The sequence below is a fragment of the Ixodes scapularis genome, unplaced genomic scaffold (genome assembly GCF_016920785.2).
Source record: "Ixodes scapularis isolate PalLabHiFi unplaced genomic scaffold, ASM1692078v2 PGA_scaffold5__190_contigs__length_132052651, whole genome shotgun sequence".
Taxonomy (NCBI): Eukaryota; Metazoa; Arthropoda; class Arachnida; order Ixodida; family Ixodidae; genus Ixodes; species Ixodes scapularis.
Window position 1 is genome coordinate 107,573,658 of NW_024609880.1, and position 72,089 is coordinate 107,645,746.

The 72,089-nt window shown below is 44.4% G+C and overlaps 1 protein-coding gene across 1 annotated transcript; it reads left to right on the forward strand.

The window, feature by feature from the left end:
• The first annotated feature begins 7,902 nt into the window (after positions 1-7,902).
• LOC120842739 lies at positions 7,903-52,974 on the forward strand. Its single transcript, XM_040213914.1, has 5 exons — positions 7,903-8,022; positions 20,431-20,597; positions 20,673-20,767; positions 41,780-41,863; positions 52,706-52,974. The coding sequence occupies exons 1-5, from the start codon at positions 7,903-7,905 to the stop codon at positions 52,972-52,974; spliced, it is 735 nt and encodes a 244-aa protein (XP_040069848.1).
• Positions 52,975-72,089: the final 19,115 nt, after the last annotated feature.

Below are 72,089 nucleotides of genomic sequence, written 5' to 3' on the forward strand. Positions count from 1 at the left end.
CCTCTCGGTGTTTAAACGATCGTTTAACAGAACACAAAAGGAATGTTAAGAATAATGCAGCAAATTCGGAGTTGGCTAAGCATCTGGAGGAGTGTAGAAACTGCACAACGGATTGGTCTGGAACGGATGTAGTTGTTAAGGAAAGGAACGATGTTAAAAGGGTGGTAAGAGAAACAATTAGAATTAGATCGTTGGGAAATTGCATTAGTCAACCTTCCATGCAAATAGGGGACCGCTGCAAGCAATTTTTACAATTTTAAGTGCTTTTTTTTTTTTATTAGTCATCCTGAAGGGCTTCTTTGTTGTGTATTGTCTGTGGTGTGTACTGGTGCGTATTGTCTGTTTTCTACAATTTTGGAGGTGACCAGTTTTGAGTGGGATGTTGTTGTGGGCTGTTGTCCTGTTTATTGTGAGGACACAAAAGAGTTGCTTGGGGCTTTGTGAGGCATATCTTCTGCTGGAACCTTTTCACTTGGAAACGTTGGGAGTGTCCGCTTCTTTTGTAATATAGTGGAACCTGTAAAGTCACGGTGCAAAGGACAAGTCGTATGTGATTGGTTGTTGACGACGAAAACGAACTATATAAGAGGAAGTTGTTGAAATAAACGTATAGCTGAGTTTGAGACCTGTCTGTTTTTTCTGTTACTTCTGCTCTTCAAAAAAAAACCCAGTCTCAGGGTAAACGACGAAATGGTGAGCTGTATTGTTTTTTTCTACGAAAATGCACGCTACAGATCTGTTTTTTTTTTCTTCTCTCAGCTTTTTGTAACACTTCTTGGTTTGTCACACGCAAAAATTTCGTCGACTCATTTTGCAGTGTCATTGCTGAATTCCGCGGCATAAATCCCTGCCAATTTTACATAAAACACGCGATGCCCGAACAAGCGGTCGGTCCGGTGGGGCTACTCGTGCTGGACTGGCTGTGCGCTCTCGTGACGGGCGCTCCCCTCCGCTAAGCCCCTCCGCTACTCGGAACTCTACAGCGAAAGCCATCGGCATGCAGGCGCAGTGGCGGTTTCTTTGTAGCGGAGGTGGAAACACGGTCTACTAAAACTCCCTAATGTCGCTGCGCACTAGAGTCGCGCGCGCTAACGTCGCAGCGCTCTTGAGTCGCGCGCGCTAACGTCGCGGCGCTCTAGTGTCGTGCGCTCTTGTGTCGTGCGCTCGAGTGTCGTGCGCTCGAGTGTTGTACAGCCGTACCGAACATCTAACTCTCGCTCGCGGCTGCCGTTATGAAGTGGTTCGCGTTCTTAGAATATTTATGACTACTCCAAAATCAGCCTTTAGCGCTCTGTTGTTTTATTCCAGTAAATGATCAACTAGCGTATCTTTGTCCCGTTACTTCAATAGCAGTGGAGTCAGCCGGCAACTCAACCACCGCGTTTGCGCCAAGAGAGCACGGTTTTATTTATTATTACAGACTTCCACTCATTGTCGCTAAAGGCCTACACCAGTACGAACTTCGTATAGTAAAATAGCTACAGCAACCGGACTTACTCTTCGCCGGAGCGACCGGCCACTCTGACGCAGTTTTTTTAATTTTTTTTTTATTCGCACGCAGGCAACACCGCAATTAGACTCGGTTAGTATTTTTATCGAGCATAGCATTACATGATAACTTGCATATCGATATCCGCGCATCTGCGCTTGAAATTTCCAAAATGACGCGATTTTAAACCGAGTCTGAACGCCAGCCGGATGTTACGTACAGACCACTTGGCGGAGCAGACGACGTGCGGGGTGAGAGGGGGACGGCATTTTTTCTTCCTTTGCTTTTCCTAGTGGAACGGTCTATAAGCAGATACTCCTGACACACTCCTTTCCTGAATATTAAACTAGCCTTAATAATTCTGTTAAACCCGGAGAGCACATGAATACTTACAACCCACTTGAGACCATCCAAAGCTCCCCTAACAAATCGTAACAAATCCTTAACACATAAATAAGGCACGTCCGACACATTGTTTGTTGTGCGTGTTTGTCAGAGTTAAAATATTGCGCACAAACAAAAGGGCCACAATCGCCATCCGTGAAGTGTGCCTTTAATGTACATTCCTACCCGTTCACAACGTGTCTCATTTTTTCCTACGGGAAGGATTTCTTTTTCGCTGACAGCGCCAACGAAGGTTAGCTAACACATGAATGCTCATGACACAAAATGTGGAAGGCGTCTACAATCTCTTTTGTCACCTTATTCCTGTGTGTTCCCAAAACTGCACGTACAGAGATAGCGGGAAATAATACGTCAGGTAGTGCGTTTTTTTCCTGCGGGAGAAGAAACGAGTCACGTAGTGAACGGGTAGGAATGTAAATCACAGAAACGGCCTCACGGTTGGCAAGTGTGGCCCTTTGTTGGTGTGCAATATTTTAACATACTGGGAGGTGTATTTTGTTTTCTCTCCTTCATTAAAATTATTCAGTTTCAAGTACAGTATTGCCTTGTCGTGTTTGTTCTCCTTCGTAGTCCGCGTTTTCTAAGCTGTTTTCCCCTCATGTATTACGTCAACCAACTGGCCCAGTTATAATAATAATAATATAATAATAATAACAATAATTTTATTGCATCTCTTTTGCATGATCAATACATGTATGCGGGTCCGTCGAAGTCAAAAACGGCTTGTTTGACTGGACCCGGCAGTGGCGTAGAAATGTGGTACATAGAAACATTCAAAAAGTTACATGCAGACTACCATACAGGGTGTCTTGGAGCTGAAGTGCAGCTCACGAAACAAATGACTAGTGACGTAAGAAATAAAAACCCAACAGAGCGCTTCTCATGAACAAAAAAATGTATAACAGCATAAGAGGAAAAGCAAAAGGGCAAACACACATCTCAAACGCAGAACTAAGATTCGAGAGTATAAATTGTTGCGTCGGCATAGATCATATTGACAACAATAAAAGATGAAAAAAGAAACAACAAAATCATGTTCGAAAGCATGTTGGCAAGCTGAATAAATAAATAACCGGAGTAAAAAAGAATCAACCTTCGCTTTCAAAATCCTCAGCCGCACAAAGACAGACAGAGGGAGAGTTAAATTCGCGGAAAACATACCCCGTTTCACCCCAAACTGTACCGGAGGCCGGTGCCACGGGCCGCCAAATCCAACCACAAGCCACGCCGCAAACACGCCGCAACCGCTCCGCCGATAGTTACATGGCGAAGCAGCCACCACGTGACCCCAGGCCCGCCAGCAGACGGACCCAGCGGCCCGCAACCCCGGCACCAGCCCAGCCCAGTGCGCGACGAAACACGGCTAATAATAATAATAATAACAATAATAATAATAATAATTTTTCCATCAAACAAATGATGGAGGGAGACAGAGGAAAAAAGCTGCATCATGCAGCTTGACGAGTCCCGGCCCGGCCCCCCTCTTACACAAACAGCAGTTGCACATGAAAAAATAAACAAGAAACAATGAAATTTAAAAAGTAATCGGGCGGCAATATTAACGTTTTTCGCAGTAACATGAAAATGGCATACATGTATACATTTATATATAGACACAGAAAACACAAAGTATTATACAGTGCAAAGTTCTGGAAATTTACTACTAAAAAACACACTGAAAAAAAATTCTCGAATATCTTTTCTCGATGACTTAATGGGATCAATATTTTCGGAGCTAAGGAAATTAAGTAGGCTTGGAAGCGTATAAGATAACATTTGCTCAGCATAGGTCGTTCTAATATTGGGTAACTTCCAGTTGCGCAAACTTCGAGTGGGGTAAGTTGGTACTTTTGGAGCCAGAGAAGTCAGGTATATCAGATTAACATGATTTTTTTGTACTTCAGATTTATAGCACACACACAAGCGATGTTTATATATACTATTAACATTAATCAATTGTAAACTTTTAAATAAGGGGTCACTAGGGTGGTCATATGGGACATTGGAAATGTTTCTTAGCGTCTTTTTCTTCAAAAGAAGTAGTTTATTTAAGTTTGTACTTGCACTATTACCCCAAACTAGGTGGCAGTAGTTCATATGAGAGAAAAATAAGGAGTTATAAATAGGGCTCCGTGTTTTCCGAGTTTATTTTTCGTGAAATTCGGAGAGTGTTTTTCGGAGTTTATTTCTTGTCGAAAATTCGGTGTTTATCGGAGTTTATTTTTCGTAAATCCCCAATTCTCCGAAATTCGGAGATTACTTTCGCAGCGTTTCCTATCAAAAATAATAAATAATAATAGAATGCAAACGTATGCCAGATAAAAAATGAAACGCGCTCATATCAATTAAGATTTGTTCAGTTGAATTTGGCGTTGGTGTCATTGGCAATACTAAGTTGTCCCACGACAAAAGTGGCACACAAGTGTGGCTTCGATAAATGTCGGAACCTTAAAATCAATCAACTGCCGGAGGTAGCCGCAAGGAAGCTCGTGGTCATCCCATCAATCTATCCCACGGCCGCGCGAGGTGGAGTGATTAAGGGTGTAATAGAGAAGTTACAACTGCCCCTCTTCGCTATTTTGTACAATCTCTATGGTCCATAGGTTTCACCGTTACCCCCAGAAACATATCCTCTCCTTTCTCTAAATCCCAAATCCCATGGCCCAAACTGGAAACCAAAAGTGTGGCTTTTGTCGTGACACGGAAGGTACGATGACCTGTTTCCTTTTATTTATTCATTTTCCCACAGCACCGGGGACAGCGGGGAGGAAATTTTCATTAATGTGATACATTTAAGCAATACAAAGGACCATAACAGAACGCGCACATGCATACCCAGTACACGGGAAACAAAAATAAAACACTTCTCACAATGCAGCACAGAAAGCGTCACTGTCCAAAATGTCAACAACCTTTGAAGGCAATTGAGGCCATTCGCTAATAGATTTAGGGGAAAACGAAGATTTAAACTGGTTTGTGTTACATTTATATTCACGTACTTTTCGTTCGTGATCGACACTATGAGAGATATATACCGGGGGGAAAATGTAATTTTCGCGCTGTATACTAATTCTGCAGTGGTAAATGTTATGAAATAATTTTAGCCGTAGTTTTTTCATACTTTTTTCAAGAGATTCCCAGCCTAAGAATTTCTTCAGACTTGTCATGCTGAGTCGCCTGTTATAATTCCCGGGAACATATCTAGCCGCTAAGTTTTGACCTCTTTCGAGTTTATTTCTATCAACAGCAGTTGGTGGGTTCCAGACTGTACACGCGTGCTCGAGAACAGACCTGATATAGGGCCTGAACCAATCTTGACGAGACAAGCCGTAAGACCCTCTTATGACAACGGCCCGAGGCTTGAAAGATATTAATGGTGTTATTTTCCCAGGTCCATTCTTCCCGCGCTGCTCAAATTGTAAAAAAAAAAAAAAAAAAATTGTTGTGGGGCACGTAACAATTCGGAGTTTATCAGATAAATCCGAATTGCAAAAATTTTACCGGCGGGTGTTTTTCGGAGTTTTTCGGATTTATCCGAAAACACGGAGCCCTAGTTATAAATTAAAAGTTCGACACTTCTTGGCAAAATATGGCGGTGTCGATACATCAAGCGAACAACACGTGATAGTTTAAGCAAAATATAATTAACATGATCATCCCATCGCATTTGATGCGTGAATACAGCACCAAGAGTCTTAAAGCTAGTGAGGACTTCAATTTTAGTCGAATTTAAAACGATATCACAAGTAAAAGTAACATTCTTGTTTTTTGGGTAAAATAAAACCGCTTTTCTTTTATTTTCATTGATCTTTAGAACATAACAGCTACACTACTTAACAAGGTCTTTTAGAGTTTCATTTGCGCTATCTAATAGTTCATTACAGTTATTACCTGCAAATAGTAAACTAGTATCGTCCGCGTAAATTACATATTTGATTTTTTTTATTAAGTTCACGATATCATTGACATATAAATTAAACAAAAAAGGACCTAGAATACTTCCTTGGGGAACTCCAGATTCAATTGGTTTTATATTGGGAGAATAGCCATTTATACGGACGTATTGCTTACGATGTGAAAGATATGACGCAATTAAAGCTGATACCTGTCCACAAAAGCCATATGTTTATAGTCATTTTATTAACAGATTATGATTTAGATGATCGAACGCTTTACTAAAATCAATAAATATTCCAAGGGTCATTTTTTTCTGCTCAAAGTGGCCCAAATTATATTCTTTTTGCTCTAAAAGAGCGAGCTCGGTAGACCGGCCTTTATGGAAACCAAACTGCGAAGGATTGATTATAACGTGCTTATTTGAAAACTTCACCATGCGCGAAAGCAATATTTTTTCAAAGCCTTTCGAAAACACCGGTAAGATAGAAATAGGCCTGTAGTTTGCCATGTCGTTCTTTTCACCGTTTTTAAACAATACGCTGACCTTAGCTATCTGCATATTTTTTTGGAAACGCCCCGAGCTGCAAGCAGAGATTAAGCATGAATGTTAGACAGGGTGATATGATATCTATTGCATGTTTTATCGGACCTATCTGCATATCATGAGCGTCACAGCTTGTACTATTTTTCAAAGACAAAAAATGTGTGTATCACCTCCATATACATAACTGGCTCAAAAAAGATCGCACTTTCATTTTTACGTTTAATATAGGCGCAAGCGTTTTCGCCTGGATTTCCTTTTGTCAAATTTACAAAGTGGTTATTAAAAGCATTTGCTAGTAAAGTTACTGTAAGTTATATATTATACAGGCGGATTTTCTCAATTTGCTTTATTTCGTGCGAACGATTCAGGACATGTTCAGCTTTTTCCATGGGACGTCTGTCCGCATTGTGTGGACACAATGTAGTTATTAAAGTACCTTGCTCTAGCATTTCTTAATTCCCTTGTAAGTATTCTACGGTATGATTTAAATGCTTTAAGATGTTCAGGGTCCTTAATGTTTACGAATATCTTGCACAAAACATTTTCCCTATTTATTTTGAACAAAAGTTCTGGGGTTATTCATGGTTTACGATTTCTTTTCGACAATTTAATAGATTTATATAGAAAGCACGTTGTGTATATTGCCTTAAATTTGTTCAAGAACACGTTATATGCTTCGTTCGCGTCTATTTCCTCAAAAACCTGGCTCCAGTCCATCTCCAAAAGGTTATTTCTGAATTAAGAAAGGCTATTCGCTGTGATATTTTGAAAAGGTGCACCAAACCGCTTCGTTGTATTTTAGCTATTTCTTTTTTTATGAAAATGAACACGGCCAGATGGTCACTTATATCTGTGCTTGATAGCCCCGATTTTATGCACTTTAAGTCAAAATTTGTAATAAACAGATCGAGGAGTGTTGAAGAGTCAACCGTAATTCTTGTGGGTGATTTTATGACATTTGTACAACCACTAATATTAATTAACAAATCCATCTGACTTTTACTTGGGGTGTCTAGAAGCATGCTCAAGTTGAAGTTCAAGTTCAAGTTCACAACTTTATTATAGTTAAATTTATTAGCCGACTGCCAGTTACAGTTAGTCTCGTATACTATGTCCCCCTGGCCAAATAACTCACCTGCACAAACGGCACTAGTGTAGCTTTCACGGTTTTTTTAAATATATCGTTATGACTGAGGATTATCTTCAACCACCTGAAGGCATCTCTTCGACATTTGACAGAGATCCCGGTTCTGCGTCACGAGAAGACGCCGTGTAGCCGAAGTCTTTGTTACACAGTGCCCCGCTCGCAGTCACCCTCCGTAAAATTGTCAGGACTGCGGCCGGGACTCAAACTCAACAACTGGGAATCTGCACGCTGGCGCTTTTTTCTGAATGCCACTGAGAGGGCTATGACGCTCAAGCTGTAACAAACGCTCGTTTGTCGGTTTGGTTTTGCGCACGGCGCTCAAAGGCTAGGCATTTTAAATGTCAAGGCTCCATTCATTTATGAGTATATAGGCTTGCGGAAGTCGAGATTTTATACTTCGTTCTCTAGTGCTGCTTCAAGATGAAACTGGTATCTCCGTGTATTCAATGGTACATTTTGGCAACGATAATCGACGCGGCATTTGCAGAACGTCGCATAGACGAAGGAGAAAGATATTGGCCACATCAAGACATCCGTCGGGTAAGTTTCACTCGTGCAGCTGGTTGAATTGTTTATTTGATTTATATTTTCGGTGCAAGTGAATAAATTGAGTGAATTCGGAATTGTCTGGCACTTAAATGGTGGTAATCACTTCGATCGTGCATAAACATTCTTCAAAATATACTAAGATGTTTATTCTTAGATGGATTCTTGAACACTATTCGGGAGATCCAGCTGAAAGGATAGCCCAGATAAAGAGTCTGTCCCTGACATAAATGCGCTCTCTGCAGGACGTCCACGAAAAAAAAAAATTTAGCCCACAATAATAAAAAAGCTATTGCTTTTAGTCCACAAAGATACACACGCATCACCGAACGCTGTGTTCACCCAAAAGTGATCGTAGCAATTTGTACCAGATGCAAATGTTTCAGAGCGTGTTCTTACCTTATTAAAAATAATAAACGATTTTCGAACAGAATTTGTATGAAAATTAAGTCCCTTTCCCGTATCTCACATTATTAATATTCATGTTTGAGTGGGCTTCGTCGGCCGCCATTTCCCCATCGAACGTTTTAGAAAATCCCTCGTATTATTTCAACCGTATAATTGCAAACTCTGAAACTTCGGCGTGACGTCTGGACCTACATTGCTGCAATTGGGCAGGAGTTAACCGTTCGGATAAATAGTTTATTTTTGAAGTAAAAAAAAATTGTTTTGGCGTGCACCGTGCCTAACATCTGCATTATCAATTGAAGGCTTATGTTGGGAAATATCAAAGATTAGGTTATTATATTTGTTATTACGATGTTTTGTATTACATGGATAATTTTAGGTCATGTCAGCCGCAGATATATGAATATGCAATCCCTGATGTCCTTACGCCCCAAGGAGCACACACTTTAGACATCAGTCCAGCAGTCAGTGATTCTGGCAAGATAGTTTTGATATTGTTATCTGACGATTATCGCTAATGTTATTAGAGGATTTTTAGAAACACGAAAAAATATTCCCCCTTGTGTTATTTTTTCACTTACCGCCTCGCAGTATGAGAGCTGATAATAAATACGTTTTGTTTTTTTTACCAAAGATTAGTTCTACGGAAAGTCACATTGAACAAAAAACAAAAAAAAACATAGCGGAGAAATGCTGATACAAAAAGGGCTCATTGGATTTATTATCAACCTTGGATAAATATTTATTTAAACTTACGCCCAAAGAAGTTTGCAGTGAACAATTTACCCTTGCTATGCTTAATCATAAAAATATTGACTTTATCAGAGTTCAACAGCGGGCCCCTCGCATGGTTTTTAAGTATTTCCGAACGCTCGTGCCTTCTGCATTGCCGTTTCTTCAAAAATTTCAGTTCGACGGGTATCAAAACCTTACACATTCAGATATTGCCGCGTGCGTGATCGAAAAGTTACGCTTGTGCGTTCAACTAAAAGATTCGCGTATACTTTTACCCCAAACCTAAAAGAGAGCGGTATCAGAGGACCTTGCGTAGTCAGTCTCGACCTAGCTCTTTCCCGATTTGAGAATATTTGAGATGACGAGCATTAGTAGATAAAAAGCCAAGCGCCGTTTTGCCTATTCATTCGCCGATTCTTTTTCGTGATAGCCAGCTGTTATGCCAACGTGCCGTAGCTTGCTACTGCCGTCGTCGACGCTCGCTGCTGCTTTTTTGACGTGCATTCTTCTTGTTCGTTTCTGGCACAAGTTAGTCCCCATTAAATATTTAGTTCATTCAGTTTTTTTCCTGCCTCGTAGTCTGTAATTCGTGACATTTCGTGCGGAGGTGCGGGGTACGGCAGCCCATGAAGTGCACCCCTCCGAGACCTCGCAGTGCAAGCTCAGCCCCCGGCCCAAGAACACCGTTTGTGGAGACAACCGAGCCCCGAGGAAGCCGCCGCACCAAAGATCAGCCCCCTGAATTTGGACTTCTACCGGACCCCCAGAAGAAAGATTTGACGAACCCAACCATGACCTCTCATTTACCTACCCGTCGCCCCTCGTACGCCGACGCCCATCCACGGCGAGATCCATGAGGACGTCGAGGACTGGATCCAGCACTATGAGCGCGTGGCACAACAGGTGTACTGCCGAGCAGTACCTGCAGAACCTCTACTTTTCGCTGGAGGCTACTGCGAGACACTGGTTCGAGAACCACGAGGCTTCGCTCACGACGTGGGACATCTGCGTGGTCGCAGTTGTCCCGCGTAAACTCTTACCCCGAGCGTAAAAGAGAAGGATGCCGGATGACCTTGCCTAGTCAGTCACGCCCTAGCTCATTCCCCAAGTTTGAATATTCGAGATGACGAGCATAGCAGATGAAGAGCCGAGCGCCATATTGCCGATTCATTCACTGATTCCCTCTCGCGATAGCCAGCTGTTAGAGCGACGTACCCTCGCTTGCCGCTGCTATAGTGCCTAGAACGCGTTTCCGACTGCGTCCAAAATAGTGGTCCCTTGATTTCCACCTGATGATATCATTGGAGTGTCATGCTAACGTCAGTCGCTATCCTGGCGGCGCCCCAACAGCTGCGGTGTATGGGGCAGACGCCTTTTCTGCTGCAGGTCGCTCTCCAGTCTGACAGTCCACGGAAGCTCGGCAACCAGAAGTTGGGATGCCGTGACGACAGCGACGTTCGGTTGTGCTACTCGCAGCTTCTCGTTGGTATTTCTATGACCAACCGCCAGGATCACGACATGCAACGCATGACACTTTGGCTTTTGTTACGTCATTTGTTGCCATTTCGGGACCACTTCTGATTTATGAGCAGTTTAGGACGCCAAACACACCAGTCGAAGACGCGCTCCAGGCGTCATACGGCTGCCACCATCGACGCTCGCTCCTACTTTCCTGGACTGTGTTCTTCGTTTCTGGCCCCCAGTTCGTCCCTGTTAAATCTATAGCTCATCCCGTTTTCTCTTGCCTTATCATCTGTCATTTGTGACAATACTAAGAACGTGTATTAAGTAAATATTACAGGTTTATTTAAATCTCGAACCGCAGGTTCATACCACATGGTTACAGATATTCAAACAGATGAATACGTTTATAATAACCTATACCTCCGGGTTTAAATTTTGATGTTTTCCTACCAGCTCGCATATATATGTTTGCTTCTTTTGGTTATAAATATGTTCATACAACATGTACGCGCGGTGCCAGCTGAACAAAATAGGTCACTGCATCAATATGTTAGAAAATTTGACTTTATTAGAACCGCCAATTGCTCGAATTTCGCGAAAAAAACGATGTTATAATGCACCCATTAGCATATTTTTTTATAAATTAAAGAATGTGGAAACCCAAAATTTTACATCCTCGTAGCTCATGGATTGAGCAGCCAGCGCACTGGCTTAAATACGTTTCGTTATTTCAGACATTATATCTTACTCAATGTTGAAATTTTGGTGCTTTGCATTAAAGTAACGTTCGCATAAAATAACGGAAATATAAATTTAGTTTAGATTTTGGAAATCACCGTAATTTGTGTGAATTGCAATATGTTTCTATTCATATCATGCATCCATTATTGTTTATAAGATCATTGGACCTTGCAAAGTCATCGGGAAATTATTGTCAACTCCCAAGTGTGGTAATATTGAGTCAGCTTTTCTATTGGCCTATATGTCTATGGTGTCGCTTTTGTTGTGCCCATATAAGTTTTTTTGTTAAACCCTGTATGACCTTTTTACATGGCAAAACTAATCAAGTTTTACAAAACATCGGGAATATTTATTTATATTTGTGATGTTCTTCTGTTAACCACTTTCTAATAGAGCGCATGCTGTTGGGATTTTTTACTGGGCTACCGGTTTCTCTATTTAACACTGAATAACTTTCTGCTAAGCACGCATGGCACAAAATGTTTTGAAGATTTGTTTATAGATATAACAACAAGGAAATATAAAAAACAAACGCAAATTAGTAAAAAAAATCGAAGTCCCGCAATAGATTGCGGTGCTAAAAATATTGTTTGTCCCTTCATTAAATAGATCAGCGTGCACCGGCCAGTCAACCTGACAAGGAATGTCACGTGACCACAACACACTCAAAATGTCCGACCCCTTGGGCGCGCGCACCGGCGGGGAGCAGCGCGCAGTAATCCGGTTTTCAGCTTCAGGGCGAACATCTCCCGGATATTCATCCCAGAATGTTGCAGCATTTTGGCGGCACCCATACGTCATTTAGACAAATGTACGAGTGTTACAAAAAGCGTCAGAGCGGAGAGTCACATAAAAAGCAAAACAGCGCAAAATAATGCAAGGACACGTGGAAGAAGTACACGAGCATAGCGCTGCCTTCCGATTCGTTTTTTTCTTTTTTTTTTACTGCAGAGAACTAGAAAGAAAAAGAAGGAAAAGCTTGTACAAATCTCTAATGCGAAATTAGAGCACAGCTCTTGAGGTGGAGGAGGGGGGCGTATGGAGGGGAGGGTATGCTCCTCCTCTCCCCTGTTCCATCCATCCCCCTTTCCTCCTCCTCCGTACACTCCTCTCCTCCTCTTGCGTACCCTCCCCTCCTCCCACAGTTTCCCCACTAAATTTAGCTGAAAAATTGGCTCCACGTGACCTCAACACCCGTTCAGTTTCCCCGCTGGGAACATGACGTCACATGACTTGGTGTAACGTCATCTATGAACAAATTGTTTCTCTGCTAGATTTAGCGGGAAAACTGACGTTACGTGACGAGAACACCAGTTCGATTCCCCGTTAAATTTAGCGGGGAATTCAATTGGTGTTGAGGGCACGTGACGTCAGTTTTCCCGCTAAATTTAGCGTGGTTACGCCGACGTCGACGGCGACGCCGCGAAACCCGCAAGCGGGCGCCTAAAAGCTGCGCTCTAAAAATATTTTTTTTTCTGGCATTCGGTTTTTTACGGAATTCAGTCTCATCTTGTGACTCAAATGTCAGTTTAACTTTTACTGTACTAATGGCGGCAATGGACCCATGGTGTGCAGTATTTTGTGGGGCGCCGTCACTTTCGCAGTCAATAGTAAACGTGCATATGTGCTTCACTGTACAGTTTTTCTTCAATCTCTGTCAGCCTCAATGGTGATAACTATGCAACAAGTCAGAACGAAGCGCCAACCCACATAGACGCCTTGATAAAGTTTTGTACATCAAGGGACTTTGAAGCCGAGTGTGCAACTGACAGACTGACTGGGCTCGAGTTATAAATGAAAGCTTGCGCAGACCTTGCATCCAATTCCTGCTTCACGTCGCGCTGACGTCTAGAATGTATAGGCCTCGAATCATCTGCTTAAGAGCATCTTCAACGTCATCCTTCAACAGTAAACAGAAGGCCGCCATTAGTATAGCACATATGCCATTTTTCAGATGATGATAATGATCAAAGTGGCCACACTGAATTCCGGAAAGCGTCTATTAAGGTCTTAAGAGTCTCCAAAGGCCAAGCAAGAGCCTAGCTTGATATTATTTACACATAGTCTAGGCATTTTGAACCTAAATTGACAAACAAGTGTCAGATGTAGGTTTCATGTAGATGGTTGAGCGTGTTGGTTACTAATTTACGATAAGGAAAGATTGACATTGAATACAAACAGACACTACAGGTTTTCGACTTTCAACAAAACGTTTACTGGCTCTCCCCTCTCTCGCCCTCTCGCCCTCTTCCTACAAAAGCACCTTTCTTCTAGTGATCTTCCCCACCCCTTCCGCGTTAAGGGCTCCCTTGACGTGATTGATTTTATCGAACCTATGCGCTCCAATCCGGACCGCAACATGTTCTCGCTGGATGTCGAGGACATGTATTACAATCTCGACCTCAAAATTCTTCTGAGCTCTGTGTCCGAGGCAATCGACCTGCATGGAATGACGAGGTTCCAAAACGCGCCCAGAATACCGGTCGCAGGCTTCCTCGATCTCCTCCGGCTCTACCTGAGCTCCACTTTGGTTGAGCACGAGGGAAGGGTTTTCATTCAAAGGTCGGGCGTGTGTATCGGTTCATGCCTCGCGCCGATCCTCAGCGAGATTTATCTCTTTTTTGTGGATCGCGCGGTGCAGGAACATCTTTCTCTCACGGGCAATGAATGCAAGATTGTCCGTACGTTGATGACTACCTCGTTTTTCATCCTGTCTCCAACTCAGATGCTTCCATCCTTCAGGCTTTCAAAACTAACGCCAGCGGCTTCACCTTTAAAAGGGAAGACCCTACTCAGGAGGGCCTCCGATTTCTTGATCTTCGACTAACCCACTGGTCTCACGGTCAATGCTGGTCTTTTCAACAGCGCTCCCAGAAACCTGTCCCCCCCTTCTCTAGCCATCATTCAAAAACCTTTAAGTTCTGAATTGTTCAGTCTCTTCTTTCCTCCTCTTGCAAAAAGTCCTGCGATCACAAGATCAGAGAGTGCCTGTCGCTACAGGCAACCAGGCTCCGGAGGGCGGGTTACCCGGCGGACCTCCTAGATAACGTCAGCGAGAATCTCATTTTGCAGTCTAGGAGCCGCCCAAAGGAGGCGCCTTCTCTGGGACCCGGTCTGCGCACCCTGCGTGCATCCTTTACTCCCACAACACGGCACACCGACTGCGGGCACTTGCATATGGATTCGGGACCAGGGTTATTTTCAAATGCAAATTTAAATTGGGACGCATGTGCAAGCGAGTTACCAACCCAGAACCCCCCACCACATGCACAGAAAAGCAAAAAAAAAAAAAAAAAAAAAACTCGCGCAGTGCTTCTGGCCCTGTACAAGGGAGAAGGTGTGTAGTATTCCTCTTGTGTGCGGAGCCGAGTACATCGGTCAGACGGGGCGCTGCGTGAATTACCGTCTTCGGTAGCTCGTCGAGGCGATCTCGTCTCCTTCTCCCGACTTCTTTCATCCAGTTGTGGCTCACGCCAAAAACTGCCCCTCGTGCACCCCCGAGTTCTCGAAAACCACAATTCTCGGCGGGCACAAATTTCGATTCGGCAGGGGAATCCTTAAAGGGCAACTCCGCTTCATTTTCGATGCTGAAAAGCAACGCAGTTCTCTTTAGTATCACCTAGAAAGACCACACGTCAAGTTTTACGACGTAATTAAGCCTAAAAGTTTGTTAAACTGGTAAACAAAGTTTGAGATGCCTCAAGTCTCCGAAATCTGCTAATTCTAGCGGCCGATGTGCGGCGCAGAGAACAGCGCAGTCAATACCGCGTGTTGGCGCAGCCAACACTGCGCCGCACGTCATAGTCTGGGACCGCTTTTTTTCTTGTTTTTTACTTTATTGAGGCGCAGCCTACAGGCGGCGCCAGCAGCGTGCATACCGATGTCCACGTGATCCAAAACGTGCATGCGCTGATGAGTGTCTGAGCGAGCGCTCCGCGCTCGTCGTCGGGAAGACCGAACCTGCTCCGTCTCGGAGCAACGTTTTGTGCTGCGATGCCTGGCATATTACGAGTGGTTTACTTAACTTCAACTACTAATGGTTCCAAAACATAACTTTAAAACAACTTGCCTTTTTCTGCGTCAAAACACTCTGCGGCCGCGGTACTGCACACGTCGTTGGGTAGCAGAGACCGTGGAGCAGACGACACGGCGTGACGACGCTTGCTCCGCCGATCCGTCCGTCCGCGCGGTCGGCGAGGTCGTGCGGTGACGTTCGTACCACGTGGGTTGTCCCAGACTATGACGACGCGGGGCCAATGTTGCCAGGCCCGGGCGCAGTTTCGGTTTCGGTTCGTGATCAGGAGTAAAGAAGGATTACGAGAATTATATTTCCTTTTTTGAGAAACAAACGACGTCGAGCCGTTTATTAGTATACCTTAGTGTATAATCACCAAAAACCCCGAAATTCCTGGAATTGAGCGGAGTTGTCCTTTAAGTCTCTACATATCAAATCTTCTGTCTGAAACCTGTCCAGCCCATCTCTTTCTCTTTCCGATCGAGAGTTTTGCTTCCGGCGGGGCGAGAGGGTTCCTCCAAATACATAAAAAAACCAAATTCCTGTATCTTCTGCTCCTTTCTCTTCTCCGCGCCTCCCCCCCCCCCCCTTTCCCTTCCTTCCCCAAGAGGGCACCACTGCCGCATCTTCTCCTCCTCCTCCTCCTCTTCTTCGCGCCCTTCCCCCCTGCTCCCCTCTTTCCCCAAGAGGGCACCGTCGACACTCGGGCCTGCGTGTAACGGCGACGTGTCGATTGACACACAGCAGACCCCACTTTCCGCCGTGCACGCGTACCTGCGATATGGTGGCTAGAGAGTTGGGTGTGTCGAGCGGCGGCCGGCGCGCGGCACCAAAAGGAAATCTGTCGCCAGGAGGCGCCTCGGAAGCCCTGTATGCTATCCGACCACGGCGTCAGCGGCATTTTGGCTGCGCTGGGGCCGAAATGCGCTGCGTGCGGACCTTTTCCCGGCCACTTGTCGGCTGTGTTTTTTTACAAAATTAATTGGTGTGGCATAATGCAAGTGTGATAAACCTGGATTCCATAGTCGACCCGATTTTGGAGCGTCGACGAAGGTAAATCCGCACTTGAAGTCGTTCTCTTCTTACCGCAACGCTCTCGGGGTAATATAAAAAATGGGGAAATTTTTTTATTTTTTTTTACTTTCGCTTGTGTACTATTTTTTCAAAATACGTGAAACGTCCGCCGAGGTATCAGCAGCCGTGACGAAATTTCGCGTTTCAAGCCGCTGTGTTAAGTCTATCGAATGAATCCACGCGGAACGGCTCAGGCATTTTAACATTAAAATAGGTGTGAGGACGCTGGATACTTCTGGAGCAATTCCCCTGTGATTCAAGAGCAGACATGGCTGTCGAGAAACAACGCGAAAAGTTGTCATGACACAAAGCACACAATGCATTTTTGGCACTTTACATGTTTATGCAACGTGGAAAACTAGCAATGAAATACAAAATCGATTTTGAAAGAGAGTGAGCGAAGTAACATATTATGCATCATAGGGTGTTTATAACAAAAATCGGCGGATGTTTATCGGCGTTTATTTATTTCACCGATACCGGTGCTTTTTGGTGAATTCTCTCATGCAGACGCTAAAAACGGGGATCATCGGGGGCGGGGGCGGGGGAGGGGGGGGGGGGGGAATTGCGAATGCAAACTACCGCTGAAGACGAGAAACATTCCAAATTTTATTTACGTTTTTTACACAACCTCTTTCACACAGGATTATTGTTGTATATGCATGCATACATTCCTAGGCTCGTGTCTGTCACTGACGCGAAAGGTCACCGTTGGGTAAAATACATCTAAAAGATACTTCAGGTAATTAAAGTACAAAGTAAATGAGACGTGATGTACTTTAAGTAAATTTGTATGAAATACACTGGGAACAACGTACTTGAAGTAAAGAATCTAAGAACAATGTACTTTCAAAGTAAAGTACAAGTATTTTAACACAATCTTTCATGATGCCCTTTCATTCCCCTATACAGTGATTTTTTTTTTTAAATTGGTATGCATTGCCCAAGGGTAATCAATGGTGCAATGCCTCAAAAACAGCGGCGAATATTTGATAAAGTCAAGTAACCACAGAGTAATTTTTTTTTTTGGGGGGGAATGGAGCCGAATTTAGAAGACCCTCTTCTGAATTTGGCACCCCTTGCACTGGATTGTAGCACCCAAGGGGGTTAAATGTAATAGGACGGAGCATGACGTCAGCCCCATAGCTCTCATAGAAAAATGTCCTCTTCTTAATAAAAAGAAAAAAAAAAATGCGTGTGCAAGCGAGCTGGTGATAATTATTCATAACGTGACACCTGAGATTTGGGTGCGAAAAAAATTAAGGAACTTTCAAATAGAAGAAAAAGACAAAAGAGAATGTCTTAACACTTGATGTAGTCCTCCTCTGTTGTCTTTTACTTCGACTTGAAAATTTAATTTTTTCGCACCAGTCTCAGGTGCTACATTATGATTAATTTTGCTCTCCTGATATCTTAAACCTCGTTGCTTGCGCTGACCGACAGAGAAGTAGCGAGAGTTTAAAAAGCTACGGGAACGCCGCCCCCAAAACAAACGGAGCGATGCCTCGTCTGCTCACGTTTCTGGTGAGAGTAGAATATCCCTCCCTGTATTTCTTCGGAGTTCACAAAGCGCGTCATTTCGTGATACAAATTTAACAAAACCAAATTCGGGGAATGTGCCTTGAAGTCGGGAACTGTACTTTCCTCGGGAAGTAGCAGAAAAAAAAAGTACAGTACATACTCAGAGAATGTACTTCAAGTAAAGTACAAGTTTCCTAAATCTAATTTAAGTGCATTGTACTTTAAGTACAATGTACTTAAAGTACTTCCCAACGCTTGCCGCAGACGTGTTCAGCAGGACGCTACGAGCCCCAAAACATCACTCATACAGCGATATCTCGAACGGATCGAGCGATACTTTAGAGAAGTATCGCTTGATGTACCGCTCGTCGAAGTGAAGTGCGCACACCACAGAGTTTTCCTGAAGATGCGTGTCTCCCCTCGAAATATTCCTGTCCCACTGAGAGAAGAGGACTGGGCCCTTCGGGACGGTGAACAACGTGTGTTTTTAATTTGCAGACCTGTAGCCTGTCGTGCATCCTGGAACGAAGCAGTGCTTCGCTCTCTGCTTTTTCTTTACGCCGGAGGTTGACGGGGCAATGTCCATGGTCTCCGCGTGTCACCTGACTGACGGGCATGCAGGAACGGTTGAAATAAATTCTCACGAGCGCTGAAGACTGATGAAAGCGGGCGTGAATTCGTCGCTACCCGCCTTGCCGCACGGAAATCAGTGCGCCAGCTGCGCGCGCCTAGCATACAGGCTGACTAGAGCGCCCCTGACGGTGATTTTCCAAACCGGCCGCGGCGATGCATGGGAGAGCCGGCGCGCTCGACACACCCAACTCTCTAGCCACCCTACCTGCGAGCAGGGCCACATGGTTAACGCTTCCCTTACCCACCACCGTGCCTCTCAACCTCCCGTAGGTTTCACTGCCTGGTTGTTCGGTGGTCACCTCGCTCCCCGAGGACATGACAGAGTTAGGCTATATTGCTGGTTGTGTATGCAGGTTTCACCCGGCAGCTTGGGCCTATATCGCCAAACATGTTCCAGAATTAGGTTTCACTCCGGGTTGTTTGGCTGATACTTAGCATTTTTGGCTCATTTCTGTCACTTCAGCAATGGAGTGGCACACCAGAGAAAAAGCAGAAGAAATGTTTTGTTCATAAGCACTAACTAACGCGCTAGGAACGAAACATTATTCGGCCCAAGTTAAGCTGCCAAGGTTACCAAACTTGAGTGAAGTTCGGTATTTCTCTGGCGTGCTCCCTGGGTAAGGACCTAAAAATACCTATTTTATAAAAAAAAAAAAAAAAAACTGACGTGTGCGTATCATGTAAACAAAATGTTTGAATACAGTTGGCTGTCAAATTTGTAGAAATCTTCCGCGAGACACGGCTTACCCTGCCGACACTCTTCACTGAAATTACATTCGACTGATCAAGAAACGGAGACCAGATGTAATGTTTTGAAGCTTGACAATAGCTATTGCACGGCACCCTGTTAACTACCATAGGAAGGCATAATATTTAAACATTCTGCCATAACGATAATGCCTCAATTTAAATTGCACCAACCGAATAAGAAAACAACATACATATTGTACCTTCCTTGTCGAAAGATCATTAGCAGATTTTCTAGTCTCGCTCCTTTCTAACAATGTTCGATGTTAGATGAAAGCGCTCGGGCAAAAAACACCCATATCGTTGTGATGAAACCTTAGGTTCTCACAGATTCAGATCGCAAGATTGAGCGATCATGAAGGCCGACAAAGAGCATTTTTACAACAACGCGTCTGACTCCTCAATAAAAATGGAATAAACCATCATAACTGGGAGGTGAAGTTACAAAACTTTTTTGATTGCTCAATTTGGTTTGACCCAATTAGTAGAAAAAAAGTAAATACGACTTACAAAAATATAAGTGACAAATATGTTGGAACGCAAACCAGTTGTAAATATACTATGTGTAAACCCGACAATGTTCCGTGCTATACTAAGAGTACATATCCTTAAGTTTGAAGTCTTTAAATATATTAGTGTATTTTAACTTCCTAATTAGGAAATGAAAAACATGTCTAGTATAGCTGAAACATCACCTTTTCCCATTGCTTCTGATAGAATAACTTATCTTGAAGGAAATATAATATTCCCACATCTGATACACTTAGAGAACAGCAACGGATCGGAAAGTGGCACAAAATCTAATTTTAATTAAAAAAAAAACAAAAAAAAACTTTTGAGGATGTTGAAGGCGAAATAGGTTTAGTGATAGCAAAGTACGAGCTATATATCTATTGTTTAAATAATTATGCAAAAAAGTCAATTCTATGTTACTTCCCCACTTGCATAATGTTGACAAGCGTAAAAAGTGAGTGTGCAACATTTAAACGATCTAAAAAAAAAACTCGAAAGTGCACATCTTTATAGAGTTGTTTGTGCCAATAAACTCTAGCGTTTACTTACAGGCACTGGAAAACACCGATAATAAATCTTGGATGTTCTATCGAACATTAAGGAGGTCGCCGCCGCGTTCTGAACACACGTGCGTGTATGCAGACGTGAAAGGGAAGGAATCAGATGGAAAGTCTTACAAATTTGTGCAGGGTTATAAAAACGGAGATGGAAGCCAAACGTAAGATATTTATAATTACTAGTTATCGGATAATATCATAAATATTAACAACGGCTCATTTTTATTTTACTTTAGGACACAAACACTGTATGCATTTCCTTATCAGACAGAGAACTGGGAAGGTAAAAACCGTTCAAAAGAGAATGCCATGCGTGTAAAACAAAATAAAGGTAAGAACACTTATTTCCTACGCAAGTTTCTTTGTAGAATTATGATGCAAGCCTGATCTTTATTTCATTATATTATTTTGTATTCAATCGCCATCATGGGAAACAAATGTAAGCTTGTTCTTCATAATTGTAAGCAATTGCGGCCGCACTATGTCAGGGGAAATTAATTGATGAACAACCGGACGGTGGCTAAGACTCAGAGTCAGGCGCCACTGTTTATTTATAAAGATTGCTGCGTGCGAGTAATCCCCAGCTTCATCGATAGTCGAGATTAAACAAAATGTGGTGACAAGTTATATTTAAATAAAGAGACGCGCGTCAAAATATATGAGACATTGGATACTGGTGATATAAAACTAAAATTAGATAGATACTTCGCATTAAGAAGTGGAATTATCAAGAACTTAATTTTGTTTTAAGAAATATAAACAACTTTTGGAGAGCCTTTTTTTTTTTCTTAGAAAACAGAAGGAATTTGAAAATTACACGTTCAGCGAGGGCATATGATTGAAAGCAGTTTTTTTTACGAACTCCTATTATTGTAATTTTTTAACAACAAAAAAAGGATAATTCACGTCTGCTATATTGTAGCATTCCGCCGGTGTCATATATAAACATCATATGTGTCGTCATTAGTATATAAACATTGATATCATTTTTACAGTGCCAAACTAGAAAGTGCGTCGGGCACGCCCCGGTGAAGCCTGTGAATTCACTTAAACAAGCTAGGGCCATCAAAAAGACTTCTTGTCGACGTGTCGCCGTTTCGGCACTACAGAGAAAGCCTGTCCTATGGCGAAGGTTTTCTGTTTTATGGAACTCTCTTCTTACTACGTTCCTGACTTGAATGAAGTGACCGTCATATCTCGTTTTCACGGTGCCATACTTCTTGGCATCGGCGTCGGATAAACCGAAGGTTTTGGAAATTTGCCTATCCTGGCGATTTATGGCGTAGAAAAGCACTCGTACATCGGTTTTCTCTTGTTTTGTTGACTTGTACTATGTTATGTCAGTGTCGTCCCCTTATAACGAAGAAGACGTTTTCACGCGAGAAACAGAAGTGCCCGCGGCTTTGGGCGATGCAACGACGGCGGTCCACGCGCGAGCGCTCGTAGAGTAAAGAATACTCTTTCACCTACATCAGCGTCAAACTTCCCCAACACCTTCAGGACATGTCCATTGAGCCCCGAAAGGACTTCTTCTGCTGAGCGCAGGCCAGATTACGTTATTCCTGAAAATAAATCAGAGACAGCCGAGACCTCCGCACCGGTGTCGATCTTCGCGGTCAGTGGGTCCCGAAATCAGGACATGTCCACTAGTCACACGTCGTTGTTGACTTGACCAGGAGCCAGAAAATCCGCGATACCCCGGGCCCTAAAGAAGTCCAGCCGAACTCCTCATGGGTTGACGTCTTCGGACACGGGTCCCGGTGTACCGAGATCTTCTGGCTTCTGGTCAAGTCAATAACAATGTTGGGACTAGGCGCGACCGTCAGGCCAAAGAGCGCCGAATGGCACACTACCTAAACTTGGCCCCAGATCGACTGTGCGGTTGAAGGACCTCAAGTGTCCAGGGGAGGTCGTCCGCCAAGCGGGCACATCCAGGTCTTATTGGGTCAGAACCACAATAAGAGACGTCCGTCACAACTGAAGAGCCCTCAGCAACCTCCGGTCTCACCCGGGGAGTGCGTCACGGAGCTCCCACCAACATTGCTACAGGCTTCGTTGGTCCCAAACATCGAGGCATGGCTGCAGAGTACCCGTGACAGTCTCGAGGGCTGGAGGAGGAGTGTTTGCCCCCCAGCGGTTTGGCGAATAATTACAGACTACTCGAAACTCTAGTTTACCCCCAAAGAATGATGTGGCCTGAGTCTCTTATGATTTTACCGCTTACTATAAGCGAGGAACGCACAAAGTAGCACGTGCAATGGGGTCCGTTGTAGAGCGGGGCGACGAGGTTCATAAACTTTATTTTTGTTTGTTTTGTCAAGCTTTTAGCCGCGCTGTCTTGTCTCTTCTTCGTCCTCGTCTAAGAGCGCTACCATGCCCTTGCAGCGCTTTTAGACGAGGACGAAGAAGAGCCAAGACAGACACGAGCGCTGTCTTGTCTCTTCTTCGTCCTCGTCTAAGAGCGCTACCATGCCCTTGACAACCCAACAGCAACTGGCCCAGCATTCAGCATTGTTTGTTTTGACACGGGGTCAGTCGTACTTCTTTCTGGTGCCACTGAGCACTGACGCAGTAAATGGCGGTCCAAACCAAGTTGTAAGACGGGCGCGCAAGAATGAAGGGTGGTCAAAACCAACCCCTAAAACGGGCGAAAACGACTCCCGGAGAAATTCAGGGGGAGAGGAGTGACGTCAACGGTCACATGAACGTAGCGCTTTGCGGGTCCCGCTTTGCGGGTCCATATTCGAATATATTAAACTTTGAGCGCCGGACCCGCTAACCTTGAGCGGGATGGTGTGGGGGGGGGGGGGGGGGGGGGGGGGGCGCTAATTGAGCGCCTCCTTCCGGAGCCACTCAAATATCTCACAAAGGCAACACCACCTAGACTCAAGGCCTGAGCGCTCCTTTGTCACCGAAGGAGGCGATCGGGTCGGGCCGGGCGCCCTTACAATAGCGCTGATATAAAGGCATTGTGCGTAAATATGCCGTCGTAAAAACAAGTTTCTATTGATACAAACCCGTTTTATTCTCTCTAAAGTAGTTTAGAGATAACAGACGGTCTAGTAAACAAATATTCTTCACGGGTAGCGATGGGGCACCGGGGAACAGATCAAGCATGTACGCATTGCGAGTGGAGTATAATTCGTAGCAACCAACTTCTTTTTTTCAACGCAGACGTGTTTTATTTCCTAGAATTATAGTTACGCACAGCAGTTAAGCTAGAAAGGTGTACAAACGCAAAGTATTGGGGCAGAGAAATGTGACGGCGCCGTGCATTACCGTCTTTAGGGTTCAGACAGGGCGGAGGAATTCACAACACTGATCGCAGGGTTAACTTTTTATGCATATCTTCAAATTAATAAAACATTAATCAGGCTTTGATTATACAGGGCTCACATGTCCTGCTTTGCATCTCTAGGGAGGCTTGCGCTGCTCGCAGGGGTTCCGCAGCAGTCCCGGCTTTTAGGCGACGTCCTTCTTCCGTCTATAACTGTATCTCTTGCGTCGTCTCGCCTCTAGCGGGGACCCCTCTCCAGCGGCCTTGCGTCTTGGGAGTCCTTCTCCGAACTCCGCACTTTCTCAACATCCCATGTGTCGGCGTCCTTCCCTCGTGCTGCGAACTGCTTTTTTTCGGGCTTCCCTCGACGCGACCACGCCAGCAACTGTCTCTTCCTTCAGCAGTTCATCCTTCCCCTCTCCCCGATTCCACAAAGTCGACGTCACCACCATCCCGAAACCCCCGGTCTGCAAATGGGTCCGTCCCGTCTGCCAGAGTGTCTGGACCCGCAGCTGCAAGCCGTTACGGGACCGAGGAGGAGCTGGACATCCGACACCTAACTCGGGCGGCGCTCCGGCGGCGGTAGTGCGACTTGTCCCTCGGCGGGGAGCTGGGGGAGGCAAGCAGGAATGCCGTTGTGGAAGCCTCCAGAATAGAGCCAGCACAAGAGTTCAGCTTGCCAGCGAGTCTGGAACTGCACCTGCAAGCTGTTATCGGCTGCGAGAAGCAACGGGACGTTGGACACCCCTCGGGCAGCACTCGGTCACTGGTGGTGTGACCCCTCCCCAACTCGACGAGGTGGGCGAGGCCAGCTGGAATGCCGTGTTCGGAAGTCCCCCAAATTAAGTCAAGACGAGACACAGAACATCACAGAAACATTGAGGCCTAGTGTAAGAACAACACGTGTACAACGATGCCTCGGGAAAGATATGTTTGCATTGAAGAAAACTTCTTTTGTAATATAAATATCACTCTGAAACGACAGATGAACCGTCGACGGCCGAAGCAAGGACACGTGCAGGGAAGATTATGGAGAAGGGAACAATAAGACGGGCTAAAAGCCGAGATACGGAAAAGAAAGAAATTGCGAGACGGAACGTCAGCGTTCGGCCGTTGGTCCGCCACCCTCTGGGTTCGTCTCGGCTTTTCAAGAACGGGAACTCAATCGTCCCTACCTCTAACTGGGCAGAGTTGGCCAGAAATACTCAGAAATGTATCTGGAAATACAGATATTGATATACATTAAAATAGCAGCTAAAATAATGATACTAAAGTATATCTGCAAAAATGTATCGCGACACGTATCGGAAATACATTTTAAATAGAGGCAAAAAGTATTTGGAAATACAAATACAGGAATACATTTCAGAGAGGGCAGAAATAGAATTACAGAAATACTGATAGTGCAATACATTTTTCAAATTTGTTTGAGACGCCAACTAAGGTGAGCTTGAAATTTGAAGCGGAAGTTTTTGATCCGGAAATTACTTTCCCGAAGACTTGGCACTTTGCCCCGAAGGTAGTGGTTTCGGACGACGAGGAGTCTTCAATGGGCTCATGAAAACGTTCCATCAAGGACTGACGGCGGTCCCTTACCTGACATCCTGCCTGACGAGGGATGCGAAAAGACTTCGACCTCTAAATAAAGTCTATGTCAACCTAAATCCCATCGAAACGTCACCACGCCCCTGTCCCATAAGGACGCCCCCTGTCAACATTGATCACATGACGTCACGGTGGAATGAACTGGTATTCTTTATTTGTAAGTGTGGCCTAGAACATGATTTTACCACGCTGCTGTATGAAACCACAATACGTACTTTCGTTGTAGGATATCTCGTTGAAGATCGTACAGGCAGTGTCATTTAGAATGTTCGAGAATAGTGGACCTCCTGAAGCATCCTGGGAACATACGTCTTATCTTCTGTTACGGTTGAAAAAACGATACGGCGGCATCCCTGTTGTGAAGGTCCTTTCTGCCGACCCTTCACCGCCAGCGCCGGCGCATGGATTGCAGTCCTCAAGTTTCACCTAGCATCATCCAAACAGAGACCTTGCGTATTGCGACTTGATATTGCCGCCACAGGTGCGAGCTCTCCGAGAAACAGCGCGGTCGAGGACGAGTCGCAGGTGTACGAAGTCTGGGTCGGCACAGCGAGGCCACGTTTGGTCTCTTTCCTGCGTTTCAGATCACCAGAACAGCGGGTCGCGTTCACGTCGGCTGATGACGTACCCTTGAGCCGTGCAATATTACGGGCGCAGCCGCAGACGCATTCGAATATGGGTTGAACTTCACTGCGTGAGTCATCCTGCTATCTCAACTCAACCACCGCCAGGCTCGTGCTGCAACGGACTGTGACTCAGCTTTGCTGGCTGGGTGTACTGTGTACGCTAAAGCAAGAAAGACGGTTAGCAGCGGGCATTGGACGCCAGTTAACAAAGACTCAAGAAATTCCTATCTAAGGACCTGCGGCAGAAGATACTCTGACTCCACTCCCGGCACGCCACCTGGTTCGAGTCCCCGATTACGCAACACTTCCCAGAAAAGAAAAGAGGACGCATAGAAAAATATTTTGGAGAATCGGAAGGAACCTTGCTCAGCACAGTAACAATGCCCCAACAACTCCTTGACTCTAAAAGTGCCGTCACAAGTACAAGAAAAAAAAAATGCGTTTGGACATTTTTTTTGGCCCGGGGGGGGGGGGGGGGTAGTATTTCCCAGGAAATGTAACAAAATACAGTTCATCCTGATTGCATCGCGATACAAAGAAACATTCCAAATATATTTCGATAGAGGAATACAGGTACAGGCGAAAAAATGTATCGCGACACAGAAATACAGGTACAAAATGTATTTCTGAAATACTGCCGCGATGCTGCCCCCAACTCTGCATCTGGTTTCGTCCCGGCTCTTCAAGACCGGGAACTCAAGTAACCGCCCACTCGTCTACTTCCATAGAGGTTCGCACTGGCTTTTAAAGACCGGGAACAAAGGTCCTCCCGTTCGTCTACCTTCAATCTTGTTCGACCCGGCTCGTCACGCCCGGGAACCCGACAGTCCACTTGCTTAGCTCCCCCCTCCTGTGTGGCGATCAAGAACATCAAGCGACCGATCCAACCAGATGGTTCATCTCTAAGGAGCGTCAAGTAGTACAGCGGATCTACCAGCAGCGTACATGGATGGATGGATGGATGGATGGTAATGGCTATTCCCTTTGTAACGGGCGGAAGCTTGCGCCACCTAGCCTAAGCCTAAGCCTAAGCAATTAATAAAGGCCATGTTGCCTAACTTTTGTGTACGGACTTAACATTTAATGACTTCTATTTCGGTATATGTTGATGAACTTCCTTTACTGATGCCGCTTTTTTCATCTTTGTTTTGTATATATCTTCGGTTGCTTAAATACGTTTTTGATCAAATTGTCTCATTTTGATGCAGTGAAACAGGAAAACCTTACATCATAATAAACTGGCGTCCGCGAAAGGACGGTACCGATTAAGAAGTGTTTAAAAAGAAAGAAGCAAAATTGAATGCCAGGGATCTAATAAATCTTGGAGGACAGTTGGCTCTGCGAGATGCCTAGCTTAGAAAATGTGTGGAAACGAACAGGTATGGGTGAGAGAGAAAGAAAGCTACACGGTGGTGAACTGAGCCAGTTGGTAGACGTCATACATAATGGGGAAAACAGCTCAGAAAACGCAGAGAGCAAAGAATAACAAACACGACAGGACAACGCTATACTGGCAACTGAAGAATGTAAATAAAAGAAACAGAGACACAAAAAAACATACACAGTGTCTTAAAAGATTGCACAAAAACAAACGGCAAAACTCGCAAACCGTGAAGCGTGTCAGTAATCTAGATTTCTACCCGTTCACTACCTCAGTCACACAGGAGGTATGGCGGAATTACTTTCAAAAGGTAATTAAATTACATTACAAGTCACTACTCTGAAAACTGGAAAATCAGATTAAATTATATTACAACATACCGCAGACTAAATGTAATGATATTACATTACAATTACTTTCCAAAAGTAATAAAATTACTTTGTCATACTTTTCAATACCTTGAGGGAGTAATTCATGCTCATTTTATTTACAATATATGTACCAAAACACAGTTCTTCCTGCTCACATCGCAACAGCCTTATGCGCCTTAAAGGGAACCACACTGCACAATCATTATGCTGGCGCACACGACGTATGTGTAAAACATGATGAATAGCTTCTTCTTTAGGTGTTACTCAAAGTCAGTCGACTCACCGGCTTCGCATTTAATTAAACGGTGAAGGTCCTTAGTTAGAGGGGGATATATTTCCGCATTCCTGGTTTAGAAGGGATATTCCGTGTCAATATGTTAAGTCGGGCCATGGGAGCAGTGGCGTTACAAGGGTCAGCGGCAACCGAAGCCGTGGCCCGTTACTTGAAAAATGTAATGGATTACAATTACAAATTACCCCGCCTCAAATGTAACGGATTACCGATACAAATTACTTTCGCTGATAATTAACGGATTACTTTACCCGTTAGGTTACAATTACTTTCATGTTACTTTTGTCAAAGACTTATCACGAAAACGTTAGAAACAATTTTGATATTTTCAAAAGTGTTCTGCAACACAACTTTCCATTTCTTATGCGCCCGCATTATTCTCGTCCTTTTAAAATAAAAAAAAAAAAAACACGCCGAAGGCACTTCAGATTGCTTACTTGTAGGAATGCGAAAGAATTCCTTCACGCAGCGCATTCCTACAAGCAGAGCGCCACGTCTCCATTTTGCACACGACGCTCCGGCTGTGACATCACCATCCCCACTGCGCAGGCGCGGCGCCCCCGCCGGCATCACGGCTTCCGTGACGAAGCACCTGCGTTGCTATGCTCTTCTTTGTGTTTTATTTCTGACCTTGGGACCTTGAGTGGCGCTTTGACCGTGAGTGGGGCGTGCTCGATGACGTATTTTAATGCGAAAGCATTAACTGTTTCATGAAGCGAAGCCGCTGTTGTCTGCAGCAGCAAAACGGTATCTAGATTTCCATTGGCTGCGACGCGTTATGTGGCTTCATATCAACGGCGTCATCGTTCCTAAGGAATCAGTCAAACTGCTGGCGGCGCAGCGGGAGAGCGAGGAGAGGGGAGGAGGGACGCGGGTATGCTTTGGCCTGACACTAAACCTAACATTGGGCCTGTGATTAGGTCTTGAGGTCGTCGTCAACCAGGTACTCACAGCTGGGGCGATGATGATGATGAGAGGACACGTGATTTCAGCACGCCGCGTCGAGCTTCGGCCTCCCGGCACCGCGTCGAGCTTCGCATTCCCGCTGCTGCCTCACCCAGCGGCGCAGCAGTCACCAGTGAGCCAAGGTGCTCTGGGAGGCGCATCGCCGCACACCCTTCCGGTGTAGTAAAGTGATGTTACCAAATGCCGGCTAACTTCATTACACGTTGGTTCGGAATCAGCCAGCCGCTGTTCCAGAGAGACAGACATGAAGCGAACCTTTTGAACTCTCAAGAATAACTGTTTATTTCAGAACAACGTTACGGGAAGAAAGAGACGCGCGAGAAAGGGAAAGAGGGTACACGCTGTCGGAGTGACCAGAAGCCGCCCCTCTGAGGCGCAGCTGGCGCCGTTTACACAGGGGTCCGTGGTCGCCTGCCCGTTCGCGTTCGCGGGTGGCTTGGTGGAATGTTCCCTCTGGGTCATAGAATTCCGGAGCACTCAAGGGGAGACCGTTGGTTCCGAGAAACACAAGCACAAGATAGAGCGAATGCGCATGCAGACTCTGAAAGCAACACACACACAAAATACAACAGCCGGCGCTGCGGCCGCTTTTGCTCCTCTCAGCTCCGAAAATGCTTTCGAGAATGCGAATGCACAAACGATGGAACACGAAAATAATATTAAAAATAAGAAAACTAAGAAAGAAGCCGCACGCGTGAGAAGCTTGCCTTATCAATACAAAAAAGTCAGCACCAACAACTGAAAAGAACGCGTAAAATGAAATAGCAACGACAAAACAAAAACTCACAAAATAGACAGTGAAAGAAAAGGCAAACAAAACTAAACGAAGCGTTCAAAGCGTGCTTGCACAACCGTTGTAGACACACTAAACTAACCAAACTTTTTTTTTTTTTTTCTGAAGCCCGCTTTTGGCAGACTAATATGTCCGTGCAACTTGACGTCGCAACACCAGCAGCACGCCCCCCCCCCCCCCCCCCCCCCCCTCCCCCCTTCTCTTTTAATACGAAGCAACCGAATCTCCACGATTTTCGGTTATCATAAATTTCTGGCACTATTTAGACACACGGGTAGGCGCTATAAACATGTTTTATATAATTAAATGACATTGAGAATACAACCTCATTTTTAAAGCGATTTATTCAGTTAATCGAACCATTTCAAACCAGAACCAAGTGAATCCCCGTCTTTAGTTGTCATCATCACCACCACAGGAGTGCCCCGTGAAAATATGGCGTCCCTGATTGGCTGCTGCTGCTTCGAACGTCTACGAGTTGTCCGAGTTGTTCGCCCGTTTCTATCCAGACTTGATATCAGCAATTCGTGTTGCTGCACGAGAATCTAGGTAAAGTTGGGGAACAATTCGCCAGCAACACGAAAATTGCTAGTAAAATTGCCCTGTCTAAAACGGGCCTAAGGAGTCGAGATGTGTTGGTCCTCTAGCTGCACCTCGCGCCTCAAATGTCCCGGGTGGCGAAGTTCGGCACAGACATACAAGGCGCCTGTACTTTTACATGAGATTTTCAAGAGGATGGTTTTGCTGTTAGAAACAGATCATAGTTTCAAATACCCGGGTTTGGTTTAAAAAAAACATTTCGCATGTGGCCAAGTATCTGTAGGTAAGTCAGGCCGCTGCGTGAACACCAGGTTTCGGGACCATGCTTCTACACTCAAGTCAGCACCAGCGGGGCATCTCGCAGGATATGTAAGAGATTGTAGCTGCAAACCGATACTAACAGAGACAAAGGTCCTTCGAAGGTTCCGGGAGAAGAGATCAAGGTAACTAACTATACGAGGCGATGACATTCAAAGGAAAGGAAAGCTCTTGTGTCAGTGCATCATCAGTGGCATTAACTGCCCAAGAACTTAAGTACCTTAACTTTCCTACATGAAGTTGTTTCTGTGGTTTACTGTAAGCAACTTTCGCTTCTTTTTTTCTGCAATTTCTCAGTCTTTTGAACGTCTTTCTCTTCTCATTGATTCCATTTTATTTTGAGAACACTTTTATATGCTGAAAAAAATGAGAGAAAGAACGCTACCTATTTTTATTCTTCTTTATGAGTATTAAAAAAAAGCAATTGTAACTTAGCGCTTCTTTCGCCATTGTATACTTGACCTTTGCGCCAAGCATTTGCAATGTGCATATCCCTCTAGCCCACATAAATATTCTATTGTCGGTTAGCCTTACAAATATATATATATAAGTCATAACTACCAAAAGCAGACCCAAAATATTTGTAGCGCCACGTCATTAGATTCACTTATATTCCATAAAAAAGGACCTAGGGGCGATTTCCGAAATTTCGGGGGAAGTCCGACAAGTTCTACGCTTGAGTTCCAACTGTTTAATTCGTAAAAGCGCGGTAATGAAGTCTTGCGCCTAAATTTTTTTCCTCATATTATGCCACCCAGTTATATGTCACAACATCGCATACAAATACAGGTTCAGTATAATTATTTGCTTATGGATAGGATTCAGTGTTTTCGGAGTTTATTTTTCGTAAAATTCGGAGGGTGTTTCTAGGAGATTATTTTTTTCCCGCATTCGGAGCTGCTCAAAGTTTATCTTCGCTACACTTCTGATTTTAGGAAATTGGGAATTTACTCCTTGCTGGGTTACCGGTTCAAAATTCGAAAAAAAATAAAATAAAAATACCTGGTCATAAAACTGCACTAAGTACATGACAACTCGCTCGCATCAAATAATAGGGACGTTTAACAAACCGTTGCCGTGTTTGGCGTATCGCACTAGCGGAGCCTTCGAAGCATGCTTTTAAGAGCGCACCCCGCGGTCACGGTACTACCCGGACACGCGCTCAAAAGCATGCTTCAAAGGCACCGGTAGTGCGGTACGCGAGCACCGGCAACGGTTTGCTAAAAGTCCCAAATGTTTCTCGAGGTGGATTCGTTGTTGGTGCCCTTGCCATTGGTATCACTAACTGCCCTACGTTAAACTTAACTGCACTTACTAAAAAAAATTTCCTTCAATAAACGTCAATACTTTAAAATCAATAAATTCCTGGACGTAGTCGCTTGGAAACTCGCTTCCTTTCCAGCCCATTCCACCACTGCCCCTGCTGCGCGGAGTGGAGTGCCGGAGTGATTTCAGCCACCCCATCCCCCTCTAATGAAATCTAGACGTTCATAGATTTCAGTCTTATTAAACAGGACCTTTCCCACCTCTAGGAAGCCCAAATCGTAGTTTCCAGTCTTTAACCTAGAACAGTCACTTTTGTACAATTTGTCAATGGTCTGAGATTTGAAACGAAAAGTGGTCTCTACTCAATATAACGGAATTACCCTTTACTAAACCTAATTGTAGATTACCGTGTTTATTTTTCTACTTCTTTACATTTTGACTTTGAAATTCGGAGTTTATCGGATCAATCTGAATTGACAAAAATTTGATCGGAGTATGTTTTTGGTATTTATTCAAAAACACGGAGCCCTACCATATGTGCTTCTGAGCCACAATTTTTGTTCCTAATTACCTCAACTGAACTGGAAACACTACAACCGAACATCTCGAAATGCAAACTCCGATATCTCCTTGAAAAATATCTTCCCCTTGAGCATGCAATTTCCAAATACATCAAAAATATCATGCGATAACCACCGGTTTCTAATGGAAGTCATCGGCGAAGTTCGGAAACTACTGTTGAAATAAAGGAAAAATATATGCATTTTTATTTTGAACAAAAAACAGTTCCTGAATAATGTGTAGAAAGGTAATTACCAAAACGTCTTTAAAAATAAAACAAAGGCACTGCAAATGTTAGATATATTTAGTAGAGCTAAATATATACCATTTGTAGATTCGTAACTTTCGATACGCAAAAGATTACATATCTAGGACGATTGGATAAACTGACGGACAGACATGACTCAAGATTGTCAAAAGCAATTATTTCAAAACATGCTTTTGTAGTAATTGCTCCAATTCATCGAGCATTCATTATATGTAGGGAGCCATTCAACTGGACTCAAATTTTTAAAAAGGGCCCCACCAGTGAGTGGTTACTGTTAAACAGTAACCACTCACTGGTGCGACTTGAAGAGAAGACAAACGAAGAAGAGGAGGATTTCGTGCCATCCAAGGCCCGGGCACGCAGCACAATTTGTTTTTCTCTGGACTGATCGTTGAACCACTATGACGAGCTGTTCATATTAAATCGCTTGAAATATCAGAGGCTGTTGCAGGAAGTTTTTACAGGAACTTGATGGTGCCGAAACCCGGCAAGGCTACTTTAGAGCTACAGGAAGCCAACGGAGACCTCAAGAAGCTTCTGAAGACAGCCACATAAAGCGAGCACGAACCAAGCGAACCTCTCGTCGGGCCCAGACCACTGGGCTCGTCCGCGAGGTCAGGGCAACTCTTCTAAATGACGATCACAATCTTAGCTCGCTCAAAACGCTTCTTCAGAGATTAACGACAAATATCAAAGAGCTGAAAATCTTAGATCGAGACTTCAAATCCTCCGTAAGCGACGAACACCTTGAGCAAGAGTATTAAGCGGTAATGACCTACCAGGAAAACTCAACGCAGGCATTTTCAATGCTGAGTCATCGAATTGAGATTCTGAAGAATCCAAGAACCCATGCGGTAGAAGCCAACAGAACACTGGCGATTCCTCCGACCACCACCGAGAACGCCAGAGCAAGACTGCTGAAATTGGAGATGTTGAAATTGGACGGCATCACTTCTCACTGGAAGCGTTATGGGATATGTTCCAAAAGACGATCGACAAGCCTCCTCAACTGTGTCAGGCTGACAAGTTTCACTATCTCCGGTCCCTTCTCACCGGACCCACAGCTAGAGCCATTGCTGGCCTTCACGGATCTAGCTCCAGCTACACAGGCCCGCTGGCTATACTCCGAGGGCGATTTGGAGGCTACAAGCTCATCGAGCAAGACCATCTTTCAAAACTCCGAACGCTCCAGAAGGTCCCATTATCAAACGACGTTGGAGCCTTAAGAAGACTTCTCAACGCCGTTCAGCTACACATTCGTGGCTTAAAAGATCTCGGAGTTCACGCTATGTCCTACTATGCGATGCTGAACGAGATACTAATGGAGGTTCTACCAACCGACGTCGTCCACGAATATCATCCCCGAAAATCCTTCAGCGTAGCTACAGAGCCATTAATGTCAGAAGATAACCTTAAACTTCCTTCAGATTGAAGTAGAATGTAAAAGACGAAGTGGACTGAGAACAGGCAAGACAAGTCAAGATAGACGGCCTTACACTAGGAAGTACGATTCCAGAAGAGAAGGAACAAGAAGCTCCGCAGCTGTTCTACACAATCGAACGAAAGAGTCAGCGGACTGCCTTTTGTGCTCTTCCAGAAAACGCTCGTCGGAAGACTGCAACACGGATGCTACGATAGATGGGAAAAAGAAGAAACTCTCCAATGACATGAGATGCATTAAATGTACGATGAAGGGGCACAGAGCGCGAGATTGCAGAAGGAGAATCGTCTGCAATACTTGCAAAGGCAGACATGTTACATCGATGTGCGACCCAGGCTGGCAACAAACTAAGGAGACGGAACAAAACCGCAAAACGAAGGCACTCCATACTACTTCAAACGTTTCGGAGCTGGATCTCTGGCAAAAGTGGGTAGAGATACATAAAAGGAATGATAGACGGAGAAAGCCAGCGAACTTTCATCCGAGAAGATGTGTCCAGAAGGTACCAACCGCCTATTCTCGGCGACACAAATATTTGCATCAACACCTTTGGATCCGAAGCTGCAAATAACAAAGACGAAAGCTTGTGGAAGTTAGGCTAAAGAGCCAGTACCACCAAGGAGAGTACGTCTTTGAAGCGGTATAAGTCCCGAAGATTCGGAGCCAAATGATGGAGCTTCATTTGAACCACCCTTTCATAGGAAAGCTTCAAAGTCAAGGAAAGGATTTGGCTGACCTTTGCCTTTTCGATGAAATGAAAGGGGCACTCAGAATCAGCCTATAAATCGGTGCTGACCAAGTATGGAAAATCATGAAGGGTGACAAAATCCGCAGTCAGAGTCAGCAGCTGACAGCGGTAAGCACTCGACTTGGTTGGACGGTGCAAGGACCAACGGACAAACATTATTCATTGACAACACAAAACCATGTCATGGGCTATATCCTTAATGCGGCAGTCACTACCGAAAACAAAACAAACAAATTGCAAGCGTTTTGCGACCAGGAACCTATTGTAATTACAGACAAGGAAGATAGGTCCCAGGAAACGGTATTAAAGACATTTGAAGAGTCGATTCGTCGGGCTGAAGGCAGGTATGAAGTCTCACTACCCTGGAAACCCAACAAAACATCGAGCTGCAGGACAACAAGGACCTGGCAACCGCAAGGTTAAACGGGTTGATACAAAAACTCCGGAGAGATGAAAACCTGCTGAACACTTATGACAGTGTGATCCGTCAAAATTAGAAAGATAAGCATGCAGAGGTGGTTCCAGATTCGAGGAAAAATACAGGACGGCAGTACTACATGCCGCATCATGCTGTAGTACGTGAGGAGGTGCTTACAATGAAGCTGAGAATCGTATTTGACGCCTCATTTCACCAGCAAAGAAGTGAGAGTTTCAACGGATTTCTTGAAACGGGACCAAAGGCATCTGACGGCCTATTACAGGTTCCCTTGAGGTTCCGAGTGAATAAAATAGCGATGACAGCAGATGTTCAGAAGGTATTTCTGCAACTATCAGTAAAAGAAAGGGATCGAGATGTGCCACGCCTCTTGTGGTTTCAAGAGAGGCCCACAACAACCGGCCAGTGACCGCCAATCCAGAAGTGGAGGATGACCCGCGTTTCGTTTGGGACGACATCAAGTCCGTTCTTGCTGACAGCTACCCTACAGCATCATTTTCGAACAGTTCAAAACCACCCGCAGATAGCTCAGGTTCTAGCGAAATCCTTCTATGTCGACGATCTCTTGACTGGCACCCAGAGTGAAGCAGCAGCGATCAAGTTGTTTAACGAAACACAAGACATCAAGCAACAAGCTGGCATGAATCTTCGAAAATGGGCATCCAACAGCAAGATACCGCAAAAGTTGTTCCAGAAAGGAGTCCCCCAACCAACTGATATGGCGACAGGCACCAAGGTGCTTGGAATGAATTGGAATACAAAGGAGGACACTTTGAAGTTGTCGTTGACCTCGACGTCGAACCTCTTGAAAACGAACTTAAGTACAAAACGATATTTCCTTCAAGCTGCCAATATAATCTACGAAATCATATAATTGATATTACCTTTAACCATCTGAGTCAAGATTATGTTCCAAAAACTGTGGAAATAAAGATAGGCTGGGGCAGTAGTCTTCGTGAGGACGAACAACAAGAGTGGATCAAGTGGTGCAACGAGATTCCACAGCTGCAATTCATATCCATATCTCGATTCCTGTTCAAGAAACTCCGAGACACTACGTTGTTCTACGACCTACATCTCTTCACTGACGCCAGTCGGAAGGCTTACGGCGCAGTTGTCTACCTATGAACATCTACCTTCGAGAACAGAGAGGAAATACATCTACTACTTGCAAAGGCGCGAGTAGCACCTCTTAAAAGGCTGACACTCATTCGCCTAAAGCTGATGTGAGCTCTCATCGGTTCTAAATAACTGCGCTATGTACAAAAGACGTTGTCTCTTCAAGACCACGAAGTATACTTGTGGACAGACACGTGGAAGTGGATACAAGGTCAAAGTCACTGGTGGGAGACATTTGTTGCCAATAGAGTGAGCGAGATCCAAAACAACACGCCTACAGCTTGCTGGAGATCCTGCCCAGGTAAAGGAAATCCGCCAGACTGCCTAAAAAGAGGACTCTCCGCGTCAAACCTAGAGTCAAACAACCTACGGTGGACTGGTCCTCCCTGGCTCAAGAAGCCGTCACCCGAATGTCCACAGGCCCATTCCGAACGAGACGACCTAGACGAAATGGAGCACAATGACATCAAAACCAATATACTGCAAATAACAACTACCCTAGACAATCCTGTACTTGACTTGCAACGCCACAGCGACCTTTCAAGGGTCCTATGCGTCACTGCTTGAATTTACCGTTTCAAAGAAAACACTGGCCTACTGAAGGAATCGTCTAACTACCTTTCCATGGCAGAACTCAAAAGGGCGGAACAATACTGGACAAAGGTCACACAAAAAAAAATGAATTCTCGGAAGAACCTCAAAGCATACGAAAAGGAAGGCCGCTGAACAAGTCATCGAAACTAAAAGATTCGACACCTTTCACAGATGACATTGGAGTTTTACGCGTGGTCGGCTCCAACAACTAAACGCGTCAGAAGACCTTAAACACCCGCTCTCATACTCCCCAACGCACATCGCTTCACCGAGTTGCTTATATGCAGCGCACATCAGCGTGTGCTTCGCGGAGGAGTAGCAGAGACTTTAATTGAATTGCGCGAACATTATTGTATTGTACGCGGAAGACAAGCCGTAAAGAAGTCTCTGCGAAACTGCACCAGGTGTGCAAGGACACACTTGAAGGCCGCATCAGCCCCCATGGCACCGCTGCCAAAAGAACGGAAAGAGGCGACGCACCCATTCAACGTCGTTTAGATTGATTTCGCTGGCCCACTTTACACAAAGGAACAAAAGAATGAGAAGTAATTTATATCGCCATTTTCACATGCGCAGTCACACCAGTAGTTCACCTCGAGCTCACAATGAGCACATCTCCACAATCCTTCTTGATGGCTCTACGTCGGTTTGTTTCCAGAAGAAGACTGCCAGACGTACTTTATTCGGACAACGCTTTGGCATTATAGACACTTTCAAGAGACATATCAGCTGTTTGGTACTACTCCGACATCAGGATGTACAAGCTTAGACTATGTCGTCCACCATCACATCACATAGAAATTCAGCGCCGAAAGAGCCGGATGGTGGGGAGGTTTCTGGGAGAGAATGATACGGACAGTGAAGACCTTCCTCAGGAAGTTTCTAGGACGAAGCTATGTTAATTTTGAAGAGTTGTCGACAGTATTACAGGAACTAGAAGCCGCCATGAACTCGCGTCCTTTAACATTTCTTTACTCAGATCAACTTGAACCAAGAATTCTAACACCTGCACATTTTCTGTTAAGAAAACGCCTTCTGTCGTTAACGACAATGAAGCAAATGAGCTCCACCCCGCAGACATCACGTGAACTAAGACGGCGACGGAGCTACTGAGAACTAATTTCGCAGCAGTTTTGGAAGAGGTGGATGAAGGAGCATCTCTTGCAACTTCGCTGTGCCCACCACACTCCGCCAAAGAACACAACGCCTATTGCTAACGGGGACGTGGTGAATATTCACGATGCGAGACGACCAAGAGCAACGTGGAAGGTGGGACGGATAACAGAAGTTCACCTTGGACTAGACCATATCACTGGCTCGTGTGAAGTGTGACTGGCGGACGGACGAACTTTTAGGAGGGAGACCAGTCCGACTTCTTCACCCCCTAAAGGTCTGCAACAAGTCGGCTGTGGGACCCTGTTAAACATAACAGCATCTCGCGACGGGAAGAGAGGACCAACGAAGAAAAGGAGTATTTAGTGCCATCCAGAGCCCGGTCATGCAGCACATTTGTTTTTCTTTTCTCTGGACTGATCGTGCAACCGCTATGACGAGCTGGTCCTATTAAATCGCTTGTACTATCAGAGGCTGTTGGAGGAAGTTTTTACAGTTGCAATTCCTGAATCTGGGTATTTTACCAAGCAGCAGCGGTGCTCTTGCGTCTTGTTAAAAGAAGGCATGTAAGCCTGGGCTAGCTTTCAATTTTTCAAAATAAAAGCGCTAAGAAGGCGACGGTCAAGTTAAAGGACTACGAACACCACATAGCTTGCTGTAGTGTTCGTCGTCCTTTAACATGCTAGTCGCCATTTTCGCACTTTTATTTTATAAAATGAATCACCAACTAGCCCAAGTACATACCTTTATACAGCTACCTTTCAATAGTGCACACTCCAAGTGCGTAAAAGCAGAATAGTCAGTAGTTTAATTACAGGTACAATTTAAACCCAAACTCCACCATCCTCTACGACCAGGTTGACCGTCTTCTTAGGGTACAAGAAATTAATTTTTTTATCGATTTGACAATTAATAGACTTGCTACAAACATCGTGTTTAAATAGAGGTGTCTCTACTTTCGCTCAGTATGTATCCCATTCATTCAAAATACTTTTCTTCGCATCGCTCAAGATCAGCCGCACACACTTTGACACCAACGTTGTTTTCTCCAACATGTTCCAAATTATCTCCATACGCGAGGTGGTCAACAATCTATGTCCAACCCCAATCTGAAAAAAAAAAAAAAAAATGTTATGTGTTATCTTGAGGAGTGCGAACTTTTATACTATTGTCCTACGGCGCCAAGTACATATGAAAAACAGTGCGCTGACTTGAATGCCGGCTCCGAGTGAGAACATACAAATGAGTTAGCACCTTCAACAATGTGGAACCAAGTCATTAAATTATTTTGAAGCACGCTTCTGAACATAAATATTGCCGCACTATTGTTCGCTCAACGACCAAATTGTACGAACGCTCGTCAAAACAAAGACATGAGACGTTTGCCACACACTGCTACACGGGAAACATAAGGTGTACTTTGAGACCGGAGCCACTCGCCGCTGTGTCCTCAGCCGTCACGAGATCAGGTCAACTTTTAGGATACGCCCCTCGCACTGGTCTCCCCAACTTTGTCACTCTTCTAAATAATTTTTCATTTGTCCTTGAAATACTTGCTTCGAAGTAATATCAATGTTGACAATTGACAGTCATGTCTGCCCGTCGTGTTTTCTTGCTAAATGTACATCGTATACTAAACAGCTCGTCTTGACTTTGACTCAGAAAATGTTTGCACCCAAAACTAATCCATAATATATAATCTAAAAACAAAACGATAAATACGAGTATGTTTTTATATCGGCCATAATTTATTTTACAAAAGCAAAATCATGCTTGAAAATGCTGAACTAAATGGGCGAAACGGGCGAATTGGTTCAAAGCCTTAAAAAAAAAAAAAAAAAAAAAAAGACAAGGACAAAAAAGGAAGGCTAACAGGACAAGCTCTTTCTCGGAAATGCTCCCGAACAATTTTCTCTCTTTCCTGCAATATTAATAGTCTTCCCTTATAGTCAAGTGTATAAATGCTTGTGTATTTGTACTTATTTTTTGTGTTTATATCTACATGAATGAGCAGATTGTGTTTTACAGCAAAGGTGTGTATGGCTAGGGTTCCGTGGATGTTTTATGTGCGTCAACAAAACCGCTACCATAGCCTCCTCTTTACTAACAAAGCCTGGCAGATCACCACGAGACGCGGCCGCCGAAATGGAAAAGGCGGCGCGGCAGACAACGGATGAGAGGAGAGCCAGGTGACTGGCGCCACGCTGCGACGAGACGCCGAAACGCAGCGTCTTGTCGCTGCTGAGAGACGCTGCGAGGCGAGACGGGAGGACCAGAATGTGTGTTTCGGGTTCTCGCCGCTGCAAAAGTTGTGCAGTGACCTCCAGGTTCCCCGAGAATTGGCTCTTTGATGCTCTGTGCTACCAGATCCTCGCTCTCCAAATCTGCGACCGGGCACTCCTTGGCTCCGGCGTCGAACTGCCTTGCTTTGTGAGTATTACTGACGTGCGCGATCAAAATCGTCGCGGTGGTCGGCCTTCCTCGACTGGCCGAATGCTGACCATGACGTCAGCAAAGGAGTTCTCATGGACAGAATTAAGAGGAACGCGAGGACTTCAATTATGACGGTGTTGACAAAGTTGGTTCAAGAACGATATGATTTCAAGCTTCCGTCATGCTAATTGCAAACACCATCGAATTTGTTGTTCGCAAGGTATTGACGTCCCGAAAGGTAACCATACGAGGGCGCCACCGAAACATCTCGCCGCTAACAGATGAGGCTATGACTCTACGCTCGCAACGCCGAACGCGCCGCACGCGCACGCCTTCCCTGTATAACATATTCGAAGTCAATAACCAAAATATTGCGTTGACGAAAGCGCGTGCAAGATACCATTTGTTTTAGGCTTTTGCTTTCGAACAGTTACTGCTGCAGACGCCGTCACGGTCTGCGCATGGAACGCCATTCCCTGCATTCTCCTTGAGGCTTGGGTAATTAAGCTACAGCTCTATTCAGCAATTCAGTAGATTAGTTATGAACAGGCACAATTTTCAAGATCTCTAGACTTTCAGGTAGATAATAAAGGTTTCTCAAAGGTTTGCCACTGTGCGACCCGCGTCGGCCATGTCTACGCTCGCACCGCCCTCCCATTGTCGTCGTTCCAAGCGTTTGCGTGCCTAGTTTCCTTTGCTTCCTCCCTCCCGGGGTAGCGGTCCCGTCGCGCGTGTCTACTTTCCGTCGGGTGGCGTTTCTGTGGCGCGTGTCTAGTCTCCTCCGGCTCTTCGAGGTGGCGATAGTCGTCCACGCGAAATAATGACCACCGATCAAGACAACAATAAATATGTGTGCGCACCTTTCGTCACGATGACCACCGATCAAGACAATAAAAATGTTTGTACCTTTGTTCAATATTCTGTGTCACATCTGTGTCCTGTACTAAACAGCTTCTCTGGTAATCCGCCTTCACAGAGTGGAATGGCTCACGATTTTTTTATCAAATAAATATCTACTGTTACCACTCTCCTGCGAGAATTCTTTTTGTGTACTGTAGAATAAAGGGAACACAAAATATGAATATTATATTTTCTATTTGCTTTATAACTTAAAATATCTATCGCGTAATGACTCTACATTATATAAAAGATCAACGAGGTTCTCAGGTGTACTAACTTGGTTATATTTCTTTAGATGCTCCAAATGGAAAACGATACCAGCTCATTTACTCTGACTTTAAGTGTTGCGACATATTAAGAGTCTTGGACGAAGATAATGGTAAGTGAGAACGGTGCATTCTACCTAGGATGCATACTTTTCCTTTATAACCGAAAAAAAAAAGAAAGATAAACATCGGGCGGTTTCGAAAATAAAAATGAGTTAAAACCGAAACTTACAAGTGTTTGTATATTTTCGTACAAGCAGCATTTCTTTTTTCACCGAAAAAGTTAGATGTAGACATTCGTCAGGCTCATACGAAGGCAAGTGGATCAGGACTGTTTCGCGCAGCATCTCTGATGACCTGCAGTTTATAGATGACTTGTTCTGGTTTAGCGTGCAGATCGTTAATCCTTGCGTCGAGCTGAAGCTGCCAGAGGGATTTGTTTCATATGAAAGCCTATACAACCTTATTGTGCATGAAGAATGGAAGATCAGCGATCTTAAAGCTGAGGCCGTATGCATGCATATGCTACAACAATAAAGTGTGAAGAACATTGTGTATCAGATGTAAAGAAAAAAAGTCAACCATTTCTTTGCGCGATTTTTTCCATCGAAAAAAGCCCCTTTAAGCGCCTGCACAAGAAAATTCATCGAAATGCACCGGTATTTTGAAAATAAACAAACACCGAAAAATATCCCCCGAATTTGACATAAAAAATGAAAGCCGCTTACAACTCCCTGTAACGCCGAATTAGAGCGCAGCTCTTGAGGAGGAGGGAAGGGCACTGGGGGGGGGGGGTTAAACTAACCAGGGGGGGGTCACGTTACCTTGGGGGTCACGTGACCCCCAATGCCGATGATGTCATCACTGACGTCACTGATGACGTCATCAGTGACGATGACGATGCGGGTACCGATGACGTCATTAGTGACGTCACTGATGACTTCACCAGTGATGATGACGATGACGATGCGAATGTCGGTGACGTCATCAGTGACGTCGCTGATGACGTCATCAGTGATGATGACGATGACGATGCGGATGCCGGTGACGACATCAGTGACGTCACTGATGACGTCATCAGTGATGATGACGATGACAATGCGGATGTCGGTGACGTCATCAGTGATGATGACGATGACGATGTGGATGCCGGTGACGTCATCAGTGATGATGACGATGACGATGTGGATGCCGGTGACGTCATCAGTGATGATGACGATGTGGATGCCGGTGACGTCATCAGTGATGATGACGATGACGATGCGGATGCCGGTGACGTCATCAGTGATGATGACGATGACGATGTGGATGCCGGTGACGTCATCAGTGATGATGACGATGACGATGTGGATGCCGGTGACGTCATCAGTGATGATGACGATGACGATGCGGATGCCGGTGACGTCATCAGTGATGACGATGACGATGTGGATGCCGGTGACGTCATCAGTGATGATGACGATGACGATGTGGATGCCGGTGACGTCATCAGTGATGATGACGATGACGATGTGGATGCCGGTGACGTCATCAGTGACGATGACGTCATCGGGGGGTCACGCGACATCGGCGGGGGTCACGTGACCTCGAGGAGGGGGCCACGTGACCTCAGGGGAGTCACGTGACTTCGGGGGGTCACGTGACCCCCCACGAGGTCACGTGACCTTGGTGGGGGGCTCGCGCGGTGCATTATGGGACATTTCCCATGATGCACCGCGCGGTTACGCCGACGGCGACGGCGACGGCGACGGCGACGCCGACGCCGACGGCGACGCCGCTCAAGCCGGAAACGGGCCCCTAAGAGCTGCGCTCTAATAAACACCGGAAAGTATACGGCCTAATTATACCTCATTCTCTAAAATTCTGCACATCAAAGTGAAAAAAAAAAGAACATGAACCCATGCAAATTTAAAAATACTGCAAACTCATGGAATGTATAATATATTTCACGAGGTAAATAACTGAAGCGGTGGTTTCGACTTCTATAGTTTATTATTTCCTTTTGAGGCAACTTCGACCATTGCAATTTCGGGCCTTAAAACTTTAGGTAATGTAATCACGAAAGTAGCTCGCCATTTAGATTGAGGAGTTCATCTTTTCCGAGCTACCCAGTGGCGTACCAACTTGTTTGTGAGTGGGGTGGGGGAACAAACAAGACCCCCCCCCCCCCCCCCCCCCAGGGCCGGGGGCCGGTGCCCATTGTATTCCTTGGGCCTCGCCGGCCAGTGTTTGCCCAGCCCAGTGGAGGATGTTTCGGGGGGGGGGGGGGGGGGGGGAGGGGGGGCAAAACACATGCCTTGTCCTCCACTCTGAGAACTGGGGTGGGCAGGTGTCTCCCCTGTTCCCCTTGCCCCCCCCGGTTGGTACGCCCAAGGAGGTACCTTTTTATCATCCCGATGCGCATTGCGCCTACGCACATATTCGACAAGTCTCATCTGTTTATTCTACAGAGTAGTCAAGTGAGCTTCGGTTGCCCTTTAATATTTGCTTGTTTAAGCAGCTCATCTCTAAACAAAACAATTCTTTGGACATGTTGACCAAGTGTTACAATATCTAGATGCTTTAAAATGTTCTGGCTTTTTAAATTTTTAATGCGGTTGAGTCTTCAAGTTTCTTAACAACCTATTCAGGTAACATTAAAGATTTTAGTAACGCTAAATCACAACTGTACTAACCGGAAATCGCGGTGTACGCAGAGTTTGGCTGGTCTATCACTTGGCGTCGCTTCTTTTTTTCGTCATTGAGAGTCCTGTTCCCAAAAGCAGCAAATTCTTCTTAAGATTTTGTGTTTTCATGACTTTTTTTAAATGTACCCACATAGTTTCGCTCTCTGAGACACCTGTTATGAATATATACTTTTGCGCTGATTGATAGACATGATTATTTTTAGTTGAATTCGACCAAACTTTTTCAGGGCATGTTAGGTCCTCAATTTCGTTCGAAATAAACATGTATCATCGCTCAAGTCATAGAGAACGAAACTGCGACTTAGGGAAGCTATAACTCACAAGTTTTATAGAAAGAAATTCTAAAGTGTCACGTGGTGGAATGCGTAAAAAGAAAATATTTGATTTATTTTGCCAAATTTCACGGGTTAAATGCCCCTAAAGACTGCTAATTTTTTTTTCAACTTGAAAATTTGAAGACGATTGTTTGTTTTTTTAAGCAAGAAGATTTTTTTTATGGGTATTGTTTAATAGAATCGATAACTTGCTGTTTTTGCCTTAGTTTTAAATTGTCGCAAGAACTCATCCAATATATAAAATAATCACCAGTGTGAATCCTCAATCTTAAGCTATCTGTAAATATTTCGACATATCGCTCGTCTAAGTTTGTTAGTGAATTAATTATGTCTTGCTCCAAATTTGTTAAAAATCTAAAAGTGTAAGATATTCGAGGTAATTTTTTACGCGACTTTTTACTTAGTTTTTGGTGTCTGTGTCGGTTGCGTAAGAATTTACAGAATACAAATATTGTAAGATGTTTCTTTGTTGTAGTTTTGAGATAACTAGTTGCATAGGCTTCTATTCTTTTGCTTCAAACATGAAACAACCTGAAGTTTCAAGTTATATTACGTGGATTTTTTTTTAATCCAACGTGTATGTATTTCTACTTTGGGGAATTTCCTATCAGATATATTATCACTGCACGTAAAAATTCGTTGTCATGGTTTTGTTTTGTTCTTGGAGAAACCAACTAAATAAGCCCCCTTTTACTTGACCCGCATCTTCGGTTCCGGAATACTGGCTTGAACGCAACGTTCTTGGCGGGCTCAAGAATATTAGATGTTGCAAAAAACTACTTTGGCGTGATGTATTTTCTACTATATCTTTCTCAAAATATCAGGTTTAAAAACAAAACCTCATCCCTAGCTAAAATGAAGCAATTCGCCTAAATTACGTCACATCTAATCACTGACTATGCACCGAGAAACTGAGGGAGGGGAGGTTACGAGAGCGGCGCGGGGACGTCAGAACATCGAACTCTCATTGGAATGATTAATGGGTAGACGTAAAGCTAGCTGCCTTTTTCTACACTGCACTCGCCGAAAGCAATAAAAAGCGGAACACTGGATTCCGGCGATTGGCTTTCGTATTTGAACGCGTTCGACGACTGCGGTGGAGAAAAATGTACCCTTTGTTTCTATTGCACTCGTCAAACGCGGAACCCCGACGTCCGGCTTTTGGCTCTCGTATTTGAATGCGTTCGACAAGAGCAGTTGAGATAAAGGCAGCTAGCTTTAGGTTTACCCACAGGTATTCAAACCAGATATCGGCTTTATGACTTATCTGCGCTCTCGTCTCCTCCTCTCCGTCGGTTTCTCGACGCATAGCTAGCCAGCCTACACGCTTCTAACTCTGGCAGGAGAGTATCTGGCTTATTAAGGTAATCGTTAAAGTGTCAGGTTACAACGATTAAAGCATACAATGGAGCCTACACGAGTGAATCAGTCACCAATACAGCAGGTTAGCAAGTGTGTCATGACCGCGCAGCATTAGAGCACGTCCGATGGAGCATTGAGTGTAAACTTGGTTGAACAAGCACGATAACGAGGGGTGTGCGAATGTTCTGGTTTACAAATTGAATCAAATAAGGATTACCCAAATAATCCGATTTCACATCCTATTTCCTTTTATTCGAGCGTTCTAGTCATTTTTTCCATCGGATATAAGTACTGATGGTCACATTATGGTTTATCTACTGACGCTGTTTTTATAGCAAAATGGACCTCACAGGCCTGTGTTGGATCTAACTCAATCATGCACTCGAAATTCTCGAATAACGAACCACTTTGACACGCATTATATTTCGTGGGTTCCACGAACGAAGAAGTCATGTTCCCTGCTTCCTGGATGCCCTCGACTCAAACCCGTGAACCAAGCACGTAGCTATTTTGATTCGAAGTATGTTTGAACACGCATCTCTGTGTATTATAAATTGATTGCTTGTTCTTACGCTCACACGACAAAATGTGAACATAATATAAACATGAGTGGCCTCTTTTTTTACTTCAAGTCACCCTATTGAAAATTCCATCAAGATACGTAATTTGGTATACTGACTGCCAGTCAGCAGCCTTGGTGGAACGTGATGGACCATCAGACGTCATCTGATGGTTCATCAGATGACGTCTGACTGCCACTGCCAAGGGAATTTCATCAATAAGGGAAGCATTTATATAAGAGTAAATCTATACGCACTCATAAATATCACAAAATGCCTCGATAAAACAAAATGTTCGAGAAAAAAAAGAGAAAAAAAGCAGGACCACCGCGGACCGAACCCACGATCACTTGCGTACAAATCGGACACCTTAACCCCTATGCTATGCCATCGCTTTGGAAACTCGATTTGACCATTAGTTTTATACGAGATGCTTCGGCTGCAAATGCAGTTAAGCCTTCAGCATGTTATGCAAAGCACTCGTACATCACTCGCCGTACTTCAGTTCTACTTACCTGCCATGTAGAGTACTTTCGCGTCGTAGAACGATCCTTTTGTTCGCGCGTCTCCGGCCCAGTAGACCGGGTACACCTTGTCGTCTTCAACCACACCGCTAAAGTCTCTTACATCGTCGGAACTCACAACAAGCTGGGTCTTGTCGAGTAGAAATTCTACTAAAACATAAGACATTGTAGAGCCCGGGCAGGATCGACAGGTTGGAGCAAGCGGGCAAACGAAACGAGTCGAGAGCGATTGCTCATGAAAGCTCGGCGAAGCCTCTATGGGCGAAGCGAAGTGGCGTGTTCGGCGTCTGTTTCGGCGGGCTTCTGATCAAGGTTGTCGGTCGGCTGCGTGTCGTATCTCTAACATCAGCGGTTTTATGGGCTCACGTCCCGAAATCGTTTTCTTGTGCATAGATTATTTTTCGTATTCATAGATTTGACGAAATAGTGGTATCCGAACGAACTTTGCGTCCTTTGACCGTACGTCTGTCTGCACGCGTCAAAGCTTTTTGACGTACAGTCAGAAACAATCGATGTACAATCAGAATCGCCACCAAGACATCTTGATGGCATTTCGCGGTGGCCGACTGCCACCAGGAAACCATCAGAAAGCCGACAAGTGGAGTCTGACTGGAGTTTGACTGTCGGTCAGAGTAACTTGTTGGCCAATCAGACATGCTTGACGTACAGTCAGGCACAGTCAGCGGTCCACTAGAAAACATTGACTGCCAAACAGAGTTACAGTGATGGAGTTTTCCTTCGGGCAGGGACGGATTTTTGTGTCGCATTTTTTTTGATAAACAATATATGCACGTGTTTTGGAAGTATATCTAAATGAAGGAGAAGAGGAACGGCAAGCTTGGATGATTTTTTTTTCAAGTTATGGGTGAGAATATGCAGTCATAAGGGTCATTCCAAGTCAAATGTCCCAGACGTTGCGCCCGACCAACTTCGAATTCTAAAAAAAAAAAAAATCATGGCCTTTTTTTTTGCATTGTTCGTAGCCATGCCCTAAAATATTTTTGACGAAAATATTTTTTTGATGGCGTGAGCGCGGTTTTAACTTTTAATAACAACTAAAGACTAGGTATCACTCCATAATTTATAAAAAAAATCAGCTTTTTTAAGAAAAACAACACTATTTTTTCTTAAATCTGCACGGCTTTCGTCTTGCAATGTGGTTGGGTTTCTGCAGTTTTGTTTAATATAAATATTTTGTTAAACACAATTTTCTTTTAATTTTCGCATTTTTGTTACTTTTTTAAAAAATTATATGTAATTGCTCCGGGGACTTAATAGAACTTTTAACCGACTGCCCTGCAGGTATAAATTCTATAAAAAATGTTTAAACCGCTCAATTAAATATCTCGCAGTAAAACAAAAATCCAGAATTTGCCAAAAAGTGCGTTTAGACGCATAGACAGCCGCTTATTTCACCCTGAGGTGGTTCAAGTAAAAATACAAAATATGATGGGTTTGGAATATCGATCGCTTGTCTTTTGATTGTGAAAGTTTAATCAAAGCAATTTTTGCTTAAACCGAGAAAACAATGTTTGAATTTGAACTCGCGTACCACAACCCGGCGTCGCTTCTTAACGTCTCTTCGCCGCACAGCACGCCATCGGCGACGGTAGCTGACACGATTAGGTCCAAAGAAAGAACGGAGTTTACTGCCGCTTCCCCTTGTTGTTAATCCGTTGCCGCTTCCCGTGTCGATAATCGGAGGTGCCGCCAGTGCGTAGCCACAGCAGGCCCGCTGTGCCCTTTGTATCCGAGGGCGGCTCCTCACACTCCGAAACGCGATGCCTAATCGACGGGCGGCATCAGCTGACGTGGACTTCTCAATGCGTCGGGCGACGTGGACTTCTCCATAAATATATCTTACTTCTCCATGAGAAGTACGTAGAGCCCTGCGCGGATAACAGTTTGATCATCCGCATCCGCATCCAATCACCATCCGGAGACTTTGCATCCGTATACGAACCGCATCCGCTAATTTAGGAATCGTATGTGACTTTCAATCTGCGCATTCATTTTACATGATAAATCCAAGCATTAATAAATCTTTAAAAAAATCTGGATGGTATATTATGAGCCGTCTGCTTACCTTTCTGGAAAGACCTCTTCGTGTAGAAATACGGTGAAAGTCATGTTATCATATTCGGCATTATCGTATTCATTAGATCTTGAGGGTCCGTGATAGTGACAGTCTGGCCAGCATATGCGCTCAACAGGAAGGAATTATGCATTTATTTTATTTTGCGCTTTGTGAAACCCACTTCAAGCAGACGCATATTTCATAAACATGAAAAATGCCAAAGGACAGAATAATAACATTGTGTCATCTTTTTTAGGTCAAACAGTAAAATATTGGAGGAAAGGCGTTCATTCGCAGCAGCAAAATACTCGTGTATACAGTGTGGTAAGACGCGAGTACACCACAGGGAAAATATCGCCATATTCAATAATGACAACACCTCTTATCGGTTTCAGTTTTAAACACGAACACTCAACCGCTTGCTCGGAACCGTATACTTAAGAACAACTTAGTGCCGACTGTCGAGAAAAAGAAAACGCACACACACACAACATTTCACTTGGCGAGTTTGTTGGGTTGAAGAAACAGAATATCGTAAACTCGAAAGGATTGAGACTGGTTTGCCTCTCTTAAATTAATACGCGCTACTAATAAGTCTCTCTCCGCTGGTGCACTTGATGCTGGGGTGGTATGCACAAAATACACTACAAGAATGAAGTGCGAGAACTCGCACTGGCGCAAGTTCCATCCCTCCAGAGGATCGAATTGTCTCCTCAATATATACTTGCAGGCGAATAAGCAACATGTAGGTTTCTTCTACTTTCTTGTGGGTTGTACGTTTTAGGTTGTTTTTTTTTTGTTTTTTTTGTTGGAACATTTTTTGCTTTTTTTCCGCCAAAGAAGAACACGCTTCCCGGGACGACTGATACTCCTGCATTCTTTGCTTTTCCTAGGGACAGTATTTTTGGCAAGATATAGCGTTCTAAAGTAATCTTTACTGAGAATCAAATTTTTATTGACGTAAATAATGACTTTCTCCTCTATCGACATCTTTAATCTAATAGAGCAGTTTGTCCTCGCAATAGCTTCGATGATGCACTTCATTGTATCACTCACTCATCCAGTCTGGTCACACACGTTTCTGGGCCGCCTCGGCCAAAATGGATTCGGACCCGCGGATATCCGTATCCGATCCATACAACCGCATCGATCCGCAATCCGCAAAATCTGATTCCTTTTTAGCCGAATCCGCAAGTTTACTGAGGATATTCGCAGATACCCGCGCATAATCACCGGATATGCAGGGCTCTAGAAGTAAGATATATTTATAAAAAGGTGGTATATTTTTCCTAAAAATTACACGTTATTTGGATGGCTATGTAATAAGCATCACGAATATTGGCTTGAAGCAATTTAAAAAATAGGGAATATGTAAGAATTTTCTGAGTTTTTGATAGTTTTGTTACAAACTATCTCGTTGCTGCAGGTGACTGTAAAATTTTTATTGACAGCCCTGTAAGTATACTGCACAAACAAAACAAGAAAAAGGTTTCAGGCCGTACAACTAAATATCACGCAGAAGATCAACTAAATTTGTGCAAAATTGCGTTTAAATTTGTACTAAATTGCGTTTTGCCGTTTCAAGAGCCGTCAATTCTGGCTTGAAGTGGCCCAAAGAAAAATAGGAAACATGGTGACTTTTACATAAGAGTTTATTGCCTTTAGTTCTTGGAAGTTTAAATAAAGTAATTTTGTTATAAAGAGAAAAAAAAACGCTTTAAAGTTGAGCTCTCGCGCCGCAACCTGGCGTCGTTTCTTGCGCCTCTTCTCTACACAGCACGCCACCGTCGAGCCTGGCAAAGCGTGCGACGGTGTCACTGTGTCCGCACGCAGGTAGACAGCAGAATTATTGCCGTGGACATACTCAATAAAACATATGTATAGGCTTGTCAAATATGATACTTAAAGCGGTCTATTGCTGGTGGCCGAAATTGTAAAAAAAAGGGCAATAACGCATCGAAAAACGGCTTAACGTTGTATATTGCACAAAACATTTATTTTTATTGCATTTTTCAAGTATCACGTTTGAATTCGTATCACGTATATAAGATATCCTTTCCTTATGATAGCTTAAAGTTTTTCTTTAGAAGTTGTTGATATTAAGTTACTAAATCTAAAAGAATGGTTTAAGTATATAATCACAAAAGATCACCAAGCACAGAAAGACAACCCTTTTTTTATTTTTTCGTCCCGCATATATTTTTTTCATCAACCCATGCAGTTGGTTGGCTCTGAAAACACAGTACCGTTGCTTAAACATGTTACAAAAACTTACTTCCTGGGGTGGATATATGACGATTGTCGTCTGTGTCATGATTGAAGATGATAAAAGTTATGGTGACCATGCATATGCATCAATAATTATGGAATTAAATAAATTTTATTCATACTCAACGCCCCTCTAGAATGTTTGTAGGGTCATAATATCTGTCTGCTTAGAACGTTCGAGAGACCACCGTCCTCTTATTTTCTTATATTGAGCGTTAAATTTGAAAGGATGCCCAATGAAAACAAGAGATCGACAATGATATTTTAATTTGTGGACGACAGGTTCCCAATGCATTTAAAAAACAACGAGAATCTGATGCTAATACTTTGGCTTCGAGTGTCAAATCCCCTTCATCCTTCCACGCTCCTTTGGGATTTCTTTTTTTTTTTTTTTTTTTTTTAAACTAAGCGTGTGTTTGAACTTTTAGATAAGAAGCATTGTTTTTTTTTTCTCGCTTAACACCACTACATATAAAATACAGATTGAAACAAAGAACAAATGCGTCACACCCACTGCATCCAATTAAACATGCCCTATTAATTCAGCTTGATTTAGTTTCAGACACGACGTTGAGATGGAAAGAGCAGTATAGGGCTGGTAACTCGGCATATTTCGTGCGCATCGTCCAATAAGCGTTACTTGACCACGCCCATTAATTGTTAAAAAAATGGAGGTTATAACGAGTTGAAAGTTATTATCCGGTTTAGTAAGTATGAGGCATTGGTGTGTTCTATATGGTTAGTTTTGATACGGTAACTCACTTAACCTCAAACATATTTTAGTTTATGGAATAGGCATTCAGCATGTTAGGCGTACCATGAAATTAGAGGGGATCAATTCAAGAGACCACATATCATAAGATAACGTAGTATTACAATTATTTACCACTTCTGCAAACGAAGCAATTTATATCGGTACCGCGCTTTCTACTTGGACGATGTGATTTGTTTTCTTATACAACGTATCGTCTCAGTGCACCTTTTTTCGGTGGTATGAAATATTTTCTGACCTTGAACTAGTCAAACAACACAAACAAGTAATGGCACACAAGTGTGTGCTAGTAAATATTAAACATTGCATTCTTTCGCAGCTGCGTCAATCAGAAGAATGTGCTGATGTTTAATTTTGTTTTTCATTCTAGGAGCTGCTTGTGAGCTCTACCTTCATGACAAATGTGTCAGTCAACCTGTACCTAAATTGTGTGAATCTATATATGGGAATGCTTGCGGAAAAACTGACGCCTTCAAGAATCAAGTATATAACAACAGCTGCAAGAATACGACTGAAGACACCAGGAAGCCTTCTACAAAGGCGCCCGAACCTGGAGAGACGCCAAAAGAGCCTCCCCCAGAGGCCCCAGAAACTCCAGAGGAAACAACTACCACTCCAACATTGCCCCCTGGGTGCTAATGCAGTAATGTCTTGTTAATAAGGACACGAAGGTTGACAATAAATTCATCCAGAATTTGAGTTCACCAGACATATATGAATGTATATTGAATAATGTCCAGAATAACCGGACATATATGAGTGTATTTACCCAGTTCGTCCCTAAAAACGTTTTTATACATCGGGCTATCTCTATTAACGAAGTCCGTATTAACGAGACATGCATGTATTCTATATAGTTTACACATATTAATGAGAGTTAACTAAAGTTTGCATAAAACAGAAATTACAAAACAGAACTCACGAATTTTTATTCTCTTATCTGACGTTTATATGGCGATGTCAACCTCCGTGACATGCAAAATTAAGGACGACTTTCCTCCCTGTCTAAATTTTGCGAACTTCCCTAATGGCAGTGAAATATACAAAGTGTGCATTTCTAAATGAACCCACAATTCTCAAGCAATTAGGTCTTATTTGACTGACTCCACCTTAGTAGGCTACAGGCAATCAGGTCAGCTGAACACGGAAACACAAGAACACGAAGGAAGGGACTGGACAGTCACACGGCTGACTAACATCTGACTTTTACTTTTTCCTCCATCCCCAGCCTACGCCCTTTCTTCTTCATTCTACGGAACATTAAACACGCGGGCCAGACGGCCAGACCTCCGTAAGGGTAGACTAAACCAGAGCCGTATATTGGGAGAGTTTGGTCAGTCTATGATCTCGCCGCCGTAACGCTCTAATCCCATGTGAGCCAATCAGCACGCGGCGTAGAGCGAGAGGCATGTGCGCGTGCGCGTGAACTCCCGGCTGCTCCCACTTGAGTGGGGAGGGCCGCCATCTTCGATCATTCTCCCGGCGGAATGCGTGGGACCGACATCTAAATCTTGATTGTTGCCTTTTATATAGCTGGCTCTGGCAAGAAAATGACATTCTGTTATTCCTCGGTGGGTTAAAAAGCTAATAAATGAAGATTTTTTGGCGTATGGACACAAACTTTTATTCAGGCGAAAAAGAAGTCGGCCCGTAGCAGACGATGCGTAGCCTCAGCAGTGCTCTTCTCCGACCAGTCTCCGACAGCGTTGCTAAAAAATGGCGGTCGCCTCCTTTTTGCTCTCTTCTTTGTCTCTCGCTCCTTCGGCGCTCTCCTCCCTTTCATTTACTTTTCTCCACTCCGGCGCCTTCGTCACCACACCCACTGGCCAAACTCGCCCAATATACGGCTCTGGACTAAACAACTCAAGTCGCCCCCACGGCAAGAGGGGAGAGAGGAGAAGAGGGCAGACGGCCTTGCGAGCAGCGCCCGGTTAGGACGCGTGAACATTCCTCGTAGTTTAAATGTCATCATTCAGTGTGTAGTCTCTCAGAAAAATAAAACGAGTTCAGTAGAACATTACTTGAATCTACATTGATCACGTCCGGGTCACCAACAAAAATTCAAATAATGTTATACTGAACTCGTTTTATTTTTTTCTAAACCCGTTTAGAACGAACCCACGTATAGCGATTTAATGCCGGTATCGAACTCTGAAAAAATTTAAATACAAATGAATTTAAAACAAACAATTTATAACAAACAACATATTGGTTATATCGCACTTTTCCCCCACGGGAAGGTTTCCAAAAACGCGCTAACAATCGTCTTTTAGCCTGTACCTTCCCCCCAAAAGAAGTAGGAAAGAAAGAAAATTTCAAAAGCTCAAGTTGCGAACAAAATTGAGCGAAGAGAAGCGATTCAGAAGAGTAGAAAGCTAAAAAATACTCTCTGCAATGCACGCACGCACAAAAAAAAGAGCTTTTCATCCCAAAGCGTTTGCCCACGAAGAGAAGCGATTCAGAAGGGGAGATAAGCTAAAAGAAGAAACTCTGTACGCATAAAAAAAGAAAAAAAAACACTTTTTAGCGGGGTGTTACAAGGCGGAAGTGTAGACATGAGAAAGAAGGAGAAGCTCTCGCCTTACAACGAACGCATCGTGAAAGTTCGTTCTAAATGGTTTTCGCTATGTCGAACTACTTGCTATATCGAACTGATCGTAGAGTTTCCTGCTGTTCGTTATAAACGGGTTTGACTGTATTTCAAGGTAAAGTACAGGTGCTTTAACAAATTCTTTCATTCGGCCCTTTCATTGCCGGTAGTGTTTTTTTCTTTTTTTTAACTTGTATGCACGGCATCCGGGGAAATCGGAAGTGCATCAGTTTGTTATGGAAGTGGCAGCAAATATTGTGAAGTCAAGTCGCCACAGAGTAGCTGTTTTGCTCTCGCTGACGAACTATTTAATGCAATTAACTTATAACGCACTTATCTGTGTCGGTCTTATCGCCGCTATTACTTCACTCAGAGATATGACCAGATGACGTCTCGAAAAAGCCCGTTTTTACACGACGATACGCCATTTTTTTTTTCAATTTCGGGGAATGCATATTGGAGTCGGAAGTATTACTTTCTTCGGAAATAACCAGAAAGAATACTTTAGTAAATTACAAGTACATGCTTAGAGAATGTACTTCATGTGAAGTACAATTTTTGCAAACATTAGTACGTCAAGTACTTAGAGCAATTCATAACGCTGATTGTGTGTACATTTTTATATAAAAACGCTGTGGGAGTTTCTAAGGATTCTCGAACAATCTTCGAATCTTTAAAGATCTACATAATTTGAGTTTTGGGAGGAACAGCAACGCAAAAGGTCACCTTTGTGTCGCTTTTTAGCACGCGATTCTTCGAGTGCAGCACGAACTGCGGAAGCACCAGATGAGCTTCAGAGCGGGGGCTGCATTTTGTTGCCTCCTTTGAGTGAGGATGCAGTGTGTGCTCCTGTAGTGGGCGAGAGTTCCTACGTTTGGGACAAGCGGGGAACAGCCCTTTCTTCACAAGGGCCAAGTCTCCTTGAGCTTCGAAACACAAAGAAACGTCAGTCCTCGGCGCTAATCCCACAGTTGCTCTGCCTCTCTTGCGCCTGTCTGTTCGCTCCCTGCGCCTCGTAGAAATGTTGTTACAATGGGAAGCTCGTAAAAATGGGGGGGAGGGGGGGGGGGTTCGAATTCTCCAAACCACTTCCTCACCTTCCCACATCCCTACGCCACATGCTTCACCCTCTTTGCAAGTATCAGCTGATTTTCCAACATCTTAACTTTTTTTTTTGTGCCGGAATGTTTGTTGAAAGGCAAAACAACCACTAAAATTCAGAAGTAATTTGTAATTTGAGTAGAAGTTGCTCGGAACAAGTAATAAAAGTAAACAACTAATTATCGAAGTAAAAATGTAATTGAGAGTTACTAAACAACTCAGAAAAGCAGTTAAAATACAGTAGTTTGAATAGAGTAGTTGAACTACGTACAAGTCTGCTCGGGAGTCAGCTACGCAAGCCGAATGTCGTCCGTTCCGTAGGCCCTATACTCTGTGTCACCCTACAATGGACTAGGGCCAGAAGGCTGGCGGGCAGAGCACTACCTCAGGAAAGCGTGCATCCGCATTGCGAAAGAGTGCGCGAGAGAAATTCTGATACGCAGAGCACAAAGAGCACTAATCTTACGCATATGGTTTTCTGATGTGATAGCACGCTATTTTATATCGGTGAAGTAAAGGTACATGGTATTTTGTTTCATAAACATTCATGGCCATATATCGTAAATAAGTAAACTGTTTATAGAAATTGAAAAGCGCAGGCAACACTGACATAAAGGCGTTTCGCCTTAGCCATAACAATCCAATCCAATCTTTGTGGAAGTAACGCGTATCCGGACCCGTACCTTCCTTCCGCACGAGGTCCGTACATAGAGTGTCGAACACTCGATTCTACTCATCTTCATTTTTTAATGGCCACTAGTTCTGATCCCGGGTTCTCTTTGCCACATCGCTCCCAGGCGGTATTTAATCCTTTCAGTAGTCCTCACTAGTAGCAAGCAGACGAAGCGGCCGCAAGACGCGATGCAGACGAAAACCTCGCCTCCGCATGAAGCGTCTTGGCGCACTGATACGTGCGATGGAGAAAATATACCACGTGATTTCTAACAGGTTCGTGATTGGACATGGCGACCTGTAGCACTGAGTTTTAGTCCATCGTAGGATGAGACGAGCTGTTTGAGCTTTCACCTTCTCCTCGTGGCACCGAGCCAAGCCGTCGGGTTGCGTACGACATGGTGGCGTACCTCAATCTTTGTAGCTTTCTGGAATACTCAGTGCCCCTTATTTTAATTCGTGGTCAAGTTTATGCTATTTTTTTATCTATCGAAGGCCTTTGATGTGGTGAGCCGTAATTTTCTTTAACGGAAATTGTCAAAAAATGGGTTTACCCCAATTTTTTTGGTGTGTTTTTACAGTTATCTGTCGGATTGCCGATGTGTTGCGCGTGTTTCAAATATCGTTTCAAATCTTTTTTGCCCATGTCAGGAGTACCACAAAGCTCAAATCTAAGGCCTCGTTGTTTCTGATTTTTGTCAAAAAACTGCCACATGTGTAGTAAAAATATAATGTGTTGCTGTTCGCGGATGACATAAAGCTTTCTATGTGGTATTGGCTCAATAGACCATATGCAAAATCGTTCGAACGTCGGGCAGCACTCTGTGCGCTGTCATCTTCGTTAGGCGGAGATTCATCTGCCGTTTGTTGAATCCGTAGCGTTGTAGGTAACAATCGAGGCCTACTGCTCACCGTAATCGATCCTCACCCACACCTGCGGGCTAAAGCCGGGGTCACACTGCTTATTCCCGAGTCCCACTCGAGCGACAAACATAAATAAAACGACAGCGACAAGCCTCAAACCAGAGTCCTTCGTGATTTGGCAGGCTATGTGGAATAAAGAAGGCTATGCTCACACACGAGCATCATGCACGCAAGGGTATATTTCACAAGCTTTCAATCAATCGTGCTTAATTCACGAGCACCGAACGACTAAACGCCTGCCAAAGGTACCATCGCGAGCATGCTGGATGTGTTTAAGGCTTGTCGCTGCCACTTGTCGCTCAAGTCTGACTCGGGCATTACACATCATACAAAAGATGGTCTGCATACAGATTCGAACGCGAGATCCGTGCCTCGAATGTCGCATGGCGATGGTTTCGAGGAGGAAACTTGGCACACGGCATTCGAACAACGGATATTGCGGTGACTCGTGTTTGCAGACTGTCTCTTGTATGATGTGTGAGCAGTGTGATTTCGGATTAAAGGGCAACGGAAGCGAAATGACGCGAGCGCGAGCTCTCTACCCGTCGCTTCAAAATCGGCCAGCGAGGAGCGCAATGCGTATCGCGCTGGTTACGTCAATAGTTCTCGCACGGTCAAGGGTACAGTAGTTGGGAGCCTTGCCGCTTGGTGACGTAATCTCATGACAATCTCGCCTATATTTTGTTTTAGCTTCGGTCCGAGCGTGGCCGATCCTATGAGCAGAAGGGCCAATCAAACAGCGAAAGAGGCACAAAGTCGTGGCGTGCTCTCTGCAGTTGAAAGGACTAACCGGTATTCGCCGTTTCTCTGCGCGTGCTCCTCCGCCGGCTAGTCCTATCAAGTGCAGAGAGCACGCATGACGTTGCGCTTTTTGTGCGTTTGATTGGACGTACGGCTCATAAAATCGTGCGCGCTTGGACCTAAGGTGAAACGAAATATAGTAGTAATATCTGAGGATTGCACGCCCTATGGCCTATACATAGCTTACCCATAACATCATTCGCGGCCATGCAGGTATTTTATGCGCCACGAGCGCTCGCTTCACCGTGTTAGTTTCACACTGCAGAACTATACTGGCTCGAGTAAGCCGGTAAGTGGAAATAACCGTCAGTATCCAGCACTGGTGTATGGGTGGCCTGACAGAGGTCTTCGCATCCTCAGGTCAAGCTCCTACCCATGCGTCTGCAACGAACTGTGATCTCGGTAGTGTGGAATGCACGTTAAAGAAGTACAGTGGAGCTGAGACTGCAGCTATCTTGGCTAAAAGGGGAAGTGTGACGGGCGTTGTACGCGCAATGATAAAGAGGGCCGCAAGGCGGGGTGAAAAGTTTGAGAGAGCCTAGCTTGTAGAGAAGGTCCATCCTCAAACCGTGGGGTACATTTGCTATTTAATGGCGGACGCCTCCGGCGAAGATTGGTCGCAAGTGCGCATGCGCTGCGTCTTCGCGTGGCGAGGAGGAAATCAAGTGGAAAGGCTGAAAACGCTCGCAGACGACCAAGGCGTTCGTCACCTCCTCACAGCTCGTATTGCAAACACTGCATACACACCATGCGACCTCGATCGAACAGTTGGAAACTCTCTGCGATATCGGATCTCAGAATTTTTGAAACCGCTATTTTGCCTGCTGGTGGCAGCGCCCCTGGCGGTGTCCCAAAATTTCACCTCGGAACTTTCATCCCAGAATTTAGGCGCACGACCCATCTGACGGGTGAAACGTGCTCAATTCATGTAGTTGCAGACACCAGAGTCAAAATACAAAGAACCTAAGTGACCTTTCAACACGCGCGCTGCAAGCAGAGCGTGTGTTGCGATAAACCCTTTTGCCACCGGGAGGGGCGCAGCAGTCTGCAGGCGAGTCGTTTTCATCGCAATTCTTTGCAGCCCTCCGCTTCCGTCCGTCACACTTCCCCTTCTAGCCACCATACTGCAGCGAATGCCGCAACTACAGTGTTCTAGATAGTAGTAGTGGCAAGAGGGCGGCCGCCGCGTGAAGATTTTGCGCGTAGACGACACCGTAGCACTGCTGTTCTGAGCCCTAGGAACGTGCCCCCGTCAGCCTCGTCGTCGGTGCTGCTCGGCGTGTACTACTGTGGTCGGACTGCAGCTTCTCGCGACGCAGAACAATTGCTAATTTGAAGAATTGTAGGTTTCCCTTTGGACTAATGCCTCCAGAGTGTGTGCTATCCTCTAATTTTATCATTCGCGTGCTTTTGATGGAGATTATTTGATTAATATTGACTCCCCTCTTCCCCTTCCCAGTGCTGGCAGGTCATTCACATCACTTGGGCTGCACGCTTAATAGCTGCGAAAGGAACCACGCGATACTGATAAAACAAGAAAATATAGACGTACAAATCTCAATAAATCTCGCACACTTTTAATGGTGAGAGGAACAATAAACTGATGTATGGTTTTTTGTCATCGTGTTGCTGATACGGGGACCAGCGTTGTGTAAGGTGCGATGCCGAGCGCATTTGGGAACGGCCAAGGTGCCACTGCAACTGGCGAACATATCGCAAATTGCCTTTTGTGGAAGGCCGTCTACGAATAAACAATACCTCGATTGGGAGTATATGAAGCATTAAAATACTATATAAACAGAAACTTCAACCCCTAACATAAAAAAATTTATTCTCAACTCACTGCTTTATGACCACTCAAAAGTGGTAATACTTTTAATCTACATAGGCGGCAAGCACATGACATATCCAGCAACATACTACGCAAATGGACTACAAAATATTCATAATATATTCACGCATAGAATCCTAACCTCTTCGCCATGGACGATGTGCACATAGTCCCGAAGGATAAGGCACGGTTCAAAATGTCTCTCGCACACTACTGATGTCTCGGCAAGGCGTTTATCTTCACGATTAAGATTTTTTCTTCCCGCTATAGTCTGCGCGATTCCCCCTTTGGCGCACAAAACAGCGACGGCTTACGATCGCTGTTGCTTCGGCGGCCCCTTTTGACCGGGTAGCCCGACTTGCATCCCAGCGCGAAGCAGTGTGTGTGTCCGTCTTTTCGCTTGCATTTGTGACCGAGACGGCAACGGAACGGTGAAGACTCCCCACCAATACACCACAAAGAAAAGTGCTACGGTGCTACGTTCAGGAGAAGCGTACCGCCTCAGCATCGTCTTCTTCTTCGCTCATCGCACATCTGCCATCTGCCACAAGTTCTCCTAGGGCTCGGAACTCCAGCGCCTCTTGCGGGCATCTACGTTGACCGTCTTCACGCGGCCTATTGTAAGCGGGCGCCGCTCCTGCCTCTATACATTGTTTCATACTTAGTGTGCAACGCTGTCAAAGCTTCTGGCGCGAGCATGGGGCTTGGTCTCGTTGATCATTTGCACGCGTTCTCGCGCAAACAAAACCATAGTTGAAGCCACGAGCTCGCGCCAGTAGCTTTGACAGCGTTGCACGCTACGTATAGAACAGAGTATACATCCTCTAGAACACTCTAGCCACAACCACGAGAGCTCGAGGTCACTGTTTTGAAGCGTTGTTACGCAGAATGATCGAGCGCTCGTGCTAGAAATGCATGTCGCAAAGCCAGGAGCGCGATAGCTCGCGCTTGAAGCTTTGGCTGCAGTTTCAGCTTATGAGCTGCTTCTTCAAAACTCATGATATGACTGCATTCCAACGGAGATTCACATAGAGCCACAAGACGCAATTTTAAGTTCTGTTCTTTTTTTATTATTATTTTTCTTGACTCCTCTGCCTGCATCCCAGAAACACTAGTCTAGGCTAGTGTTTCCGGGCGGCCGGAACAACATAGACGAAATCTAAACCAAGAAATATAAGTGCAAACATTTCGTTTCCGTACCTCCGCAGGTTTTTGTCATTGTCTCCGATTTGCTTAAAATTTCGCCAAACTCACGAACAAACATCGCTAAGATATTATCCCAAATATTAGGTCGAAATATTGTTTTTTCGCGAAATTATTGAATTTACAGTTTTGGTCCTCATCATGTTTTTCAAACTAAAAGTCTCTACTGGCAACAACGAAAAAGAGACGTCAGTGGAAGTGCAGGGGTTCACTCTTTGGACTGTAGAATTTGTTCCCAACTGATTCGAAGCAGTTTCATGGTGTCAAATGAATGCTTTGGAAGCTCGCTCCAGTACCTGCGCTCTAGCACGGAACAAATGATTGGCATATCCTATTTTTTTAGACTTCTTGCTCCACTGGCAAGCCTTCGTGACACTGGCGTCACGGCACTGAACAGTGCGGATATATTTTAATGTAGGGTTTTGCACAATTTTCGTTTGCTAATTTCACAATAACTATTTCGGATTTCGCGATACTAAATAGCATACCGGAAAGAGTAAAGGCCGGGGAGTTAGAAAATATAGTTAGTTCAGGTAGCTCAAAAAACCTATGGAGCACCCATTTAAAGGGACCATGAAACGATCTTTTTATTTTTGCCAAATAACTTTTACATTAAACCTTCAACGTTCACTGAATGCCGAAAAGGCATCCGTTTTCGTTTCGGTTTATCAACTTCTACACATAAAAATAATAAAATATTGACTTTTTCTTCCTCTCCAACCAACCGCAAAACTAGCTGCGGCATAATTTTGGCGGTCGTGACGTCCGCCGGCATCGGAACCGGAAGTTTTTTCGCCAGAGGAGAATGGGAGCGTTGGCGGCGTCGAGTTGGCGCTGTGCCGGTAGGTTTTACTGCGCTGATGGCGCTCATGCGACCTACATATTTTCTGAATCGGCGCCTCTCTCATCGCCGCGATAGCCATGGAAACATCGCAGCTGAGCGAAATTCAAGTAGATATGTTGCGCCACAGCGACAGCATGGGACTAGTCCCGTACGCCGGTAGGCCTGTTCGGAAGTGCGGCGAGTCTTCCGACGAAAGCTCCAGCTCTTCATTTGAGTTGGACGACAAGGAGTGATGGCTCCAAAGTACGAAATGGCAGGTTACGTTTCGGCCATATATTCAGATGTACCGAAGTAACAAACATTTAAAATGCTTGTTTCTTTGAAAGTGCACTTGCAAGTGCTCACCGTTTTCCTTTGACGCGGGGCGACTCTCTCGTGTTCGGGGGGCAACGGTGGCCGAAACGTCGGAATCGTATCGGGTTTCAGGCGGAGAGCTTTTGGAACCTGCCCGCATTCGCGGAGAACACTGTGAATGTGGCTGTAATCACGCTCGGTGTCAAAATGTTCCGAGCATACACGGATGACCTTAGACCCGGGGTCCCTCAAACCGATGAGCCTGCATCAAGTGCTTCGACGTGGTTCATCGAGTGGCGAGAGGTGAAACTGCAACTCCTTCTTTTTAACCAACGGACTGCAGAAACTGTAATTCAGGCACTTCGGTACACTGCAGCCTTTCGGCATAGAAACCGAGCGATCGATCACAAAAATTGTAAGCACTACTTGAGCAGCCAGAAAACGAAAGTCTGCTATGCGAAGAAAGCGCGACCAGAAGTAAACTCGTTCAGCAGACGACGCTTGTCGATTGACTGCGCAAACGCAGTAGGTTCTTTCTCTTGCTTCCTTTACCACACGATAGATGGCGATTGGCTCGGAGCATTATCATAGGGAGGCTCAAGTGAGGGTGGGTGCAACTGCTAGATCGGCGATCACGGGACATGGGCGCCATTTAATTGCTAAATTTTGCTGGGTGGTCTATGGGGCAAAGAGTCGTTTTCTTTCCTAACTCGGGTCATAAAAGCCCATTAAGGTGCCTGAATAATTTACACAAGGTATAAGTGATTACTTTTCCATAGCCACACGTTTTGTTGCGATAGGTTAAGTATTTTTTTAACGCGAAAAATGGTAAATTCTGCCTCTTGGACGTTGCTGCTTGTCTGGCAACTTTGCTTGCTCCGCTCGACGTTTGCAATTCTTGGTGCGAGAAGCAAGCGAGAGACGCTGCGCCAAGGCGCTGGTTGCTTGCAATGGGAGGCGAGAGGAGGAAAGGCGCATGGAGCAACAGAGTTGCAACAGAGCGGGCGCCTGCTCTCGTGCAGGCAACACTGGCGCATATCTTTTCTTGAATCCTCTCCCTCAGGCGCCGCCATTAAATTGCAAACGCTCTCCAGGTTTCGAGTTGCGCCCACCCTCACTACAGCCTCCCTACATTATCAAATTTGGCAATTTTCGTCGCATCTCTAATTATGCTACATAATGTGGATCTGAATATTATTTAACAGAACGTTTAGGAAATAATCGCCGGCCATTTTTAGTTTATGATCGCGGCGCTGGTGAGGTGGGTTATTACCCAATAGGCCACTTAGATTTCGCTGACGTGCTGCGGTTCCGGGGATGCATCGCAGTGAAAAGGCGGCGAGATTTCGAAGGAAAGAAGCTTCAAAAGAGTCCGGTTTCCTGTTACAAGTTCTATGGCGAAGAATTTTTGATGGCTCTCTATTTTTGTGTTTTTGTGTTTCTTTTGACACCTTTTACGACTTGCGAGGGATGAAATTCGATTTCAAAGTTGGTTCATGGCCCATTTAAGGATTAGTATTGTTTTACGCTCTTCTTACGCGTGTATACGTGCTCGTCGCCCCGCCAGTCGCTGGTTTCTCTCCGCAACCAACATGGCGGACGTACACTTCAGCTCGAAATTTCGGTTTGAGTGCCTGCAAAGGCACGGGGGTGGGCGCCTGGTTTGCGAAAGCGCTTTCTCTGCGCGAGTGCTTGTGCGAGCATAGGATTCTTCAGAACTACGTTTTTGCGCCCTGGCCTTCGCCAGCGCCGAAGCCAACTGGTATTCCGCAAAGTTTTTATGAATTAATGTAAATGAAACTAATGTGTTGCCATATGGGCAAAAAAAGAAAAAAACGCTTCATGCATATTCAGCTGATAGTCAGACTTTTGTATGCCAATTATTCGTGATCTCGGAATGTATTTCGATTGTTCTTTAATGTTTAGATGCCACGTTACTCGTAATTTCTGTTCTGCCAGTAGTGATCACTCGTATAACTGGAAATCTTGTAAATAATGCAGGCATACTTCGTTTATTCTCAGCACTTATCAAATCTAGCCTAGAGTTTGGTTCGATGCATGGAATTCCCTCAGCGCATCTAATGTCGCCCGAATGGAGCAGTTTCAGCGACGTCTTGTGGGTATAGCGCAGGGGTCTCAATCACGCGGCCCGCGGGCCGCATGCGGCCCGCAACTCGCTGGGTCGCGGCCCAGACGCAACTGGTTCTCAAGTCTCGAGCGCTAGCTTGCGCCATCGTGATCTCGTATCGCCGATTCATTTTTGCTCGAAAAGTAGTTTCTCTCTTTTAGCGTATTCACATAGTTTTACTTATCAATGTTCATTTGCCCTTTGTTTCGCTTTATGTTTTGCTTCCCAGCTTTTGTAATGTACAGCAATTCCGCTACTAGACTGCAGGCGCGAGCTCCTTGTTGAAGAATGCCTCTCGGCTGTGCGAACTCTCGATAAGCAGGAGGAACTGTCGAAGATGAAGCTATGAGCTCGAGATTATGGTCTTAAAAAACATAACCATTAAAAACATGTATAGGTGTTTTAATAGAAATCTTCAGGACAGCAAGAACTTCCGAATTAACTTATTGTTTTTGAGACATATTTAGCTTGGGTAATTCCCGAGTGAATTGAGCAACAAGAACGACAGTGTAATTGCTCTCTTGTTCTATTAAATATGCGAGCATGGTAGCGGGGCAGTGTCATTTTAATTATTGTTATCACATCAGGTCCGGGCCCAAAGTAGCCATAGGAACAAATCAAATCTAAAAATGTCACCGACAGAACCGAGTCTGCAAAAAGCATAGAGCACATGAGGTCTCTTAATTCTCTTTCAAATCGTTTGACAACGTCGCCCCCCCCCCCCCCCCCCCCCCACCGGGTCAACGTTGGCCCTCGGCCTTCCCAGTGTGGTCTATATGTCCCCCCGCTCAAATGAGTTTGAGACCACTGGTCTCAAGCTCATTTGACTCAAATATATATTGGACGAAGTCACTTCTACAAATGTAAACCTATTTTACAAATTAGGTCTTCTAGTTCTATCAGTCGGCTGTCGCGTGATTTTACATTTTTGTACCAAATAATTTACATTGATATAGACTCCGAGTTTGTGTGTGCAGAGAATATTACTGCACCTGCTAGTCTGAATAGCAATGCATTACCTTTTTACCCTCGCCAGCAATATACGTCGTGACCAATAACAAAAGTTGAGACATGTGTAAAAATTTTCGGAAAAAAAAACTTTAAATATTTTTACAGTTATGCTAATTTCTAAAGGCGGTTGAATGAGACGCTTATCCTTTCTTAGAATTGCATTTATGCTTTTTCTTGTTTCCGAACTTCATATCTACGTGCGATGCCCGTTCCTGGCCCAATTGTTCACCAGCCCTTATTCTACTTTCCTTTCGTCTAAGCCTTAGGGCAAACATTAAAAAAAAATTACTGTTTTCCCTCTTTGTTTACAATATTATTACAGCTGCAGTTGTCACAAAGAATATAATAGCTGCCGACTCATAGCACACGCCAGTTAAAACTTCGGTATTTTAATTAATACTTTTTATTCCTCGAGACTTTCCGTATTCGGCCCGCTTTATACCCCTGTAAAGTTAGCACTCCGCCGTCCACCAAAAATCTTGCGGCCAAGCAGACTTCGGGAAACATCCGTTACAAGTAACGGATTACTTGTAATTCGTTACTTTTTCAAGTAATTTTGTAATTTCCACGTTATATTTTTCGAAAGTAATTTGTAATGTAATTTCGTTACAAAATATTGGTAATGGATTGCTTTAATTACTCGTTACTTCTTGAAAATATGAACAAAATACAGAACTGGAGATATATGAGCAGGAAATTTAGCAGCACAAAGATAGAGCAAGTAAAACAAAATAGAAAACATCGTTAAGAAAAGAATGACCAAAATAAAAAAAAAAAAAAGAAACGATTTTTTTTTATGGCCGCTCACTAGAACCACTAGAAGAACGCGGGGGGAAAAAAGAACTTTTTCCCCCCGCATATACAAATATGCGGGGGAAAAAAGATCAAGACGATAACGAGGCTCTGCCTCTTTCCCTCGCCTTCCAACTGCGCGTTACTTCTCCTAAGCAAAAAAAAATCTCTTCGCATTTTTTTTTTTTTTTACTTTTACATTGTTTTATTTTTTCCAACTTCGACGCCTCTCGCCACCCGCACAAAGCTACAGGCACCAGACCGCCGCTTTGAGACGTTGCGCTCACGCTCAAAAGCCCAGCTTCAAAAGGGAGCTTTCGTTGGTCGGTTCCTTACCTCTGAATCTCCTAGCACAGGCAGACACTGCTACTGATCATGCGCGCCGCTAGCTTTTTGTCTGCAGAATTGCAGAGATCATTTCCGATAGCCGTAAGCTAGCGGGATGGTGGGTGGGGTTGCAGCTTTCGCTGCCTTGTCAGCTTACAGGTGAACGGACTGCACCTACATTCTTTCTCTTAAATAAAGTATTTTATTTTTACAACGACTACCATTTCATTTCATTTCATTTATTATAGCCTCAGGGCCCGAAGGCATTACAGAGGGGGAGAGCAACAAGAAGGTTAGTGCAAATAACATAATACATATTTAGACACACTCAGTAATAAAGTAATTAGTTATTGTACTTTTAAAGAGCTCAGAGTCCGTTCACCTGTAAGCTGACAATTTCTCAAACGCCCACATAATCTGGGCGTTTGAGAAATGAAGAGTAGTGCTACCGAACATTCTTGAAAACATCAGCATTGTTTTTGTTTTTATAGGTGCACGGGAAACGTAACGTGAAAGTGATTTGTAACGTAACGAGTGAAGTAATTAGTTATTTTTCAGCAAAAGTAATTTGTAACGATAATTCATCACATTTGAGTCTCGGTAATTTGTAATTGTAATCCATTACAATTTTCGAGTTACGGGCACAAGTTTGCTGCCAAGCTACCTCGAGCTACATAGGCTAATCGAGAAAAAAATTTGTACGATGCGTTTGTGACACCATATTGACTAAGAATGTGGAAGTTATAATATGACTATAGATTCATATTTTTACAATCAAAATGTGTGCCCTGGATTTCAAATTTAAGCAACTGTTATATAGGGTCAGAAACACTTGCATTGTATCTACTTTGCTTTGAATTTGTCTGCGTACGTAAAGTTTTAGCTCGGTTACAGCCACAAACTGAACAAAATTATTTCAGGCGTGTTTAACTAAAAATATTCTCGACGCGACGAAAGGCTGCACATAATTCAGGCACGTACTCCCATGGCGAAACGCCATAAATAAGGGAGGGGGAGAGGGGGTCCTAGTAAAACTGAGGTTTTCGTAAAACCGTGGCTACGTGCCTAGCACATTTGTTGAGAACGGCCGTCAACCTCTACCATGTTTTATGTTTTGATGTTCTGCTGACCACTGTTTGTTTTATACATTACGCAACTGTCTTGCCATATTTTAGGGAGAAGAGTGCGTTACGCGAAACGTATTAGGCTGACTACTTTCACACCTCTTGCATATTACACGGTACAAAATTATCGAAATAAATACCGAAATAGCCGCGCACCATTGTTTCCAGGGAAGTTTGTAAGATTCCCTAGGTTACGCTGATTCTGACGTTTATTCATATTCTTGAAATTTTCTCCCTCCGTGGTAGTGGCGCTAGAAGTTTCACGCCACCTAAGACGACCTAACCCAATAGCTGGTACGGGCGAGTGGTAGCCCTAAAGAATGTTTGCAAAACAAAACAAAAATGTTAGTCGATCTTCATCATGCTCACAAAAACCGAAAAGCACAAAATGTGTAGGATTCACTCAAGACCATGAATACTGTGCGTGAAATGGTCGCGTGAACGCATGAATCCTGGTCACTTGATTATCTGACCACCATTGGTCCTCTATTTTCAACCTGGTCGTGAAGTTGACGGAACCCTTGAACCATGGTCACATGACCACCATAGCCGCGACGGTGACGTGACCTCACAAATTATGGTCACTTGACCATATGACCACCATGGCCCGCTATTTCCAGATTTTGACAAGGTCAGTGCTCGCGTGACAACCTATGGACAGTGGTCAAGTTACCCAAGTAACCCACGATTCACAACGGTCACGTTCCCTCTCAGATCATAGTCAGGTGACCATGTGGCCATCAGTCATTTGCCGTTTCCTGGTTTTTCTTCGTATTAACTCCACGAGTGCGTGCGGTTGGCATCGGGTCCCACAAAGAAGAAATTTTGAAGCTTTGAGACGTGATCGTCCCATTGCTCTTTTGGTAGAACATTGGGCTGCAGATCACAGGGTCCCAGGTTCGGCAGCACGCCGACAGCGTGCTATTTTTTATTACACACGCAAATAGTACCTTTTCGCGTATCTCAAGCGTGACAGCCCAATTTTTAATAAAAACCGTAAGCTTATCTTCATTACTCCAGAACTTTATTACACAATTCTAGTTATTAACTTAGTCGTTTCAGGCGTTGCATATTTCAATCAATGTTCCATTTGACAATGATTGGTAAGGTAGCAATATTATTTATTTGCGATCCCTCATTTTTCCGCAGAATCTTTGCCAGTGTTCGGTGAAACAGCTACATGAACCTTTCCGGCACCTATCTCCCAGGCGGAAAATGCCGAGGCACCGAGCTGTGAACTCAAGCACTGTGTACGATATCGGGTCTTAAGGGGGGGGGGGGGGGGGGGGGAAGCGATCGCGCACGCTCAGATGACGTTCCACAGCCCGGTAAGGAAAGATGGCAGCTCATGCAAAGACGGCTTTTAATGCCATTGCGTATAAACCGCATTCCGCTAAGGTAACAGGCACGAGCCAGGCTTTGAAATAAGCTCCCACGTGCTAAAACGACACGTCTCAAAGTTATGAGCGCAACATCGGGTCATGATACCTCGCTATCTAAAAGCTAAATTATGATCATAAATGTGCGCTCGGGACCTATCGACGGCTGTTTCATTTTCGCCGCCACTTCCCTCTTCAACCGCTAACTATTGTTTTGTCAATGCTAATATCGGTGGTGAGTTTATATCACCCATGCGGCGTTCCACTAGAAAAGGATCAAGCGATAGGGCTAATAATGTCGGGAAAACTAGAGAGTTCTAAATATCTGGGCATTTGGCGATAATATCTCGGAAACATAAACAGGATCCGGCATTTGGGTCTGTTCTTATGACGCTCGATTTTCTTCATGGCATGCCATACAAGCCATATAGAAGCAGCATGAATTCGCGGCCGCAGAACTAAGAGTTCCACTGTTCGCGTTCATGCTGACAATTGAGTTTTTTGCATGTCTAAAAGTACAAACGGAGAGTTCTATTCATGATATCAACGGAAGACGAAAATGTACATCTGTTGTAAATCATTTGCATTATACTGACCATCCACTAATGGTTTAACTTCCACTTATATCGAAGCCTCCACGAAATGACTTAGCAGCAGGTGGCGTCTGACGACAGAATATAGAGCAGACTCCGAAATCGTGTCCTGACAACTTTAAGCAAAACGCTTGACCGTCCCACCGTAAAATCCCGCCGTTTCTTCTTACAGCGCAATTCTGCATATGACAGTTTGATTACTAGATAGATATAAGGCTGCAAGTTTTATTACACAATTATATTGTATTGAATAGTAAATTTCGCAGTTACTTTCGCGCGTCCACACTGTACACTGACTTGTGGGTGTTGCGGCCCTGTCTCGCGACCAGCAGGGCGCTTGCACTATTTAAATGGATACGGCGCGCAGCCTTTTAGTGCGTCCACCCTCCCTGTCCACGCACGACGGAAGCCACTTTTGTGATACCTCTCACGGTGGCCCCGTTGGCCTCTTCAAACTTTGCTTTGAACGCAGTTGAAAAAACGATACATGCAGTTTATAAATATACCTTATGTATTCACATACTTAACACCCTGGCGTGTTGAATGCCACCCCCTCACTTGAGCATTGAAAAAGTCACTAGCATGCTAAATGTAACAAAATCGAACGTGGCGCACTTCGATCATATACCTTGTAAAGCATCCGAGAGGCGCAAGAGGTGCGAGGATGAGTAGAGGGAGTTGCACATATCGATTGAGTCGCCAGTGTCTAGAGTGTGCTCCGGATGCTGACATTCTGCGTGCTTTTTGATCAAGTGGTTGCGGGCTTCTAGCTCCGATCTCCACAAACAATGGCTCCAGATGAATATGACACAGCAATACTTCGCTCTCGGCAAAAGGGTTTATTCACTCACTTATTGCCTGGGGGGGTTTCGGGATCGGGGGACGGTCATCAGCGAGGCCGGGGGAGAGTCCGCTGCCGCTGCAGCTGCTCCAAGTCCCAGCGGTGGTCATCCACACCGCGTCATGGGGACGTTGTCGTCCAGGGTCGCCGTCCGGTCCGTTTGTCGAGTCCACCACTCGACGTCTTGCCCGCACTTTCCCCGTGCCTGCGCCCGTCTGCCGCCAAATCCCACGCCAGCGTTCTCGTCTCCTTGTCACCGCTGCACCATCCTTAGTGTCCCGCCGCCTGAGAGTTTCACCGTCCACCAAGAGCGCTGCCGTCCAAGAGAGAGCCTTCCTTTTTCCGCCTTCCCCTTTTCAAGCCTTCGCCCCTTTTTTCTTGGGAAGCCAGTCGCGTGACGTCAGTAGGGGAGCCCCGTACCCGGATCTCTGGTACGCGAGGCCATGGCCGCTCTCCCGAGGCACGACGTATCTCGGAGGCCGGAAATTAGGGTCCGGAGGGTCGGCGCGGGGGAGGGCAGCCAGATCTCCACATGGTTTGAAGACTGGAAGAACCGGAGTGCATTCTGGATTTAAAAATTTCGTGCGATCTTCGGTAGCGGTACTATAGCTGATTGTTGAAAGAATCTTTCAAGCTCGCCCGAGTTCTGGCATTCGGTCGAGATTTGTATGTGCAAAGGTCTTCAAGCTTGCATAAATTTATTGTGTTTTTAGAGCACAAATACTTCTGTATTGATAATGTTGCACTACTTAGGAATCCAGCATAGCAAAACAAGTTTTGGTTTGATCATTTTTCTACTGCAAGCGGCAAAATGTATAGTTTCCCAAACCACCCCAAATTTTCGCGCTTTTCTTTTAAACTTCCCCCGCCTAATTTTCATGATCCTGAAAGGCTCTATGTTTCCATAAACCAGAAATAAATATAAATCTGCAGTTATGATATACGCACATGGAAATTATAATATCTATAGAAAGCATAGTGGAAAACCTTTAATTTCCTTCTTGAGTTTGATATATAATACATGTTATTATATCCCCTGTGAGCTCGAGACATCCCCCAATATTTGCTTAGTAGTTAAACCATTTTTATTTGGTTTGGTATACATTACCATGTTTACTTTTAAGCTGCTGAATGACCGTAGAATGTGTAAACGTTCACTTAATACAAACAAGTACTAGAAGCCGCTTACACTGCAATACATTCTGGTAATTTAAACTACTTTTTTTTTGTTAAATGTTGCAAATAAAAAGATACTAAGCACCAAAAACAAACTTACAAGAAACATCACAGTGAATATAA

What these genes read in the sequence shown, in the direction of transcription:
- LOC120842739 (XM_040213914.1), top strand. Translation starts at nt 7,903, where the DNA reads ATGAAACTGGTATCTCCGTGTATTCAATGGTACATTTTGGCAACGATA. An exon ending in AACGGAGATGGAAGCCAAAC is followed by an intron (nt 20,598 to 20,672) that starts GTAAGATATTTA and finishes ATTTTACTTTAG; the next exon opens with GACACAAACACTGTATGCAT. An exon ending in GCGTGTAAAACAAAATAAAG is followed by an intron (nt 20,768 to 41,779) that starts GTAAGAACACTT and finishes ATATTTCTTTAG; the next exon opens with ATGCTCCAAATGGAAAACGA.